This window comes from Phacochoerus africanus, chromosome 2 (genome assembly GCF_016906955.1).
Source record: "Phacochoerus africanus isolate WHEZ1 chromosome 2, ROS_Pafr_v1, whole genome shotgun sequence".
Taxonomy (NCBI): domain Eukaryota; kingdom Metazoa; phylum Chordata; class Mammalia; order Artiodactyla; family Suidae; genus Phacochoerus; species Phacochoerus africanus.
This window is the reverse complement of record NC_062545.1, coordinates 210,783,669-210,855,757: the sequence shown is the minus strand read 5'-3', so window position 1 is coordinate 210,855,757 and position 72,089 is coordinate 210,783,669.

The following is a 72,089-nucleotide window of genomic DNA, read 5'->3' as shown; positions in this document are numbered from 1 at the left end:
AGTAAACTATGATATTTGTTAATCATGTGGTTTTGATATCCTTAGAGAAATAAATTCTGAACATAAAATCAGTGGGTTTTTTCTTTTATAAAGAGAAAAGGGTCCAAAGGGATTATGGTGTAATCCTTCAATTTATAACTGAGGATATCAGGTGCATTTTCAGGTAGAATTGTGCCAGACATATAATTCAACCACATCAACTCATCTTCTCCTTCTGTGACTTCTTTTCTTCCTCTTAGCCTACTTTTCCATTAGAATAACTGTTCCCAACTTCCTGGCCATTCAGCTTTTGCTCTGGGACCAGATTCTTTACCAGATGGCCCAGAGATTAAAGACAAAAATAAATGTAAATTATTCTTGAAAAAATCTGTATTGTTTATTTCCATTATTGCTAATAATATGTGCTCCCCCCACACACTTGCTGTGGAAATATTCACTCCAAAATAAATTCTCAATCAAGGCTATTCTCTTCGCAGTGTCCAGGAATAAGCAGTCTTTAGGCACAAAGAGGAAAAGAATCTTCTCATCCCCCTCTACAGATTTCTCTTTGCCAAAGCATTAAAATTAGAAAAGAAGGAGCTGGTGGGGCCTGGGGCTGTCAAAAGAACACTTTTTACTCAGTGCACATGCTTCCCCCTATTTTGAGAGAGAGTTGCTTCCATAAAAGATCAAGAATCAAGGAGCAAACCATGAGGAATTCTGGGCAGAAGGGTATGTAATAGTGGCAGAGCTGATCATTCCAGGTTGGCAGGTACTCTGTGGGGTACGCTGTTCTTTCCATATGTTCAGAAAGCAGGAAGGGAGCAGCAGTGATATGCCATCCAAGGAAAATGCCCAGTGACATCAAGGGAAATTTTATTTATTTTAATTTTTGTATGTGTGTGTGTCTTTTTAGGGCCACACCCTGGAGGTTCCCAGGCTGGGGGTCGAATTGGAGCTGTAGCTGCCAGCCTACACCACAGCCACAGCACCACACCATCCAAGCTGCATCTTCGACCTATAACACAGCTCACCACAACGCCAGACCCTTAACCCACTGAGCAAGGCCAGGGATTAAATCTGTGTCCTCATGGATGCTAGGCAGATTCGTTTCTGCTAAGTCACGACGGGAACTCCCCAAGGGAATTTTATAGCCTGATTTGCAGAATTAGGAAACATGCCCTTTCATATGGAGACAGTAATAGACATGAAAACACTTCAGTTAATAAATATGCACTTAGGGTTTACAGTGTGCCCATCCCTGTGCCAGAGACTAGAGACCCAGGGATAAACAGAACAGCTCTACCTGGGGCCTGCACATGGTGTGGAGGATCTACACTGGGCCTGGAGACCTTCCTCATTAGAAACAAGACCTGCTGTATAGCACAGAGAACTCTATCCAATATTCAGTGATAATCTATGTGGGAAAAGAATCTGAAAGACAATGGATGTGTGTATATGTATAACTGAATCACTTTGTTGTACAGCAGAAATCATCACAATATTGAAACTCAACTATACTTTAATAAAACTTTAAAAAATGAAAAAAAAGAAACAAATCCTTTATTTCAATCCATAATTATTTCTTAATCACCTAGCATGCCCAAAAAAATGCATAGAGTCCTTATTTTCAAACACTATTTATGTGTTTGGGGTTGGGAGCCAACACACCTAGAAAAACATTAAAAGATAAATTTGCAATGAAAGTAAGTGGTGTCTTTCAGGATTCTAGAATGCTTTATATCTTTTTTTTTTTTTTTTTTTTTTACTTTTTTAGCCGCACCTGCAGCATATGGAGGTTACCAGGCTAGGGGTCTAATTGGAGCTGCAGCCGCCGGCGCATGCCACAGCCACAGCAACACCAGATACCAGCCACCTCTGCGACCTACACCATAGCTCACAGCAATACTGGATCCTTAACCCACTGAGCAAGGCGAGGGATTGAATCCTCAACCTCACAGTTCCTAATCGGATCGTTTTGGCTGTGCCATGAGGGAACTCCTGGAATGTTTTATATCATGATCTAGGTATGAGTTTGCAGAGGTAAACATGTATGTAAACCTTTATCTAGCTATATGCTTAAGACTTGTATTCTACTTATAGATTAGAAATGCTAAAAGATATTACTTATTTTAATTTATATAAATCTTCATTGATTTCCAAAAATGACTTGAGCCTTTTTGCAAAGATATGAAAAATTATCAGATTATAAAATAAATAAGGGAAAAAACTGGAGGAAAGAAAAATATAGGAAACAAAAAAAGAAGCTGGAGTTAATGCTGTTACCTCCCCCCCATACATGCTGTTGTGTCTTGTTACTTGTGGTGGGCTGCAATTCTGGCTTTGAGCCCATATGATACAGAGACATGAAGACATGACTCATGATGACCACAAGATAAAAACAAAACAGCAGCTCAGGACAAGCTCAGCTATTCTTGGTTTGGGGGCTGAGAGATATTTTTCCTATGGGCCTGCATGGAAAGAACATTGTGAAATATACCAAACTATGTCCCCAACCATATCCATATCATAAATTTGATCATGCTTTCACGCATTTTCTTATAAAGTTTTTTTAATGTGGGCCAATGGTATAATGACAGAGCATGGTTCAGGAACAGCAAGTACACTGGGGCTAAAATGATAAATGTCAGGCTGGGAGGTTTCATACATGTAGAAAAGAAATTTTTGTAGTTTCAAAGCAAGGGAGCAGTGATGTGGGCTGGAGAAATTCAGAATAGAGAAGGGGATATTCAGCTGGGCCTTGAACAAAGATCTGAAGGCATCAGATAAGTTGACAGCATTGAAGAAGCCATTCCTGTTAGTAAGGGAATAATGCAAACCAAAGAGTGGAAGGAAGAATGTGACAGGAAAATTTAAGGAAAAAAGTAGGCCAGGCTGATTTATGATGAAGAATGGGTAGGGAGACTAAAAAGATATGTTGAGGCTAGACCTTGGAGGCACCAGAAGCCAGGCTAAGAAGTTAATTCTTTATGTGAGAGACAAGGGTAGGACACTGAAATGTTTCAGGTTTCAGGAGTGTTATGATAAAAGCTATTTTTTACAAAGATTAATCTGGCTGTCTTTAGCTGGATAAATCAGGAAAGCAAGCAAGAAAGAAAGTTAGAAAGCTCTTCCTCAAGCCTCTAGACAATGCCTTTGTGATGAAACATAGCCGCATCCTGATTTTACCTATACAAAAGTTTAAAGGATTGACTAAAGGTAATTGTCTCTAAGGCAACAATGAGGGCATGCCCATAACCACCAGTTAGTTCCTTCTCTGGGGCCATGGTTTAAATTTAGATTGTGGGTTGAGACAGCAACACAAAGCAGCTAATGAAAGCATGGTGGAAGTTTTAGATCTTTCTCAAAGCAACATGGAAAAGAAGGGAGAGATGGAAAACAAAATATTTTAGAAGGGAGTGGAAAAGATGACTGACTCATGGCACTTAATGCATATAGAGAAGGAATGTTTATGCTGCAAATCAAGAGCAGGGCTGTGTCCCTGGCCTCCCCACTGGAAAGGAAGGATGTTCTATAGACCTGCATAAAGGGGGCATTACACCCTCATATGGCTCAGGCGGCTATTTACCAGGCAAACACTCAGGGATTCCAACTGTCTTTTCTTTAAAGAGGAAGCCTGTCTCCTGCTGTTTTTGGATCCAGTGCCTGCTGACAGCAGTTTGGAGGCACATACCACCCCATGTGCTGCTCCTCCATTCCTTTCTGTGTTTGCAAAGCTAGTATGCCTCACTGAGCATATTCACTGTTCTCTGCCTTGCACAAAACCTCAGAGTCCTTTCTGAAATTCCTTTGTGTCTCTGTGTGTACTTGAACCTCCAGGTCAGTGATCATGAACCTCCCGCTCAGCACCTGAAGAAAGTTTAAACAAATGCAAGGACTTTAGAACCTTGTTCTGCCCTGAGCTGGTTGACTAGTAATGTATATATTATTTGGTTGGTTTGGTTTTTAAAGAAAGAAAAACAACAACAACAAACATTCTATCTTTGGAAACGAGCGTGGCAAGAAGCTCCACCTGCTGGTCTAGGAGGCTTCTGAAAAGTTGAGACCCATCATCTCAGGCTGGAAATGACATCCATTCCTAGTCTTTCCAGGGCCCCAGCTCTCTCACTGGTAACTTTGAAAGACAGTGGGATGGCCATAGTGTGGCTTGGTTTCTCTAGGTTTCCATCCATTAAAAGTCTGTAGGTCAAACACTTCTGGTGATGAAAGAGCACTTGACTGAGAGTGAAAAAGTTTGAACTCTAATTCCAACTGTGTCACTATTATTACAGTGACCTTGGACAAATGCTTCCTTTTCTTCAGTTTTTCAGTGTCCAACTGTAAAATGGGAATTAAAGTTCCTTTCCTGCCCGTCTTACAGGTTGACGTTGAGAACTGATTAGAGATTATTCAGAACATAATGACTTTTTAACACTAAAGCCTTGTACAAACAAACTGAAAAGATTTTAACCTATGGAAAGCTTTGCTGGAAAGAAGAGGTTTTAGAAAATCTCTTGTTGGATGGAAGATTTTCTGTTGTGGTAACATCTTCAGTGGATCTTTGTTGACAGGAGGAGATTCTTCAAATGACAGCCTCAGTGTGGTAGTGTTCCCACATCATCCTCTGATTAATGGGCTGCTCTGTCTATGTGAGTGTCGGGGCTGGTGGGGATGAAGGAGCTGGGAACTTTGCTGATAAAGGTACCTCTAGGGCAGTTCTCCCTCTGAACTTTACATCCTGTGTAAAGCAAATGATGAAAAAGGTCCCTTTCTCTTAGATGTAAGTATTGTCTCTTTTCCATCCTACTAGCCACACAGATATGAGGACTGGAAAGAAAACCAGAGATTTCATAAGGCAACACTTGCATCTGAAAGATGAATAAGGGGTAGCTCAGAGTCTGAGGGACTCAGAGTTACAGAGCTACCCGGTTGGGCTAAAACAGTTCTCAAGCTCACAGATGGCTAGGTCTAAACTTAGCTGTACTTAGGAAACTCTGGATAGCTCTGAGATAGTTACTCACCTTCCCATGACTTTGTTTACTCACTTAAAAATAGAAATGGAAAATGATCCTACCTTAAAGGCTTCTAGGGTAGTACTGGCAAGAAGAAAACATGCTTTGCCAATTTACCTCCCTTTATAATATAATTATTATCATTTAATTAGAAGTTTGAAAGACTGAATTTAAGTTTTAGAATAGTTACATGAATATAATTAGCTTATTTATGTGTGTGCGTATATATGTATATAATGATCTTTTCATAGGTATATGTATATAAAATATATTCATATGTATATATATACTATAATTTTGTAACATATTACATATATTCAATATTTATAAAATATAATACAGTTATATATAATATTTTGATGTTTCAATAATATAGTGATTATATGATAAATATATTCAATAGATAATTTATATATATACACATACATACATACTATATAAATTAGACTAGTTATAATTTGCTACAGGTACCAAAGACCATTATTAATATTTGTTAACACATTCAAAATGGACTAAGTATAAATTACTAATGTATTTAATTACTACATTTTATTGTTTAGAGCTCTTCTAGGTTCACAGCAAAATTGAGTAGGAAGTACAGAAAACTCCTATATCCCCACTGTCCCCACACACTCACAATGGAAATTCCGCAACATGGTGGTACATTTGTTATGACTGACAAAGTTGCATTGACATGTCATTATTACACAGAGTCCAGTTTTCACTAGGGTTCACGCTTGGTGTTGTACATTCTGTGGATTTGAACAAATTTATGACTTGTATCCATCATTGTAGTGTCATCCAAAATAGTCTCACTGCCTTGAAAATCATCTGAGATCGGCCTATTCATGCATCCCTTTGCCCTAACTCATCAGTCGCTCATCTTTTTACTCTCTCCATAGTTTTGCCTTTTCCAGACTAACATACACTTAGAATTATATAGTATGTATCCTTTTGAAATTGGTGTCTTTAACTTAGTAATATGTATTTTAAGATTCTTCTATGTTTTTTCATGGCTTGGTAGCTCATTTCTATTTAGGGCTGAATAACTTTCCGCTATCTGGATGTACTAGAATTATCCACTAACACACCAAATGACATCCTGGTTGCTTAAAAGTTTTGTCAATTATGAATAAAGCTCTGATAAACACTGTGTGCAGGATTTGTGTGGACAAAAGTTTGGGTCCATTTGGGTCAATAATAAGAAGTGTGATTACCGGATTATGTACTAAAAATATGTTTAGTTTGGTAAGAAACAGCTAAGTGACTGTACCACTCTGCATTTTCACCGGCAACAAACGAGCATTCCTGTTATTCTACATTCTTATCAGCATTTGGTGTTGTCAGTGTTCTGGAATTTGGCCATTCTAATAAGTGTGTAATAATATTTCATTATTTGCAATTCCCAAGTTACATAGAAGGTTGAGCATCTTTTCATATCCTTCTTGCCATCTGTATATGTTCTTTGGAGAAGTGTTTGTTCACGTCTTTTGCCCATTTTTAGAAGACTATTCTTAGAATGGTTTTATGTTCACAGAAAATTGAAAGTTACAGAGATTTTCCATATACTCTATGATCATACACAGGCTTATGTATGTTTTTCCCATTATCAAGGGCCTCTACCGGTGGTACACTTGTTACAATTGATAAGACTACATTGACACATCATAATCATCCAAAGTGTATAGTTCACAATGTGGTTCTCTCTTGGTATTGTATATGCTATGAGCTTGGAAAATGTATAATGACATGTATCCATCATATAGATTCATACAAAGTATGTTCACTTCCCAAAAAATCCTCTATGTACCTATTCATTCCCCCACCCTACACCCAACCTCTGACAATCACTGAAATTTTTATTGTCTTTATAATTTTATCTTTGCCAGAATGTAACCTCCTTGGAATCTTTTGCCTATTTTTTAACTGAATTGTTGTTTTCTTACTCTTGAATTTTAATAGTTCTTCATATATTTTGAATAACATTCCTTTATCAGATGTATCTTTTGCAAATATTTTCTCTCAGCCTAAGACTTGTATTCTCATTCTCTTGACAGTGAAGCTAAGCAGAAATTTTTAATTTTGTTGACATCTAACACTCATTTTTTTGTTTCATGGATTGTGCATTTGGTCATCCAGATTTTCTCCAGTATTAACTTACAGGAGTTTTATAGTTTTGCATTTTACATTTAGGTTTATGATCCACTTTGAGTAAATTTTTGTGAAGGACAATGAATGTGACTAGGTTCATTTTTTTTTGCATGTGGATGTCATCATATGTTGAGAAGACTATCTTTTCTCCATCGTACTGCCTTTGCTCCTTTGTCAAAGATCTATTGACTATATTTTTGTGAGTCTTTTTCTAGGCTATTTTGTTCCACTAATCTATTTGTGTCTTCTTTTGCCAAAACCAAACAGCCATGATTACTGTTGCTCCATAGCACATCTTAAAGTCAGGTAGTATCAGTTCTTTGACTTATTTTTTGTCCTTTAATATTGAGGCGACTTTTACCTCTTCATATAAACTTTAGAGATCAGTTTGTCAATATCCACAACACAACTTGTCAGGACATTGATTGAGACTGTGTTAAATTTATATATCGAATTGGGAAGATTTGCTATCTTGACAATATTAAGTCTTCCCATCAATGTATATTTCTATGAATATCACTCTATAAATTTAGCCCTTCTTTGATTTCATTCGTCAGAGCTGTATTGTTTTCCTCATATTGACTTGTTTATATTTTGTTATATTTATACCTAAGTATTTCATTTGCAGGGGTACTGATGATTATGATAATATGTTTTAAATTTCACTTGTTCATTGTGGTATATAGGAAAGTGAATGATACTTATTTAACTTTATATCCTGCATCTTTGCTATTAATTGTCTGTTAGCTCCTGAAGGATTTTTTTTTCTTTCAGATTTTCTATATAAATATTCACGTCTTCTGTGAACAATGTTATTTCTTCTTTGTCTGTATACTTTTTCTTGTCTTTTTGCATTTTTCAGGATTTTTTGTGCAATGTTGAAAAGAAGTGGCGAGAGAGGATATACTAATAACAGCAGGAAACTGAGATTCTCACTGTTGACTACAATGTTGGCTATCAGCTTTTTGTAGACATCCTTATAAAGTTGAGGGAGTTCTCCCTTTACTCCTAGATTTCTAGGAGTTTTTAATCATGAATGAATGCTTTTTCTTCAGCTATTGATATGATCGTGTGGTTTTGAGCCTATTGATATGCTGGATTATACTAATCAATTTTCAAATACCAAACCAGCCATGTATAACTGGGGTGAATCCTACTTGGTCATGGTTTATAGTGCTTTTTACACATCGTGAGATTTGACTTGTTGATATATTGTAAGAATATTTTGCACCTACGATCATAAAAGATTTCTTTTCTTGTAATGCTTTTGTCTGGTTTGTTATTAAGGTAATGGTGACCTCATACAATGAATTACAATGTATTCCCTCTACTTGTAACTTCTGGAAGAGATTGTAGAGAGTTAGTATAACTTCTTTAAATATTTTGTAGAATTCACCAGTGAAACCATCTGAGCCTGTTTTTTTCCTTCTATTTTGGAAGGTTACTAATAATTGATTCAAATTCTTGACTGGATATCAGCCTATTTATATAGTCTATTTCTTCTTGGGTGAGTTTTGACAGATTGTGTACTTTCAAGGAATTGGTTCATTTCATCTAGCTTTTCAAATCTGTAGACACAGTTTTGTTCATAGTATTCCTTTACCTTTTAATATTCATGAGCTCTATAGTGATGTTTCAAATTTAATTTCCGGTATTAGTAATTTGTATTGTCTCTTATTTTTCTTAGCCTGATTAGGATGTTATATATTTTATTGATCTTTATTGATTTTATTGATCTTTCCAAATAACCAGCTTTTGTTTTCATTGATTTTATATACTGATTTCCTGTTTTAAATTTCATTGGTATTATCTCAATTTTTATTATGTGTTTTCTTCCTTTTACTTTGTAATTAATTTGCTTTCTTTTTAAAAATAACCTAAAGTGGAAGATTCAATTACTGATTTTATAACTCTTTTTTAATACATGTATTAAATGTTATAAAATGCTGTCTAAGCACTATTTTCATAGTATCCCACAAATTTTGATAAGTTGTGTTTTCATTTTTATTTTGTTCAAAATATTCTTTAATTTCTCTAAAGATTTCTTCTTTGACCCATGTGCTATTGAGAAATGTGTTGTTCAATCTCCAATTATGTGGGGATTTCAAGCTACCTTTCTGTTATTTACTTCTAGTTTAATTGCACTATGGTCTAAGAGCACACATTATATTACTTCTAAACTTTTTTAAGATCTGTCTTATGGCTCAGAATGTGGTCTATCTTGGTGAATGTTCTATAAATTTTCAGAGAATGTGTAATATGCTGCTTTTGGATGAAACAGTCTATAGATATAAATGTCCATTATATCTGGTTAATTGATAGTGCTGTTAAGTTCAACTCAGTCCTTACTGATTTTCTGCCTGCTAGATCTTTCTGATAGAGGCGTGCAGCAGTGGATTCATCTATTTTCCTTTGCAGTTCTATCCGTTTTTGCCTCATGTATGTTGACAATGTTCTTAGGCACATACACAGTAAAGACTGTTTATATCTTCTTGGCGTATTGACCCCTTTTCATTATATAATGTCCCTCTTTTTCGCTAACAACTATCTTTCATTGAAATCTGTTCTGTGTGAAATTAATATAGTGACTATTGCTTTCTTTTGATTAGTGTTTACACTCTCTGTTCCTTTATGGCAAATTTATGTGTCTTTATACATAAAGTGAGTTTTTTGTAGACAACATATAATTGAGTCTTTGTTATTTGATCTGTTCTGGCATTCTCTGTCTTCTAATTGGTGTATTTAGGCACTGATATTGAAAGTGATTATTGAGGATTATTGAGGATTATTATTGAGTGATCATTGAGGATTAATATCTACCATACTTTTTACCATTTTCTGTTTGTTGTCTTCATTCTTTACTCTTTTGTTTTCCACAATTTTCTGTCTTTTGTAGTTTTATTTTGTTAACAGGTATATTTTTTTATTATATTTTTCAAATTGAAATTACTTGGTTTTAAATGTCATTCTAGTTTCAAGTGTCCAACACAGTGATTCAAATATACATATGAATACATATATAAATAATATATTTTATATATAATATAAATTATATATATATATATATCTTTTTCAAATTCTTTTCCCATAGAGGTTATTACAAACTATATTGCATAGTTCCTTGTGATATACAATAGGCCCATAGGTCCTTATTGGTTATCTGTTTTATATATAGTAGTGTGTATATTTTAATCCATACTCCTAATTTATCCCTCTTCTACCATGTTTCCCTTTTGTTAACCAGAAATTTGTTTTCTTCTGTCTGTGAATCTATTTCTGTTTTGTAAATAAGTTCATTTTTAGATTCCACATGTAAGCAATATCATATGATAGTTATCTTTTTCTGACTTTCTTCACTTAGTATGATAATCTCTAGGTCCACCCATGTTGCTGTAATGGCATTACTTCATTCTTTTTTTATATGAGTAATATTCCATTGTGTGTGTGTGTCTGTGTATAATGGACCTTTATATACATATACATATAATGGACCTTTAGGTTGCTACCTTGTTAGACTACTGCAGATAGGTGCATAGTGTTGCTATGAACACTGGGGTGAATGAATCTTTTCAAATTAGAATTTCGTCGGCATATATGTCAAGGAGTGGGATTGCAGAATCATATTATATCTCAATTTTTTGTTTTTTAAAGAAACCTCCATATTTTTCTCCACAGTAGCTATATCAATTTACATTCCCATCAGCAGTGTGGGAGGGTTCCTTTTTCTCCACATCCTTTCCAGCATTTATTATTTGTAGGCGTTTTGATGATGGCCATTCTGGCCAGAGTGAGGAGATACCTCAATTTCATACTGATTTGCATTTCTCTAATAATTACCAATACTGAGCATTTTTTCATGTCCCTGTTGGCCACTTATATGTGTTCTTTGTAACAATGTCTATTTGGATCTTCTGACCATTTCTTTTGATTGGGTTGTTTTTTTGATATGAAGCTATATGAGGTGAGGTTTGTATATTTTGGAAATTAATCCCTAATCAATTGCTACATTTACAAATATCTTCTCTCAGTCTGAAGGCTGTCTTTTTGTTTTGTTTTTGATTTCATTTGCATTGCAAAAGCTTTAAAGTTTAAGTAGGTCCCATTTGTTTTTGTTTGTTTATTTGTTTTGTTCCATTATTCTAGGAGATGGATCCAAAAAATATATTGCTGTGATTTATGTCAAAGAATGTTATGCCTATGTTTTCCTCTAAGAGTTTTATTGTATCTGGTCTTACATTTATGTCTTTAATCTATTTTGAGTTTATTTTTGTATATGATGTTAGAGAATAATCTAACTTCATTCTTTTACATGTAGCTGTCCATTTTCCCCAGCACCACTTACTGAAAAGTCTTTTCTCCATTGTATATTCTTGCTTCCTTTGTTGGAAATTAATTGATCATCAGTGCTTGGGTTTATTTCCCGGCTCTCTATCCAGTTCCATTGATCTATATTTCTGTTTTTGTGCCAGTATAATACTGCTTTGATGACTATAACTTTGTAGTATAGTCTGAAATCAGGGAGCCTGATTCCTCCAGCTCTGTTTTTCTTTCTCAGAATTTCTTTGGCTATTAAGGTCTTTCATGTTTCTATAGAAATTAATTTTTTTGTTTTAGTTCTGTAAAAAGTGCCATTGGTAATTTGATAGGGATTGCATTGAATCTATAGATTGCCTTGGGTAGTATAATTATTTTGACAATATTGATTCTTTTGATCCAATAACGTGGTACATCTTTCCATCTGTTTGTGCTGTCTTTTATTTCTTTCATCAGCAACTTAAAGTTTTCAGAGTAGAGGTCTTTTGTTTCCTGAGGTAGGTTTAACCCAAAGGTATTGTATTCTTTTCAATGCATTGGTAAATGGGATTGTTTCCTTAGTTTCTCTCTCTCTGATTTTTCACCATTAGTATATAGAAATGCTACTGTGCATTAATTTTCTTTGTATTAATTTTGTATTCTGCAATTTTATCAAATTGTTTGATGAGCTGCAGTAAATTTATGGTGGTGTCTTTAGGATTTTCTGTGTATGGTATGTCATCTGCAAACAATTACAGTTTACTTCTTTTCCAATGTGGATTGCTTTTATTTATGTTTTCTTTTCTGGTTGTTGCAGCTAAAACTTCTAAAACTATGTTGAACACAAATAGTGAGAGAGGGCATCCTTGTCTTTATTTTACCTTAGAGAAAAGTCTTTCAGCTTTTCACCATTGAGGATGATGTTAGCTGTGGGTTTGTTGTATATGACCTTTATTATGTTGAGGTAGATTCCTTCTATGCCCACATTCTGGAGAGATTTTGTTGTAAATGGATATCGAATTTAATCAAAAGCTTTTTCTGCATATATTGACATGATCATATAGTTTATATTCTTCAATTTGTTAATATGGTATATCACACTGATTGATTTCTTGCATCCCTGGGATAAACCCCTCTTGGTCATGATTTATGATCCTTTTAATGTATTATTGGATTTGATTTGCTAGTATTTTGTTGAGGATTATTGCATCTATGTTCGTCAGTGATAGTGGTCTGTAATTTTCTCTTTTGTGTGGTATCTTTGTCTGATTTTGGTATCAGAATGATGGTGGACCTCAAAGCATGAGTTCAGAAGTATTTCCTCTTCTGTAATTTTTTGGAATATTTTCAGAAGGATCCTAGTTAAACTCTTCTCTAAATGTTAGGTAGAATTGTCTTTTTTGCTGTCATTTGTTTCTAGGTATTTTTTTACATCCTCTTCGATTTCTTCAGTGATCCATTGGTTGTTTAATAGCATACTGTTTAGCTTCCACATGTTCGTGATTTTTTGCATTTTTTTTCTTGTATTTGATTTCTAATTTCACAGCACTGTTGTCAGAAAAGATGCTCAATATAATTTCAAATTTCTAAAATTTACAGAGGCTGATTTTGTGACCCACCATGTAATCTATGCTGTTTGTACTTAAGAAGAATGTGTATTCTGCTTATTTCAGATGGAATGCTCTATCAATATTAATTAAATCCATCTGGCCTAATATGTCATTTAAGGCCTATGTTTCCTTATCGATTTTTGGTTTGGATGATGTCCCCATTGCTATAAATAAGGTGTTTAAGGCCTCCACTATTATTACGTTACTCTCAATTTTTCCTTTCATGTCTGTTAACGTTTATTTTATATACTGAGGTGCTTCTAGCTGGGTTCATATATACTTTCGATTGTTATATCTTCTTAGATTGATCCCTGATCATTATGTAGTGCCCTACTTTGTCTCCTGTAATAATCTTTATTTTAAAGTCTATTTTGTCTGATGTCTCCAATTCTTTACCTTTTGTAGTTTTGAGTATCTCATGTGATTCTATTTCTCTCCTTTCTTAGCATATCAATCTTACTTTTTTAAACTTTGTTCTATGAATGTAGCATTGGAAATATACATTTATAGCTAATCAAAGACCACTTTCAAATAAAACTATACTGCCTCACAGGTAAAACAATTACTGAAAATTTACCGTATTTTACAAAACATCTTTATCTCTTTTCCTTTATATTTTAGAAGTTTTCTAACTTATCCCTCAAATGTTAAGGTAGCTTATAAGTTTTAAGATAGTGCTATAATATTTGTACAGAAACCACACAAAAATAATAAGATCCATAAAACATATGGATCACACCAATGTGCACTCAAAGCCAATCTGTACTTATATCTATCATTTAGGTGATTCTCTCATATTGAAATGACAAGTGCTTCTCTATGATCATTATCCTTCAGAAATTACCAGAACAAGACTAAGCTTTTGATGTATTTCAGTGCCCTATGCCCCCTTCCTCTCTCCTCATCCTCAACTTTAATCCCTCTTTGTTGAGGAGTCAATACCATAGCAGAACAATTCTTGTGCTCATTAGGTTGTTAACTATTCCCTGTTAAAGTAGTATCTAAAATATGAAGTATGGTCTTGTCAAAAAGAATATGGATTGAGACTAACTGCTACTTAATAGTTGTTAAAACACAAAACTTCTCTACTCTCCAATCTTCTCACTCATAAAATGAGGTTCATGATAGAATGTTAAAATCAAATTAATGTTCATGACTCAGCAGATCCAAGTTTGTATCTCAGTTCTATCTTGAGCTCATAACTCAGGGTTTCCAAACATCGCATCAGTTTCTTTCTTCCTCAGCAGAGTGGAGAGAAAAATGCTTTCTTTTTTATGGTAGTGTTGCTATGATTAAATAAGATAGCAATGTAAAATGCCTCACTCATAACTAACCCTTAAGGACTGTTAGTTTCTGTACCCTTTTCTGATAGTTACAGATTTTTAATAATAATGTAGCAAGATCTGAGTCTCAGAGAAAATACCTATTTTTTTTTTTCCTGTACCCATGGCATGTGTAAACTCCCAGACCAGGAACAGAAGTGGCCCAAGCTCCCGCAGTGACAATACTGGATCTTTAACATGCATTGCCACAAAGGAACTTCAACATTATCTTTTAAAGGACAATTCCAGTGGACCACAAATTTTATATCCAAAGGAATCAATTGTGACAATAGAATGACAGTGGAGATTGGATTATAAGATAGAGAACCATGCTTCTGTAATCATAACCTATAAACTAGATATTCTATCAACTCTAAAGTATTGCTATGCTTTCCACATATTCTCAGGAGTGTTGATTCTCTACATTTTCAAATCTGAAAATATCCATTATTTACCATGTCTAGAAATGGCTGGAAAAATGTTCCTCAACCTCTATGGAGAACTAGTTCCTCTTCTAAAGGAATATTAACAATGATGGCTCCTCATCTCTATTACATCCTTGACCATTTTCACTTCCCAAAGTATACTGTTAGTAACATTTAATCTGAGTTCTGCATCTATTCAAGGTGTTTGCCAATCTGTCCATTTATTCTTGTTCTTCTAGCACTAGGCATAGTTCCTAGTATAAAATATGTGCCCTGTTAATATTTATTGAAAAAATAATATATCTGGTGAGCACTACATCTGGCTAAGCACAATGTCTGATTTAATTCTCACAATATCATGATATATGATTACTATTTCTAATTTACAATTAGGACATCAAAGTTGGAGGGTTTTTGCTTCTTTAAATTTCTATGCCATAATTGGCAGAGGTAGGAATTTAAGTCATGTTTGTTTGTCTCTATGATGTGTAGATAAATATTTAATAACCAGTTCTCTAAGAAGCAAAAGCTGTGATTAGTAGCACATGCCAATTTCCATGATGTAAATACTCACACTGTGGTCAGTTTTAACCTATTAAAGTAACATCAATGGGTTCACAACATTTAACAGCTTGCTCTTGTAAGCTGCTATAGTCTGGCTTCAGCACACTATTAATTTCACTGTAAGTACAGAGTGCTTTCAAGTTAAGCTCAGGCTGCTGGACAGGCTGTTGGTCCTATCTCGGTAGCTGAGGATCTCACCAATAGCTAGAACACAGTCACCCCCTGTAACCTTTGGCTGTTATGACCTCTATATTCCAGACTATTTTGCAGCTGGTCATATCATGGACAAATCCACTCATCAGAAATACTCTCCCTTCCCTAAAGACACCCACTTCTGCTCTTAGGCATGAATTAAGCAGAACAGAAGATTTTAAGCAATCCCCAAATATGGCAGTCTTCTGACTTCCTGCATTAAAATAAAAGGTGAAAAAAAGCATAACTATTTGTTTATCAAGGAGGACTTCTTTGAGGTGTTTAGTTATTTTGTGACAGGAATGGCAGTTGATAAGTTGTATTCATGTCCAAATAACGATGTTATTATCTGAAGCTGCTTATTATTTGTGTCTTCAGGCAGAAAAATTTTTTTTTTTAAATCTCATTAAGTTCCTAAAGTTTTCTTGGGATTGAATCCCTAAAGTTTTCTTGGGATTGTCTGGACTCACTTGGAATGCTAGTGAAATCCACACAGGATGATTAGAGGGGAATCTTTCGGCACTCTTAAAAAACTCTCACATTATTTTCTCCCTTGGGAAGCTGCTCAAGAACATGTTGTATTGGGAGTGAAAAGCCGCTAGGTCAATGGAATCATTTCTTTGTGACTTGGGGATTTCTCAGAGCCAGAAATGTTATCCAAGCTTCATCCCTGTGACTGAGGAAAATTGCATCAGCTGCTCACAGGATACCAGATTTCAATATGACATCTATTTAAGCAATGCCCTGGATGGCAGATGTTGGATCTTAGTTACTGGATGCATGTGTGAGTGAGTGCATTGGAGCCTGGCTTGTCCTCTCTGGCTTGCTAACAAAAGTTTGAAAAATTATTTGGGAAAAGATAATGTCAGACTAACATGACTGTCAGGAAGAAAAGTTGCTACTTATGCATGCTTGTGAGTGTATACAAATTGGGTAAATACAGTTCTGTATGCATTGGCTAAAACTACACATGACATGGATGAAAGAAGACAGAAAATAGGTGAAGTCTACAGGTTAAGGTCAAGAGACTTCATTTTTTCTGCTCTACTCTCTAACTCTATAACTTGGAAACATTACTTAGCTTTTCTTGTCCTTAATACTTTTGAGTAGAAACATGGGGTTTGAAATCTATGAAATCATTTACTCCTTTTTTTTTTAATTCCTATATTTCAAGTGATAAAATTAAATAATGGTTTTATTGCCAAAGGTAGATTGAACAAAGCATATATCAAAGGGGATAAAAGATACCCCAATAATAATATTGAAAAAATAAGTTATTAAGATTTAAGAAAAGTCCCTGTGATTTTTTCTTTTTTTTTTTTTTTGCCTTTGACCAAGGCAATATCCACATACATCTGGACGAAGGTGAAAAAAAATATGCCAATCACCCAGATGGTACTAAGTGTTTGATATCTGTCATCTTACAGGCCAAACACCTGGATAATTGCATTCATTTTCACTCTTTAGCCAGATGTTTTGAAATCATAGAGGTATGGCTTAGATAAAAAGTAAATGCTTTTAATTCACAAGGCAGAATAAGGTGCAATAAGGGGTAAGAAGGAAAGAAAATGAGCAATTTTTGGCCACCTACTTCTTGTCAGATATTTTCCTTCCTATTTTATATTTAATCTTTATAAGAAGACCATGAGGCATTATCCCCCACTTACAGGTCAGGAAATGGAAGCTCAGGAATTTAACTTATTTGTCAATGTTATATTTGTAATAAGTATTAAAGCTGGGACCCAAGTTTCTTTATGATGGAGAGAAGTATCAAAAATGAATACAATTAATTTATAGGTAATAAAATTAAGAGCTGAAGACAATAGAGTTGCCACATAAATAAATAAAAGAGAGTATACAGGCACATATAGAAACTGACCTGAACTATTGTTCCTCTGAAAGACTTTTTAATACAATCCCATTAATAGGTATCTGTAGAAGGAGTAAGGAAAAATCAAGACAAGAGGACTGGTTCAGTATTTCATAGTTCTCCTGGTCGCACCATGTTTTTCTTTGGCTCCGATCAAATGGTAAAATTGAACACAATTGCCTCATTAATTGTTTTACCTCCCTGGAGTTAGAAATTTTAGATGATTTTGTAGAAATAATGTAGCTCATTATACAAATATATGCAAAATAGCATGCAAATATACAAGTGATGATTTACTAGGGGGAAGATTCTAAAGGCTGGATTTTATAACTCCTTGTAAATAACCTGGGGGATAAACTTCCCTCTGTACACAGCAGAAGAAAGCTGTCCCAGCCCATGCTTCTCAACAATGTCTTAATCTTTTGGGAAACAATGAATCAGATTCTTTCCCCTTCATATGCCAAGGAACATAAATTCTTAAGCCCACAGGGAAAGGAAATCTAGTACACCTCCTACAAGACTGTTCCTCTATAAGGTAGAATTGATGACTCAGACAATAGCTATGAGTTCTGATCAGAGAGACTACAAAGAGTAGAGCTGATTGACCTTGTAGGGAATAGTCAAGGACAAAGATACTTCACATTTTTCTCAGACAGAGAGGAGAGTAATTCTTGGCTCTCACACTGAACAAAAGATAATTTCTCACATCTTGAAGATGATTATGTAAATCCATGAAGGCAGATCTTGTCACAAGCCTACAATACTCAAGTTGCTGACCTGCAACTTGTTAGAGAACTGGGAAGAACATTCATTTTCAAAATAAATATAGGGATGAGACTTTACAGGATAAGGAAATGAGGGTGAAGGAGGGCAAATGAGTGTATAAATGTTATTTCCAAAATATGAGTGAATGGGTTGGAGATAATGCACCCTTTGGAAATAGCAAATGTTGCTGAAAGTATTCAGAGAAGGAAATAAATCATAAAAGAATCTGGAATGCTTTTTATGGTCTCAAGTAGAAGGAAATCAAACATAGTAAGATTTTGGATTCAAATTTTATACATTATTTAAATATTAGGAAAAAATGATCAAATCAGCCAAAATATAACCAGAATAATCTCTTTGGAAAACTTAACACATACATATCTACAAACATGTTTGAGACAATGAAAGACTGTGGAGACAAATTATGTGTCTTTACACTGAGACCCTTTCTGACCTAGCCCCACTGAGAGGCAGATGTTGGAACTGTTCAACACTTAAGCTGAGCCCATCCCTGAGCCAATTCAATTCAAATCTGAGCACTATTTTAGAGGTCTTATCCTCTCTAATCAGGGGAGGCTGAATTTTTTCTTGCTGTCCTCAGAAGAGTATCTTAGATGCCTACCCGGCGTTGTCCTAAGCTAATAATAAAAATGGCTAAAATGTACTAAGTTTTGTTATACCAGTTATTTAAAAAAAAACTTTACATGCATCATCTTATTTAAATATTAAATAACCTCTAAGATAAATATTACTCTCTATCTCTCTGATGGTTGGAGAAGGGAAAGTTCCAAGTGGTAAATTAACCTGTTCCAAGACACTTAGCTAATAAGCAGCAGAGCTTATGCTAGTTACCACTACATTCTAACCAACCCAACCCAACACACACTCGCATTTGCTTAGTTATAAACTACTAATTCCTTCAAGGGGCTTAAACCTCAACTTGACCAGGGTCTCCTCCTAATAGGGTCTATACCCTTATCACTGTAACTTCTAGGACTAGAAGGACTATAAAAATCAGCCAAAACTATGAACCTTTCATCTACCTGACCATACATATTCTGCTGCAGCCTCAAGGTTGGTCTCCTGAGATGCAGAGCCAATGAAATCATCCCAGAGTTCCCTGTACTCCTTCACACTATGCTTTGCATTTTTTCATCTGACACCAAGCCCAACCATACAAGGGTATTTCTTCTTCCTCCTATAAGCCTTACCACTTCTTGATAATTAATTCCCCATTCCTCAATGAGCACAATTTATGGCTAAGTAGGTCTCAGGCTGAGAACACAAAGTTTCTGACATGTATAAACCCAGAGTTCATATGAGAGCTAAAATAGCAAAGTTCTTATTTCATCCTTCACATCCATGACACGAACCAAACACATCAACTTAAGGAAATACTTAGCCATCAGGGTGGTCTTATTTCTTTCTAAATGAAGACCCTCAAGCCCCATGTTTCTCTTTCTGTGAAGTTTCCAGGTTTCAGGGACAAACTATTAGAAGCAAGACAGATGAAATACTTTAAAAGATAGCAATGCAGGTACAGAAATATAACAAACCCTACATCAAAAAGATCTAAGGCTAAAAACAGAAAATTGAGCTGACATTAAGGTTACTGTCTGGCAGAATGGACAAAAAGGTCCTAAGAGAGCTGAATTACAAATGCAATTCCAACTCCTCTAAACCTTTGGTTGTTTACATATGAGCCACATTTGTCTTCCTTATTATCTATCTATAACATACCTCCTTCAAAAACCTTAAAAAAAACCCTCATGCAGAAAAGTACATGTCATAAATTTCCAACTCAATAAATTTTTACAAAGTGAACAACCTTGTATATCTAGCATCCAGATCAGGAAAGAGACCATTCCCCCCTCACAGAAGACTTCTCATGCAACTGTTCAGTCACTTAACCACCCATGTTCTGCCCAAGGACACCCACTCTCCTGTGACTTTTTAAATGGTGATTTTACCTGTCCCAGAATTTCACATATATAGAATCATGCAGTATGTACTATTTTTGTGAGTAGCTTTTTATCATTCAACATTATACTTCTGAGAGTCATCCATATTGTTACAGATGAACATCTTACATTTTCTGAATAGTATTCCATGTAAATTCATCACGATTACTTTCTTTTTTAAAATTTTATTTTTTTAAATTATTTAAATGATTTTATTTTTTTCCATTATAGATGGTTTACAGTGATCTTTCTTTTTTAATTTTTTAAATTATTTTTAATAGTTATTTACCCAATACATTTTTTTCTACTGTACAGCATGGTGACCCAGTTACACATACATGTACACATTCTATTTTTGCACATTATCATGCTCCATCATAAGTGACTAGACATAGTTTCCAGTGTTACACAGCAGGATCTCATTGCTAATCTGTTCCAAAGGCAATAGTTTGCATCTATTAATCCCAAGCTCCCCAACCACCCCACTCCCTCCCCACCCCTTGGAACTGCAATTCTATTATGCAGGTCCATGATTTTCTTTTCTGTGGAAAGGTTCATTTGTGCCTTATATTAGATTCCAGATATAAGTGAAACCATATGGTATTTGTCTTTCTCTTTATGACTTACTTCACTCAGTATGAGTATCTCTAGTTCCATCCATGTTGCTGCAAATGGGATTATTTTGCTCTTTTTTATGGCTGAGTAATATTCCATTGTGTATATATACCACTTCTTCCTAATCCAATCATCTGTTGATGGACATTTGGGTTGTTTCCATGCCTTGGCTATTGTGAATAGTGCTGCAATGAACATGCAGGTGCATGTGTCTTTTTAAAGGAAGGTTTGTCTGGATATATGCACAAGAGTGGGATTGCTGGGTCACATGGTAGTTCTATGTATAGATTTCTAAAGTATCTCCATACTGATCTCCATAGTGGGTGTACCAACTTACATTCCCACCAACAGTGCAGGAGGGTTCCCTTTTCTCCACATCCCTCCAGCATTTGTTATTTGTGGACTTATTAATGATGACCATTCTGACTGGTGTGAGGTGGTACCTCATAGTAGTTTTGATTTGCATTTCTCTAATGATCAGGGATGTTGAGCGTTTTTTCATGTGCTTGGTGGCCATCTGTATATCTTCCTTGGAAAAATGTCTATTCAGGTCTTTTGCCCATTTTTCCAGCTTTTGTTGGCTTTTTGGCTATCAAGTTGTATAAGTTGCTTGTATATTTTAGAGATTAAGCCCTTGTCAGTTGCATCATTTGAAATTATTTTCTCCCATTCTGTAAGCTGTCTTTTTGTTTTCTTTTTGGTTTCCTTTGCTGTGTAAAAGCTTGTCAGTTTGATTAGGTCCCATTGGTTTATTTTTCTCTTATTTCTGTTGCTTTGGGAGACTGACCTCAGAAAACATTCGTAATGTCAGAGAGTGTTTTGCCTATGTTCTCTTCCAGGAGTTTCATGTTGTCTTGTCTTATATTTAAGTCTTTCAGCCATTTTGAGTTTATTTTCATGCATGGTATGAGGGAGTGTTCCAGTTTCATTGATTTACATGCAGCTGTTCAGGTTTCCCAGCAACACTTACTGAAAAGACTGTCTTTTTCCCATTTTATGTTCTTGCCTCCTTTGTCAAAGATTAATTGACCATAGGTGTCTGTGTTTATTTCTGGGTTCTCTATTCTGTTCCATTGGTCTGTATATCTGTTTTGGTACCAATACCACACTGTCTTGATGACTGTAGCTTTGTGATATTGCCTGAAGTCTGGGAGAGTTATGCCTCCTGCTTGGATTTTGTTCCTCAGGTTTGCTTTGGCAATTCTGGGTCTTTTGTCATTCCGTATAAATTTTTGGATTGTTTGTTCTAGTTCTGTGAAAAAATGTCATGGGTATTTTGATAGGGATTGCATGGAATCTGTAGATTGCTTTGGGTAGTATAGCCATTTTTACAATATTAATTTTTCTAACCCAAGAGCATGGAATATCTTTCCATTTCTTTACATCTTCTTTAATTTCCTTGATTAATGTTTTTAGTTCTTGGCATATAAGTCCTTTGCCTCCTTGGTCAGGTGTATTCCCAGGTATTTGATTTTTGGGGGTTAAATTTTAAAAGGTACTGTATTTTTGTATTCCTTTTCTAATATTTCATTGTTAGTATACAGAAATGGGACTGATTTCTGAATGTTAATCTTATATCCTGCTACTTTGCTGAATTTGTTGATCAGTTCAATTAGTTTTGGGGTTGAATCCTTAGGGTTTTCTACATACAGTATCATGTTATCTGCATACAGTGACAGTTTTACCTCTTCTCTTCCTATTTGGATGCCTTTTATTTCTTTTGTTTGTCTGATTGCTGTGGCTAGGACTTCCAGTACTATGTTGAATAACAGTGGTGAAAATGGACATCCTTGTCTTATTCCAGATTTTAGTGTGAAGGCTTTCAGATTTTCTCCATTGAGTATTATATTTGCTGTAGGTTTGCTGTAAGTGGCTTTGATTATGATCTCTTTCTCTTGCATTCTATTGTAGATGGATATTTGAGTTGACTTTTCATTATTGTGAGTATACTTAATGCCCAATTAATTTACATGACTTTTGTTGAAAATATATTATATTGTTTTATTTTTCCCAGTAAAATATGCTCACTTTAGTCATTACCAAATTTCTTGCCATTGATTTGGATATGGGTCCTGCCGGGGCCAGCTCAGCAGGATGGAGCTGAAGAACGGGTGCTGTGGAACTTAAGGAAAAGTAGTTAACATAAAACAAGACACAGAGACATTTATCTTAAGTAAAGGTGGGAGCCAGGGAACTCAAGGTCTCAGGGACCAAGCGCGCCCTCAAGAATCCACACTGTGCTTTTATTGTGCTCTTTAGATGAGATCAAGTGAGGCGTGGCTATGGGTGGATGATACAGGGTTTGTTTGCTATTATATAAGTTCTTTTACTATTTAGAAAGCCACTTAGGTGGTAAAGGGTTAAGCTCTTACTCTGACCTCTAGGCACATAACAGTTAAGTCACTTATGCCTTTAGGTCTTTGCTCTTAAGCTTAAGTCATTTACCAGCACTGTGTTTTTCAAAGCAGGAAGATGGGATAAAGTAAGACAAGAAGATGGGATAAAGTAAAGAAGGACAAGATGGAGTTTTCAAGGAAACATGTCTTGCAACATCTCCCCCTTTTTGTTTTTGTGGGAAGACAAAAATAGGTCTTGCAACTTTTTTCATTTCTTCTTGAATTATTCACTTAGACAGAACACAGTCCAAGTTAAGTCTCAGAGTTCAAGTTTTAAGTCTCAACGTGGAACTCCTCGGGCTTCTGCTGTGCATAGACTGACCAGCTTCCACAGGTGGCCAGAGCAGGGATTAGCACTCTGATGATGAAGGGAGTCTCTGGAACTTGACCATGAAGAGATTCTTGAGGTGCTGTACAGCCTCCCCGGTGTCCATGTCAGCAGCAGATGCAACCTTCTTCACTCTGATGTGATGGATCCATGGGGCAATACCCGCAACCTTTATAGCAGTTGGGCTTGCTATGCGACCCTCAGTTTACAAATGTTAATAAATAACCACAAAGAATGTATCAAAGCCCATATCCCTACACTGACTACCTGAGTTAAAAATCTACCTTAATTCCCCCCTTTGAGTTGGAGACTCTAACTGTGGGAAAAGGGGCGACGACCGCTCTAACTTCTTCCTGCTGAAAAGGGGCGTCGTTAGGGAAAGCAGTTAGGTCTCCACTCATGGAATGGTCAAGTGGGCTTTGATAACATTGCTTTGGATACCTCAAAGAAATATTTTAGTAGCACAGGTAACTCATGATTCTTCTGATTTCTCTGGCTGGTTATGAAACATTTGTATACCTTGGTCAGCATGCAATGGAAAGCTACCTTATGTCCTTTTGAACAGTATGATTTATGGCATCACCTTCAAGTTAACTTACTCAAATATATTCTAAACAGTCCCCACCATGTTCAAAATTCACTTCTCAATGTCCACTTGCCACACACCTTGTATCACTTTCTGTATCCACATTAGTTTGTCCCTTATTTTCCAAGCAGAGCAATCAGCTGAAGACAATCTTCCTTTTGCCTTAATAAGATGTAATTCCATTCCTCATTCCTTCTATATAGAAAACACAACTCATCCTACTTTTCTAAAGCAACCACGGACTGACCTTTATAATTTCTAAAAACAAGTTTTTCTTATGGAGACCATCTTAGGTGGCACTGATCATATTGTTTCATCATTCTAAAGACCTTTAGTTTCTGTTTAGTAACTAATGTTTCAGTGTCTCATTTGACTTCTGTTAAACCTATGTATATTATATTATACCTAATGTTGACAACTGTAACAATGTGTATGTAGTTACCTTCCATATCTTAAGAATTTCTAAAAGAGGAGTTGGACTCTGAAACAATCAGAAAGGTATTGAGAAAAGAAAATGGATTCCCAGTCACAACTCAAAGGTTGTGTAAAGAATTTTGTAAGCGGCTTGCCAGAAATATAAATGTGGCAGATTCATGAAGGAGGGGCCCAGGATTGGAGAGGAGGATTGAAAAGTGGCTCTGTATTCCTACATTTAGAGTCACCCAGGGCTGAGTGGTGATAAGGACAGGAGCCATTATGGAAATGTTCCATCAGTCTTGATCCTGGGCCTGAGGGGTCAACCACAGAGACCTTCGTCTTCAGGGGCGGCCCCTCTTCCAGTGATCTGAGTCTTGGGGCATTACCATTTAAAGGGTCCCTCTTTTCCTCAGAGGAAACAGACTCCGGGCATAGGTCTCTGCCCTAGTCCTCTCACCTTTGAGACTCCCAGGTTGACTCCCTGTAGCATCATAACTAGAGCCTCAGCCTTTTCTCAGTCTCTCTTCTTGTTCTCCTTTCATTCTTCCTGGCCCCGATTATAACATACTCTGAGGAGGTGCTCCAGATCCTGATCAGGGCCAAAAGCCAATTTTTGGAGCTTTCTCCATATATCTGGCACCGGCTGAGGTATGAATTTATCCTTAAGAATTATTTGGCCCTCCATTGTTTCTGGGTTCCCTTGTATGTTTTCTCAATGCCCTTCTGAGTCTTGCTAAGAAAGCTGATGGAATCTCTTGTTAAACCTTCAATAGTTTTTAATGGGTTTTACTCATGAGGCTTTTAATCTCTGTACTATACAAGTAATAAAATGATTCCTATGCCAGTTGTGAGAATACTCACTGCGATGGAAACCAAAGTAAAGAGAGCTAAGACCAAATTATTTGGAGTGAGAGGCTTTCCTTTTCTTAGTAGATTTTCAGCTTCTCGGGTTAGATGTTTGATTTGACCTCAAGTGGGAAGATGAGCCCTTATCATCCTCCTTCTGGGGTCTGGAGTCGAGGGATGCTTCACAAGCTTGCTCATGATATGGTTTGATTCTTCTATATGGCCCTTCTCTAATTGTTCTTGGACAAGATCACTTAAAACCTTTAATTTTTCTGAAGAAAGAGGCCACTGCTCAACCGAAACTGGTTTTTCTGTAGTCCATTTCAGTCGAATAGGTTCAGGAGAAACATAATTATTTTTACAAGCAGTGGCCGCTAATGAAAAGGCCGATATCCCAAACCAGATTTGTCCCTTTTAATCTCAGATTCAATAGGTTCCACTCTCCCTTGATGACGTCTTCCTAATCCCAATCCAGGAATGTAACCCTGTTTCTGCAACATTTTTTGGCTTTGATGACTATATTGATCTACTGGTGGTAAGTAAATTTCTGCATGCCACTGTTGTAATAAATCTCTCCCCCATAGATTGATAGGGAGTTGAGCAACATAAGGTTTCAATCTAGCTGGCTGCCCATCTGGTCCTTCACAATTAAGCCATTGGGCACTCTTTTTGAGACCCTCTGCTTTTCCTAACCCAGTGACTTCAATATCAGCTGGCTGAAGAGGCCAGGTGTCTGGCCAATGTAAATGGCTAATGATTGAAACATCAGCACCAGTATCAATCAATCCTCTAAAAGACTTCCCATTTATGATAACTTGACAAGTGGGTCGTTCCTCTAGGACCTTTTCTGATAAAAACACTCCTGCCCCTCCTGTGGTATTGAATCTCTTCTGTCTAAAATTATTCCTGTCTTTTTTCTTCTGGACTCTAGGTAAAATTAAGATTTGAGCAATCCGATCCCCTTTTTTAATTTTCCAAGGAATCGCAGTGGAAACCATCACTTGTACTTTATCATCCCCGTTATTATCCAATATCCTGGTATGAACTCGAATTCCTTGTTCTGTTAGCTCTGCCCTTCCTATTATCAATCCTATTGTATCTGATGGTAATGGATTTTCCAATTTGGTTGTAATAGAAGTAGGAGTTTCACTAGGAAGGAGAATTAAATCCTGTACACTAGGGAGATCTACTGTGATGTCGAACTCTGGTGCAGAGCGTAGTTCCAGGGAGTCTGGCTCTTGTTCTGAATGGGGCATGCTTCCTTGGTTGACGGGGCTGGAAGCTTGCCCCGAGGGTAGTTTCCCAACAAGGGGGTTCCATCTTTATGAAAGATGGACCGGCACTGGTTAGCCCAGTGATTTCCTTTATTACATCTTGGACATAGTCTGGGCTGTTTATTCTTGTTACTAGAAGGTGCTGAAGCTCCATGAAAGAAAGGTCGGGCTCGTGGAAGAGCGCGACATTGTTTTTTAATATGTCCTGTCTTGCCACAATTAAAACATTTTCCTGAAAATTTGTCTTTAACTTTTAAATTAGCCATTGCTTGGGCTCGCATTGAGGCCTTAAAAGACTCCGTCCCCACTCCCTGACAGGCTTTAATATATTCGGCTATGTTAGCTTTTCCTTTTAAAAATCCTATGGCCTTTTTGCAATCAGTGTTTGCGTTTTCATATGCTAACAATTGAAAAATAGTATCAGACACCTCAGAGTTAGTAACTTGTCATTTTAATGCCTCTTGTAAACGGGCTAGAAATTCAGTATAAGGTTCCTTAGGGCCTTGTAGGATCTTTTGAAAAGAAATATTTATTTGACCCGTAGATTCAATTTTATCCCATGCTGTTAAGCAACATTGTCTAATCTGTTCAATAGCCAAATCATTCATTTTTAATTGATCTTGAAGATTACTCCAAGGACCAATCCCTAACAATTGTTCCATTGTAATTGGAAGATTTCGAACCTGATTACGATTAGCAGTAATTTGGGCATGATCTTGCCACCAAGACTTAAATTGTAAATATTCACTAGGTGATAGCACAGCACGGGTTAAGCTATGCCAATCAGCAGGAATCATACGATTTCCTTCAGCTACTCCCTGCACAATTCCTTTTGTAAAGGGAGAATTAACACCATAGTTTTGAACGGCCTGTTTTAATTCTTTAAGTATTTTAAAAGGAAAGGGCTCATGAATGAACTCGTAAACTCCATCAGGGTTGGCGGGATCAATGCCTGGAGCCACTGTCTCCCTGACAGTTACTGGAAAGGCTAAGTGTATGGCATCCAAATCGCCTTCCCTTTGAGCCTGTAAAATTCCCTGTTGAATGGATGATAGGTAGTGTTCAGGGATAGCGCTCACTTTCTTTACAACCCTGGAAGTAGAGGCTTGACGAGTCCTCGTCACCTTACTCCTAATAGGAGGCGATTGAGGAATATCAGAATCAACAATTGGAGCCAAAGGCTCAGGAGCCAAATATTCCCTATGATAATTTTGTTCAGGGACTGCATATTTAGATTCTTCCAACAAAGGTGTAAACTCCCCTTCTTCCTCTAAGTCCTCTGTGGTCTCTGGAAGTTCTAAAACTGATTTAATTAAGTTCCAAGTACTCCAAATGGACACAGGAATTTGAATGCCCTCATCATGCAATATCCTAAGTTCCATTCCTATCGTTTCCCATATCTTTAAATATAATGTTTCTGATGTAAAAAGCCAATCACAATGTTTCTCAATAGTCTGAAAAAGTTTCGAAAGCTTACTTTCACTTGTTTTTGCACCCCCCTTTTTAAGGAGTTGTCCAAACAAACAAATGTAAGGATTATAGTTTCCCATTTTACCCCGTAAATACCTGAGAGAGGGAACTTATCTGCAGGATTTCTTTAGCGTGGCCACACAAAATTCCTCTCTCCTCAGGGCTCCACAGCACTTCCAGTGAATAAAATTTCCGCTGTAGTCGCGATCCTTCGTTCCTCGTGCCTGCCTGTTTGTGAGCCTGCCCCACGTTGGGCGCCACTTGCCGGGGCCAGCTCAGCAGGATGGAGCTGAAGAACGGGTGCTGTGGAACTTAAGGAAAAGTAGTTAACATAAAACAAGACACAGAGACATTTATCTTAAGTAAAGGTGGGAGCCAGGGAACTCAAGGTCTCAGGGACCAAGCGCGCCCTCAAGAATCCACACTGTGCTTTTATTGTGAGATTAAGTGAGGAGTGGCTATGGGTGGATGATACAGGGTTTGTTTGCTATTATATAAGTTCTTTTACTATTTAGAAAGCCACTTAGGTGGTAAAGGGTTAAGCTCTTACTCTGACCTCTAGGCACATAACAGTTAAGTCACTTATGCCTTTAGGTCTTTGCTCTTAAGCTTAAGTCATTTACCAGCACTGTGTTTTTCAAAGCAGGAAGATGGGATAAAGTAAGACAAGAAGATGGGATAAAGTAAAGAAGGACAAGATGGAGTTTTCAAGGAAACATGTCTTGCAACAGGTCCAATGTGCTAAGGTGATTTTGTTTTGAATCTTAATTCTGAACTCCATAGTATTGGTAACCCCTTTCATTATCTGCAAATTTTAAAATAAATTTCTTCATTCATCTGACAAATCATATTAGAACACTAAATACTTTATGTCTAGTATAAAATATTATATTGGGCTATTTATCTCCAGCCCTAGGAAGAATGTGGGAAGTACTAAAATTTGTTTCTGTTGTTAAGAGGCCAGAGGGGATTTATACAACAACTCTTTCCCAATATTTAGTTTTCTTTTATCCTTGTCATTTCTAGTTCATATCTGTAGTATTCTTAAGATAACTCTGATACATTTTTTTTTTTAATTTTTGGAGAAAAGAAGTATAACGTATTACCATGAATTTTTTATATATGTTACTCTATCCTTTTTTAAAAAAACCTGCTATACAAGGAACTTTCTCCGAAGGAGTAATTCATAAGCAGTAGACATTTCAGACACTGTGATATGAGTAAAGTAGATACTGTGGTGTCTTCCCAGACACATTAGATACATGCTATTGGCATATATGTTTCATTTACAACTGAGCTGGACTAGTTAATTGAGTTTTAGTTTCAAAACTTCATACTTACTTAAGAATTATTTAATCTTTATGATAAACAATTTAACAACTTCAAGAATTTTCATTAATACTTTTAGCCAGGGCTGGATGGGACCAATGGCTGAGGAAAAACAAATCACACAAAATTTTTAGCCCTATGTTTTCTCCCACTTTGAAGGTTAGAGGTTTGCTCTGAACATATACAGATCCCTTCTCTACCATATTCCCATTTCATACTTCATTTGGATGAAAAAAAATTAACACAGAATTAGAATTTCATTCCTGATAGGGAAATCTTTCTGTCAGTTACTGTCTTCCCATATGTAAGGATAATTGGGTCAAGTTTATTCCATGGACTCTTATACTGTTAAGCTATACAGTGAAAAATGGTTACTAGATTTTTAAAGTTAATAGTATAAAGGTAAGTCACTAAGAAGACTTTAAACAATTGGTTTACCTGTGGTTTATTTGATGAGGTTATATTATTTGATGGTATAAGAGTCTCATCTAGAATGGCTTTCCACTTTTCTTTCTCTTATGCCCAGAGCCTATTAGTCATGTAATTCTTTTCCTATGAGACACTTCCTTGTAATCCTTCTCAATATAGTTTTTTAGGTATCTCCTAATAATTAGTCAAAGTAGGTATATGAAATAAAAACTCTTTACTATTATTAACCCAGTAACTCCAAACTCAGGTAATGAAACAATCCTGGCACCCTAGATGACCCAATGTAGACGTAAGTTAATATGTCTATTCTCTTTAATATGCATTTTCAGATTAATTTGAGAAGAGGCAATAATAGAAAACAATGGTATAAGTGTGGGCCTATAGAAATTAAGGGAGATATTACAGGGGGGAAGGACCAAGTGACTAGCAATCTATTAGTGATCTAAGTAAGTAAGTAGATATGGTGTGTTAAAGAGGCTATTAACATCAATTGTCTATGCAGCAACTGAGTATATATTGGAATATGTAATATTTGGGATGTAAATGGACCAGCCAATAGGGAGAACTGTGTGGAAGTTTCTCAAAAAGTAAAAATAGAGTTACTGCATGATCTAGCAATCCCAGTCCTGGAAATACATCCAGATGAAACTCTAATTTTAAAAGACAGATGCACCCCAATTTTCATAGCAGCACTATCTATAATAGCCAAGACATAGAAGCAAACTAAATGTCCATTGCAGATGAATGGATAAAGAAGATGTGGTACATATGTACAATGGAATATTATTCAGCCATAAAAAGAATGAAATAATGCTATTTGTAGCAACATGGGTGGATCTAGAGATCACCGTACTAAATAAAGGAAACCAGACAAAGGAAATATCATATGATACCACTTAGATATAGAATCTAAAAAAAAAATTATATAAATGAACTTACATTCAAAATGGAGGGAGTTCCCTTTGTCAGAGGTTAACAAACTCAACTAGGATCCATGAGGATGAGGGTTCCATCTCTGACCTCGCTCAGTGGGTTAAGGATCCAGCATTGCCATGAGCTGTGATGTAGGCCATAGATGGGCTTGGATCCTGTGTTGCTGTGGCTGTGGTGTAGGCCAGCAGCTGTAGCTTTGATTCAGTCCCTAGCTTGGGAATGTCCATATGCTGCAGATGCAGCCCTTAAAAAAAAAAAAAAGGAAATAGACCCATAGACACAAAAATCCTTATTGTTACCAAGGGGGAAAGGGAGGGTATGGATAAATTAGGAGTTTGGGGTTAACATATATATATACTACTATATATATAATAGATAATCAATAAGGACCTACTGTATAGTATGAGAAACTATACTCATACTTTGTAATAACCTATAAGGGAAAAGAATATTAAAAAATAGATATGCATATGCATAACTGGATCACTTTGCTGCACACCTAAAACTAACACATTGTAAATCAACTATATTTCAATAAAAATTTTAACACCAAGAAGAAAGAAAGAAAGAAAGAAACAAACAAACAAACAAACAAACCTTGGAAATGACCTAGAATAATCACAGTTTAGAGAAAATTATTTAAGCAAGTTTAAAAGAAACAAAATTAAAACAGTTAAATTGATTTAGTTGACTGTATCTAGAGATTGCTTTTTCTTTCTGTACCATCTTTTTAAATCACTGTTTAGAAAATTTTAATGAAGTACCCAATTAGGTGTAATTTTTAAGTTATAAATCATTATTTTCAAGAAATGAGATAGGAAACCAGTGAATTTAGATGACAAAATCCAATATTAAAGAAACAAAACATTTTCTAGAAGTACTTTTATAAAAACGGCATTTCAGGTAACTTATGCACACAATCCATCTCCGGGAACTGGAGCATCTCTATGCCTCCTTAGGTATGGACTGGCTCTGTTTAGTGACTTCCTTCCAAAGAGAACATTATAAGGGGTTGTGGGTGGGGATGAGCAACTTTACAGTAAAGAATCCCTATGAACACTACCTTAGGTGATGAAGGTTAACATCGACAGTGATGAATCATATTGACAGCGTGTACGCTGGATATGATGTGATGGCAACAGCCCTACCTCAGTGGTCTCCTCCCAAAACCCATAACCCCATTCTAATCATAAGAAAAATATCAGACACATCCCAGTTAAGGGATGTTCTACAAAATGCCTGACCAATACTCCTCAAAACTGTCAACTCAATGTCATGAAAAACATAGCAATCCTGAGAAACAGTCATAGACCAGGGGAGCCTAAGGTGACATGGTAAATGTAAGGGAGAACCCTGGAGGGGATCCTGGGGCAGAAAAGAACAATGGGCAAAAATTAAGGAAATCTGAAGAATGTATGAACTTTCATCAAAAACAATATATCAGTATTGCTTTACTAATTAAAATGTACCATACCACTGTGAAATGATAATAATATGGGAAACTGGGTAGAGGGTATATGGAAATTTTCTGTTCTATGTTTACAATTTTTATGTAAATCTAAAACTACTTTAAAATAAATGTTTATTTAAAAATTAATTAAAGTCAGCCCCTTTTTCAGCAACGTAAACATCATAGCCATGCATGGGGGTTATGATATTGGAGGCAGGAACCCCCTGGAACAGCTTGATACAGAATCTTCTTTTCTGGAAGTGTTTAAAGATTAAATGAGCATCTTCTTTTTTTTAATTTTTTTTTTTTTTTTTTTTTGCTTTTTAGGGCCACACCCGCGGCATATGGAGGTTCCCAAGCTAGGGGTCAAATTGGAGCTACAGCTGCCAGCCTGCGCCACAGCCATGGCAACACAGGATCCAAGATGCGTCTGTGACCTACACCAAAGCTCACGGCAACATCAGATCCTTAACCCACTGAGCGAGGCCAGGAATCAAACCACAACCTCATGGTTCCTAGTCAGATTCATTTCCACTGTGCCGCAACGGGGACTCCTTTTTATTTTATTTTTTTTTTAATTTTTGTTTTTTAATTGAGCATCTTCTAAGAAATTGCTTAGGTCTGCTCCTGTCAGGTAGATTGGAATCAATGAGCTCTGTTTCCCTCTGGATCCACTGTATTATGATCTATAATTTATTTAATAACATTGGATATCAGTTACCTATGACTACAAACAATTTCCATTCTTATTAGCTTCCCTGAAGAGGTCTAATTTCTTCCAGACGTGGGTTGAATCCTACATTTGTGTGATAATAGTATAAAATGCATCATTCCCATTTAGGTGTACTTAGTACTTTACTACTTCCAACAATACAAGGGAGAAAGGCTTGTTTGGTATGAATTTCTTTCCAAATAATTTTATAGTAACTGCCTCTTAACCCCTAGTTAACTTCCAGGTTCTGGTAAATTAATTCTAAAGCTTACCCCAAATTCTCCTGACCCTTCTTTAAAACATACAGATACACCAATAAAACAGAAGAATCCCACATGTGTAATTTTACATAAATATTTCACCCTGATCATTATGTGAGGATTGGTGCTTATCTACACTTGTCTCTGGCATAACATTCTTTTGAACGTCTAAACGAGCTTAGAAAAGTGGAAGGAAAATCACGGATCTCTTTTAGAGCCATAAATAAAAGAGAGAAACGAGGCTGTAGAACATCAAGGTGTGCTTCTTTTTTTTAATATCTGAGACTTACATTTTTTCCTCCATTGCAACCTTTATACTTAACCTCCTCATAGCCCACCTTCATGTGTGTGTGTATGTGTATCTATGTGTGTGTGTGTGTGTTTTAAAAACAAAGTCATGATTAGCCTGTATCTTCTATGCTTTATCCTAGCAAAAGCCCTCACAGTCCTCTAAGGCAAGCTGCTCCCAAGGAAGGTCATGTTTCCTACTTTCGTTATAGTGAGGAACATACTTTGCATGTTTAATAAATGTTGGATGATAAGAACAGGATCATTGGCAGACGGGGCAGGTAGATGAACTATGTAAGGATTTGGCTAAAGGAGGTAGACAGCAAGTCCCCAAGGGTCCCGATATTTCTTCCTCTGTTTTCTGTGACCACAGTTAAATTTCCTTTTGTAGTGGACTGGCCTGTCTGGGCTGCACAACTATAAATGAATTCCTTCCTTGCCCTTGAACCTGTTAAGCTCTTCTGCTTCTATGACATTGTCTGGCAGGCAACTCCATATCCTAATGACTTTTTTGCAGGGAACAGAACCTACTGGTATCTAGCATGCTGGCCTGCCATCTACAATTAGGCAAGCTCACTTCTGAAGCTCAGGTCTTGAGACTCCTCTAGCTATTTCTTTTATTATCAAGTTTCAGAATTTAATGACTTAAAAAGGAGAGAATATGGGGAAGGGGAAGGGGAAGAGTAAGGGGATGGGAAGACAGAGAGAAGGAAACAGGAGAAATGCTATAAATATGGGCCAGTACCTAATTATAATTCAAGACACTGGCAATTTAATAAAAACGACTCCTCCAGAATGCAGCCATAAGGAAAGAGTTTCCACAATCTGTTCATCTGCATAATTAGAGATGGAGGACCTGGGAACAGTTGGAACATTGCTAAGGAAGGCCCAGGTCACATTATTGATAACATAAATAACAAAGATACAGATTTCCCCCAACTACAAACATCAGAATGTAACTAACAACAACCTAATAGGAGCACAGAAAACAAACAGAAAGCAGATAAAACTCTGAAGCTGGGCAGGCAGAAGCCTGGAGTCAAGCACATCATTCATCAATCTAAATACCCTCAGGTTTCTTAGAGTCACTGACAAACAAGGACACAGGAAACCCTCAATGGCGGGGCTCTCTCTGAGGACGTGTGACCACAGCTGTGAGGACCCACATTCCACAAGTCAGACTCACAGTATTCATGCCCTTATGCATGCGAAAGTTTTTCATTTTGGAAAAGAATTTGCATTGCTAAACCTAGTTATTTAATGCCACAGTGAGACCTGGCAAGTGAGCACTGGGGACACAGTCTGCATTTCAGAACCTGGCTCGATTCTATATAAGGGATTGATAAGTCTATTTGAGACTTTTTTTTTTGTCTTTTTGCTATTTCTCTGGGCTGCTCCCGCGGCATATGGAGGTTCCCAGGCTAGGGGTTGAATCGGAGCTGTAGCCGCCGGCCTACGCCAACGCCACAGCACCGCGGGATCCGAGCCGCGTCTGCAATCTACACCACAGCTCATGGCAATGCCGGATCGTTAACCCACTGAGCAAGGGCAGGGAGCGAACCCGCAACCTCATGGTTCCTAGTCGGATTCGTTAACCACTGCGCCACGACGGGAACTCCTATTTGAGACTTTTAAAAATGAGTTACTTTTTCATCCCCCTTATACAACTCTGTGCACTTACTGACAGTTTGAGAAAGGTTAGAGGAACCCCAAGACCCACATGTGTCTTTTTACCCTATGTATTTCCAGCTCTTGCTGGGGGTGCCAAGAAGATAGTACAATGAATAGACATTTTTGACAGGCTGCCTAGGGACAAATACAGCAAAAACAAGATGAAGTTAAGAATCACTTAAAATTCTACTACCCAGATACTATCACTATTTTGTAAGTCTTAGGCATGACTTCTAGGCAGAGATACAACTTCCAAATACTGCTTTTCAAACCAAGTATCAGCTACATAGAGGTGGCTGGGTACATCCACGGACTGTAAAAGGTGTAAGAGTTCCAGAAAAATCAGTCTAAGGTCTGTGTACCCATCAGCTGTCCACCCTGGCAAAGCTGAATGCCTTATGTCTTCAGACAATGTGAGCCCTCCTCCACTGCACTGTTCTCAAAGAACTGTATTTGAGCCCAAACAGTATGGGTGACAGCTTAAGGGCCAAGGAAAGAATTTTCACTGCACATACCTCTGTCATGCACAACTGTCTCTAGGGTAGAGACGTGAATAGTTTCAACTTTTACAATAGAAAGGAAAACAGTAATACCCTTTTTAAAGTGTATGTGGCTTTGTGCTTTAAGGCTTTAAAAACCACGCTCATACTTGCGGTTTTGAAAAATCCTTCAGACACCAAAGGGGACAATCCTGTTGGACTGGGTGAATGAGATAAAAGACAAACCTGTCCTTTCAGTAGGAAATTAACCTGGTCCTGTAGAGTTGTAATAATTGTACACTTGGTCATAGGACTGAAGGCTTCTAAAGCCTAAACCTACTGTTACTCAACAATTGGAAAGCAATAGGGGGAATTTTCAATTTTTAAAGTATCATTTCATTAGCCCATGAACATAGATTTCATTAGTTTATTCAGCACATATTTACTGAGCTCCTACCATGTGTCACATACTTTTCTCAGTTCTAAAATTACGGATTAACAAGGCAGACAAAAATTTCCCTGCTGTTGGAGGTCCTTTCATGATGCAGGGAAAAGAAATCTGACTAGCATCCATGAGGACGTAGGTTCAATCCCTAGCCCCGCTCAGTGGGTTAAGGATCCAATGTTGCCGTGAGCTGTGGTGTAGGTCACAGACATAGCTGGAATCTGGCATTGCTCTGGCTGTGGTATAGGCCAGTGGCTATAGCTCTGATTGGACCCCTAGCTTAGGAACCTCCATCTGCCACTGGTGCAGATCTAAAAAGGGGGGGAAAAAAAGGAAAAAGAAAATGAAAGAAAGAAAAAAAATTCCCTGCTGTTATCAAAATAAAGCACCTATGGAAATTCTCATCATAACTCAGCAGGTTAAGAAGCCAGCTAGTATCCATGACAATGAGGGTTCAATCCCTGGTCTGGCTCAGTTGTTTAAGGATTTGGTATTGCTGCAAGCTGCAATGTAGGTCACAGATAATTAGGATGTGTTGCTGTGGCTGTGGCATAGGTTGGCAGCTGCAGTTCTGATTTGACCTCTAGCCTCGGAATTTCCATATGTCATAGGTATGGCCCTAAATAGAAGAAAAAAAGGAAGAGAAACTAAAGTTTCTATGGTAAATAGAAGCATTTACTCATTTAGGAACACTGACATCTTGCATTCCTGAAACTTTTTGTATTCCAGTGTGACTTTCATCATTTGAAAATTATGCTGTCCCTGGGCAGGTGCAGTTAACTGTCAACTGGTTTAGCATGATGAGTGTAAATCATTGAATGAACACTTAGAGGTGGTGAGAAGGCCTCAAAGGAATAGGGCATGAAAAAACTTAGCCTCTGTCTCTCCACAGACAGTGGGATAAGGGGGGGTGTTAGATGCCATGGACAGGCACAAATTATATCTGCTATAGAAAATTTTGAATCCAAAGAACTAAGGACTTATTTGAATCTAATAGTCTACCTTAGAAAACTCTGGGATGTCTGTATACTCTTTTACTGGGTCATGGAAGGTAGCTTAAAGCAGGGATTCCTGGACATTTAGATTTCATAGACAAGTAAAATAAAATACAACAACAACAAAGAAAGGGAACTGCCGTAAGGGTACTGACTTTTAATTTCAAACAAAGATATTAAAATACATTTAAATATTTTTGAAAGTAAAAAGAAAAATACCAGAATATATTAAAATCATTTCTAAGAAAGTACAGTTGGCATTTATGCCAACACACATTAAATGTTGTATGGGTATAGGCTAATTTATGCTATAGTAACAAATCTGCCCCCCCTTCTGGTGAATCTCAGCAGTTTAAAACAACATGCTATACAGTTTTCATGCATAGGCAGGAATGACCATTCCATAGAGATCAAGAGTGATGAATCAGTCATCTCAAATGTGACTGAATGCTGTGCAAAAAGGAAAAGGAGAGCCCTGGATGTTCTTAGATCAGCAATTAGTGCTCCAAAAGTAACCCACATCACTTCTTTCACAGTCCATTGGCTGTGACTAGTCACATGGCCCTATCCCATCATGATAAGGCCAGGAATTATAAAATTACTATACTCCAGATATGCCTGCAATGTCCAATGAACTGCACATATTTTATAAGCAAGGCAGATGGGAGCCAGAGCTCTGAGCTCCTTGTCTCAATTCGTGTGGGCTGATGGAAACTTGGCCACATTCTTACAGGGATCTTAATCAATATTTGAGAACTCTGTGTGTGTGTGTGTGTGTGTGTGTGTGTGTGTGTGTAAGGGTGGGGGCAATAGAAAAGGGAGGTGGGAAAGATGAGGGGGGCAGAGGAAAGGGGAAGGGAGGGAAAAATGATAAGCTTTTATAGGCCAAATAAAATTCTCTCTGGAACTTGAGAACTTTCTTGAGAGTATGTGTGAATTACCACCGGTTGCCCAACAATAAAGAGCTAGGGTGGCCCTGTGACCCAAGGTGATCATCCCTGAGAACCCAGAGGCTGGGAGCAATAGCACACAGGAAGGGCATGCAACTCCAAACCTGTCCCAATAGCCTAGGCTCTTGTCCTCAAACAGAAAGACAATTTGCTTTAGCTGTCAACAACGTCATGCTTTATAACTCACCCTTAATCCACCCCTCGAGGATGATTATTTCAATGTTAACTCTGCACCCAAGCATCTGAGCAGGTCTGAGTCGGCCCAGCAAAATCTAGCAACACTACGTTGACCTAAAGTTGCATAAGAAATAAAAAGAAGCTTCGTTTCCTGTGCTGTATGCTCATTATTCGGTCACGGTTATTTTGCTGTGTGTTGTTGCTTTTATCGTTGTTAATACACGTGGCAAAACCAACCCTCAAAATGAAGTTAAATCTCTTTGCTCAGCCATTCTATTGAGCTAGTAGGCAGGGAAGTCTTATGCTGTTTTATGGAAATTCTGATTTTCAAAGTAATAAACAAATCTCAAAGGAACCAGAAAGGAACGATTGGACCCATGCCACACACTCTGTGTGGGCTCAAGAAACTGTATTTGATGATGGCAAATTTCCCTTTCAAAAACACCCTCAAACAAAGCTTAAGTTCCAGAAATGTTTTCTGGGCCAGACTTGCAGTAAATTTTCCTTGGAGGGCCTAGTGCCAGAGGAAGGACAAATGAGACTCAGAGAGACTTGGTACCCAAATGAGGGAATGAGGGTGTTCACACAAGTGTGCCTGCAACTGGATTGAAGCCTTTGAGTTCATAATTCAAATAAATAGTCAATTCTGTGAGGGGAAAGGGCCAGCCCTGCGATATCATAAAACATACACTGAGTAAGATAAAATAACTTTTTAAAATTCTTGGTAAAATTTGGTCAGATTGAAATAAAAGGAAATGTAAAACCCTCTTTATTCACTTATCTCCAGGAATCCTAAGTTTTTCTTCATAAATGTAAAGTTAACAGTCTTTAGTGTTCTTCAGAAAAACTGTAAGGCTACTATGAGTGTGTATATTTGTGTGTATTTTTTCATCTACCCAGATGGGACCTAGTATACATAGTTTTGTTTTGTTTTCATTTTACTTCTTCAGATACTTATCTTAGCATCATACAGACAGAGCCCGGGTAGATTTCTCTTCCCTTTTGGAACATTAAAAGTCATCAATCACCTTTCTCTGTGTGTCTCCATGAGCCTTTCACTGAGAAATGGCTGGTGGAGACACTAAGGATTTCACATAATATTTTGCACTGATGAAAACTACAAAATACAGAACCTCTGGCATTGAAATATTTCAGGATTAAATATGAGCTACAAAAAAAAAGACCTATCATCTGTTCCTGAATTAAATGACCAACATATTAAATAAGTGCTTTGGAACAATAGACGTGGCATTGGGACTGGCATAAAGGGTTCGCAGACAACTGAGTCTTATAAAACAGAAATCCCAAAGCACACTTATTGTATTGAAATCATCCTTGAGTACCTGAAAAAAAATTGAATTGAAAGCTTGGAAATCGTAAGATATCTCCCCATCATATTATTCTGAACATTGATCAAAAGTAGAAAGAGTAACATGCAGAGAAGGACATCAATGCAGTGGTCCCTCTGGCAGACCCAAGAGCTCAGCATGGCCATTACTGGGTCAATCCAAGTGCACAGGGACAATGCAGAGTGTTTAGTGGTCTAACTCAACTGTTTATCAATAGCTGCATTTATCTATCTATCGATAAACAGCTGAGTTTGCACACAGCCAGAGAAGGATGATTACAATGAGGATGGCTTACAAGAATGAGAAATATCTATTTATTGAGCACCTACTTGTCAGATGCTACTCAGCGCTTTACTTAAGCTTTCTCATTGAATAAATGTCCCTAGGAAATACACCTCCCTCCAAGATAAATAGAGAAGAAAGCAAGTCATTCATCCAAGTCACAGAGGCAGCAATGGGTTGGGCAGGGCTTCAAACATAAGTCTCTAGTTACAAAGACAGTTCTCTTCCCACTGTACCACAAACCCTCTTTGAAAATTATCTATTCGCTAAAATATGTGCCAGGCCCAGATGGTTTTACAGCTGAATTCTATCTAAATTTCAGTGAACAGATAATCCTTATGTTATGCAAAAAATTCCTGACCATAGCAAAAGATGGAAAGCTTCCCAATTCAATTTACAAAGCTAGCATAACCTTACTTCCCAGACCTGGTGAAGATAGAACAAAAAATATATGTAAAAATTTTATTCATGAAGATGGAGGCAATACAGTAACTAATTTATATGTAAAAACTATCTAACTAAATCCAGGCACGTGTTATAAGAAACCATCCCATGACCAAGCAGAATACATGGCCTGAATGCAGGGATAGTTCAATGTGAGAAAATACGACAATATAGCTCATCAAATTTACAGAATGAATGAAAAACCCAATATGAATATATTAACTAATCTAAGAAACACCTCTTAAAAAATCTGTCATTTTAAATTTAGAAATAAAAACCCTAAGTTAAAAAGAACAATAAAACAGAACCGCAAAGGCTATTTATTTAAGTTTATTTATTGTACCAACAGCGTACATCATACTTAAAAGGAAATCAGTGATCACAATTTAAACAATATTACTTGGGGGATTCAAAGATAACAAAATAATAAAATAAGTGGTATTTTCCACTTCATTAGTGGAAATAAAGTGACAAAAGCATTACATGCAAATGATTTCATACCGGGCAACTTAAAACACTGATAAAAAAAGCTAATAACATTAATAAGATATTTGATAATGTGATTGGATAGAAAATGAATAAGTTAGAGGACATATTGTGTCCCAGGATCCTCAAATGTGCATTATCATAAAGTCATTTTCTATCATATTAACATATAAATTTAATGAATTCCAATGATAAGTTCATTTATTTATTTCTCTTAAAACTACATAGAATGATTTAAATGCTCATTTGGTAAGTAAATGTATGATAACTGCCAAGAAATTTATGAAAAATAATAATGAGAAAGAGTGCCTTTCCCTACCAGACACAAAGTTTTTAAAATGCAAGATTCCAAAGGGAAGGTTTTCTAACTGTGTTGTTTCCCAGGACCTATGCAATCCCAGCATCATAAGGTATAGTCAATAATCACCATTTTTATATATAAACGAAGTAAGCTAATATGATTAAAAGAGAAAGATTCTGGCTCATGAATAAACGGGTAAATCGAAAAGAGGGAAGAGAGAGTCAGCCAGCTGACTTAGGTGTCTGTTTTATTACATGAAAAAATGGCTTTTTGCTTTGGTGGGGGAAAGACTCAGTATTTAATCAATGGCTTTAACAACATCTACTCTCTTTCTAGAAAAAATCAATTTGTATCCCTATATCACCACAAAACAGAAAATAATGCCCCATAAATTCAGGATTTAGAATTTAAATATAAATGTATTAGGCATAGCATACATTACCTACAAGTTTACTTAGATTAGACATCCCTGACTGTCACCCACCTGGACCGCCCAGGCCCCAGCTTTCACTGGCCCGGTGGGATTTCCTCATCCAGATGAAACTTGGCTTCTTTCACCCTCTCTTCACCACCCAACACCTGCTCTTTCTTTCTGGTGTATATGACTATTCTCCAGATCCTCACTCCAATGGGATGAAATGTTCTTAGAAAGAATTTGCTTTCCAGATGTGCCTTCACGGCTGTATTATTTGTGTGTCCTAATTTGGTAAGTAGTATTTGACAGAATAATAAATGGGAACAAATTAGTGGGATTGTAATATTAAGCTTCCATTGTATAACTGTGTTCTGAAATCATCTGTGCCAAGCAAATGATTATTGGAGGAGGCAAAAAAAAAATGAACTTTCCTTTTATAAGACGTTGCAAGCAATGTGGTAAGGTAAGCTTAAAGATAACAGGGAGTTAGTGGATCAATCATCAAGTAGGAAGAGAAAATAGGCACAAATGGAATTGTCACTTAGTGCCAAAAACAAAAATCAAATGATCAATGTCAGAAATCTCTGTGGCCTTGCAGGGATCTTCTGGTGATTTCAGATACAACAGAGAACAATCCCTTCTTCTTTACCTTCGCTCACACGAGAAAGTATGAAACTAACTTGGAATCTGGAAGGCTGCTTTTTTTGTTCATTTATTACTTCCTGGAACAAAGCTGTGAGAAATATCTTAACCTTAAGACCAAGTAAATATTTGATTATCTGCACTCCCTCACTCCACAATGAAATAGTTTATATCTTAATACCCTTGCGGAGATAGAACTAGGAAATTAAGATAGCAGAGTGACTTAACCAGATCACAGCTACGCTCACCTGGTAAATGAAGCAGGAACTTGGGTGTCATACAGTCCTGAGTTCAAATATCTGCTCTATCTTTCTGAGAAATTCATTACCTACTCAGATCTTCAGTTTTCACTGAAAAGCTCCAAATCAGGCATACTAATTAACCATCTCTCCTATAAGAAAAGTGCCTAGGACAAAAGTGCTCATTCCTGTTCCCTGTACGCTCCTTCCCAATAGAATTGTTGAGGGGAAAAAAAGGATATTTTCAAAAATTCCATCCCTAATAGAGAGAAAATGCATATCCAATTTGCTATTAGATAAGGCTCATTCAGAATAAATGTCCAAGGCATTTTTAAGCACCAGTTTCATCAAAAGACATGTATTCCAACAACAGCATATTGATTTTATTCTACATAGGCTCTCTGCAGATTCAAACATTTGTTTTCGTGTGGGACAAGATTTTTGGCATCAGTTTAGTAAAACGTTGGGTTTTTAGTTTGCATAACTGTTGCGCCTGTAATGAGCAGACACAAAGCCTTGGCTCATTTTGCTGCCCTCCCCTCCTCTGAGAGCAGCAGCCGTTTCTCTCCCCCATCTGCAGCCTAGGGGAGGCCTGGTAAGACCTTCTACCAAAGCCCAGACCCTGCAACCTGTAAAAGAATCCACATTAAAGTTGTCCTCAGTTTCTCAGCCTCCTGAGAATGAAAGTGTGTTCAGTGTCATCATCATGGGACAAGTGTGCACCACTTGGCTTGCGGCAGCTCTTCCCAGAGGCAACCAGTGTAGAAGTCCCTGTGAGATTTATGGATTTCACCAGAAATGACTCCTAGATGTGGAATCATGCTGATTGCACACTAGTTTTCTCTTTTACAACCAGCATGCACTTTGTTCAGTATGAAAAAAAAAATTAGATGAAATTATTCATTTAGTGAAGCTCTGGTGTGAGGTGACATCACTCAGACTTTTATTTAGCTAAGAGTTAAGTGGCTTTTTCCTATGTTGGTGGTACTAAAAAGAGTTCGTGGGGGAGTTCCTGCCATAGCACAATGGGATCGGAGGTAACTCTGCAGCACCAGGACTCAGGTTCGATCCTCAGCCCAGTGCAGTGGGTTAAAGGATCCAGCATTGATACAACTGTGGTGTAGGTCACAACTGCACCTGGGATCTGTTCCCTGGCCTGGGAACTCCATATGCAATGGGAGAGGCAAAAAAGAATTAAAAGAGAGAGGGAGAAAGAAAGAGTTAGTGAAAATAGTTTTATGTCATAGGCATTACTGCATTTGACAATAATACCCAGAGGATGTAATAACATTCCTAAAAACATTTTTACCTAAGTCACCCCATCAATTCTAATTCATTCTCCCAGTAGATATTTGTTATATAGACCCTGGGTTTCAAAAACTTGTAGGTGCTAAGCATAGAGAGATAAAATAGAGCTCCTGCCCTCAATGGAATGAAGGTTTACAGGTGCATGAACAGGTCTTTATGGGACAGTGTGGCAACTGCTACAACAGCAGTGAGGACAGAGTGCTGCAGTGGTACCCTGAGTGGATGCTAATCTCTGCCTTGGGAGGGAAAGGGCCAATTCTTCCTATTTACTTCTGCATGATGAAATGAATAAAGTCAATTCTTTCCTGACTATGTCTTTCAAGTTGAAACCAGAAGAATGAGAGAGACGCAGCATTCTATATGGATGGTGTATTGCTTCATTCCTTCAGAATAGCATAGCACTCAAGATCAACAAGACCAGTTTATAGTTGATGAGGTTTCTGAGTATTGGCTATGGGAAAGGCATTATGTTGAGTGCTGTATATAGATTATGTCTTGTATGTTTCACAACAGACTTTGGAGGTGAGTTCTATTGCCCTCTATTTACATATGAGGCAAACAAGACTTAGACTTTATAACTTGCTCCACATCACACAGCCAGAAATGGTGAAACTGGGAGTCAATTCAGCCTGTGCTTTGATTTATTAAGCTGTTTCCAAATACTGCTTTCAAACAGTCACTTATTTCTGTTGCTTTGGGAGACTGACCTGAGAACACATTCATAAGGTTGATGTCAGAGAATGTTTTGCCTATGATCTCTTCCAGGAGTTTGATGGTGTCTTGTCTTATGTGTAAGTCTTTAAGCCATTTTGAGTTTATTTTCATGCATGGTGTGAGGGCGTGTTCTAGTTTCACTGATTTGCACGCAGATGTCCAGGTTTTCCAGCAATACTTGCTGAAAAGACCGCCTTTTTCCCATTTTATGTTTTTGCCTCCTTTGTCAAAGATTAATTGACCATAGGTGTCTGGAAACTATTGCCTTTGGAATGGATTAGCAATGAGATCCTGCTGTGTAGCACTGGAAACTATGTCTAGTCACTTATGATGGAGCATGATAATGTGCAAAAATAGAATGTGTACATGTATGTGTAACAGGGTCACCATGCTGTACAGCAGAAAAAAAATTGTATTGGTGAAATAACTATTAAAAAATAATAATAATTTTAAAAAGTCAGTCTGAGAAGGCTTTGTTTTGGGAGACTCTATACAAAAATTCTATTTCATCTAATTTTATTATTTGTCTTTAATTCTATCTTATCTAATTCTGAAAGAATCAAAGGCATTCTTTATGATTTTTAGGGCTGCACCCATGGCTGGAAGTTCTTGGACTACAGGCTGATTCAGAGTTGCAGCTGCCCACCTATACCACAGCAACATCAAATCCCAGTCACATCTGTGATCTCTACCACAGCTTGCAGCAATGCAAAGCTATCATTTTAAAAGTCAAGCTAAAGAGCACTATGTATGTGTGTATGTATCTATCTATCCATCTATCTACTGTCTGACCTAAAATGAATAATTTTTCATTGTTGCCTAGGACAGAGAAGGTCTTAACCTCACCCAAAGACAGAGGTAGAAAACTGGGTTCTCTGAAGATTATGTCCAGGTTTCCCTGATTCCTACTCTCTTCCTCTACCCCCACCACAGGGAAAGAGCAAGAATGATGCCCGATTGCCTTCATATACCAACAAGAACCTTCCAGGAGAACCTTCTAGGATTTCTTGAATGTTGTAGAGCTTTGTGACGGTTAATGACATTCGGGTCCAGAGGGAAATAAACCGGAGTGGTTTGGCGGAATGTCCCTGTATCCCACCTAGCATGCAGTCCTCTTTCTGCAGTCCTGGTTTTTTATGTGATAAAACACTATATTTTAATGAATTTTGTGTCATTAGCCAGATGAGTACAATTCTGGGCTTTGGAGGGGGAGAAATTAAGGACGTAATCTTTGTGCTGTCACTTCCTCACTGTAATGAGGTACAGTGGATGGTAATTTATAAAACCGCTCTAAATCTTGTTTCTCTTACCTGCAAAGTGAAGCTCAAAAGTCTCACCCAGAGGTTCTGAAGGTCATGAGATGAGAACACATGTGTGAAGTGCTGAGTACTGTGCTGGCACATAGCAAGTACTGGCTAAGATAAAAGCTACCAGAATTAGCAGGCTTGCGATTCTAAACTCTTGGTGAAACTTAACCACCAAGATGTTTTTTAACTATACATTTGAAAAACAAATCACTTCAGGCTCTCTCTGTTATATTCTTGTTTGTAGTGGTCATTTTCAAATGAAAAAAAAAATTAAGGTCTCTTTTTAGTTTTATTCTTTGAATTGAATCAACTCCATGTACTATTAACAAAGGGCTCTAAATTTGTGTGCAACATTAATATCAGAATCTAAAATCAGACTCTCATAGAATAAAGGGCTCCATGAGCTAAGGGCACAGAAAAGCTGGAAAACGGTTTGTCTGACAGAGGAGCAGCTAACTCCTTCTCATTCACCTCACTCTCACTCAGGGGATGAATTGCTCCTTCTCTTCCTCTTCATCCCCCACATCCTAAACAGATTTCCTGAAAGACCTGGTTAAGTTCTCATCCCCTTGGCAAGGCATCTTGTCTGCTGAGCCAGTCAGCTGTCTCATTGAGATTCACTGCCAGGTGGACAGCTTTGATGGCAAGGAGGTGGCGTTCCGCCCAGTTAAGCAGCTTTCAAGCCTCGAGCCATAAAGATGAGCTGCTGGCCCTCCTTCCTCCAGGAGGAAACTGCAGACATATTGCCTGCCCTTGGAAGTATGGCTTTCCTGGGGTGCAAATTATTGAGCTGTGCAAAGCACCTTACTTACTGCTCTCTCCTCAGAGCACTTGAAACACAGAATGTGTCCAGTTTCTTGTGTCAGCTTTTCTCCATTAAAGGTGCTGTTTAGGTAATTAGCTTGAGTTTGAAGTAAGCAGAAAGTTAGTGGGATATATGGCTTTCCCAGTCAAGGTTTATTCTTCTATTCACCAAGAATAAAAAGGAATTCTGTGCTATAAGAGACATCAGACATAAAGACCCCATGTTTCCAAATGAACCTTCTTCTGTTCCACAGGGTCTTGCCTAACTTTTAAACTAAATAAACCAATAACTGTTATACCATTAGTCATGATGCTAGGCTTTCTAGCCCATTTTATAGATGTCAACCCTGAGAATAGAAGATGGTCAAAGATTCAAAGAATAAGACATTTAAAAATCAAAACAGAAACTTCCAAGTATTTTTTCCTATGATTTACATAAGCCCATTTAAAAATATAAATAAGAGGAAACAACAATCACCCGTTAAACTGCCAGTGAGAGAGCGAACAAGGGAGACTTATCTAGATGACTCACTCACAGGGAATGGGCAATGGGAGATTTTTTGAGGAGGACTTGTTAGGGGTAGGCAGTGATATCATTCTCACCATCTCACTGTCTTTCCCAATGGGGGCGAGGAGCTCTTGCTCACCCTATGTATTAAGAAAGATTTTCAAGGAACCCATAGGCCTTGGTGTGACTATTCAGGGGTTCAGTGAGTGAAGTGTACCAATACCTGACATTCACTTGGAAAACCTAGAGTCATTCAGTTGTTCAGCTAGTGAAGCAAAAAAAAAAAAAAAAAAAAAAAACTGTTGCCATTTTGGGGTCAGCACACAACCAGAGTGTGTCCAACTGAAAAACGCGTGGACATTTACTGCATGACATCCTGGGGATTAAGCCAAATCTGAAACCTTTAAAACCCCGCTCAACCTAGAAAAGGCATGGGACTCTCATAGAGACCATTTAATTGAAGGACCAAGGGAAAAGCCAGGGCTGTAGAAGCTGGAGGAAAATAGGCTGGTATATCACAGATATACAATCAAATTTGGGCTCTGGAAAGAAACAAAACACATAAGTACCCAACAGAAAGTGATTCTGCCCCTCCTAAATGGGAGGAGGCCACCTTGTAAAAGCACCAGCCATAAAAGGATACCTCTGTCCTTCTTTTACATCCTCCCTTCCTTGTACCCTTTCTCAATTTCCTTAGGGTGAGCAACATAAAGAAGAAAGGGTGGGAATCAAAAGTGAATGCAGAACAGAAACAGACCAACAGACTTTGGAAACAAACTTGTGGTTACCAAAGGGGACAGGTAGGGCAGGAACGGAATGGGAGTTTGGGACGGGCATATGCACACTGTTTTAGGGTTGGACAACAGGGACCTACCGTATATCACAGGGAACTCTACCCAGTATTCTGTGATGATCTATATGGGAAAAGAATCTGAAAAGGAAGGAATGTGTGTATATGTACAACTGAATCATTCTGTTGTACAGCAGCAATTATCACAACATTGTAAATCAACTATACTTCAATAGACTTTTTTAAAAAACGAAAAAAAAAAAAGGAAGAAAGACGATAGGCTGGGCCTCCTAATATTGGTCGTAGGCAGCCTGACTAAAGTTGTTCCTAGTTGTCTAGCTGGATGAGGGATGGAGAATTCTTGAGTTTAAGATGGAAGTATTGATTAATATGTTAACTGGGGTCCTCTTGGTTTTGCGCAAACACTGTGTATTGCAACCTAAAATCACTGTAAGATTTTGTCCTAATAGTGATAAAAAAATGTCATGGTAGTCCAGAGGTAGGGAAAGAACTTGAACAAATATTAGCAGGATGGTAAGAGACATAAAAGATTGTCCTATGATGTTTGTCACTACTCAACTCTGCCACTGTGGCTCAAAAAGCAGCCATTGATGATAGCTGAGTGAGCAGATTCTGCTGTGTCCCCACTAAACTTTATTTACCAATACAGGCAGTGGGCTCATCTGGCCCCGGGGCTACAGTGTGCCAACTCCTGTTCTGCATCATCATTTTTAATGGCTGCATAGAGCTCCATTCAGCAGTTTTAAGAAAATCTTGTTTAACCATTCAACTGTTGTTGGACATTTGGGTTATTTCTCAATCCTGCTATTACAGCTGATGCTTGGATGCACACATTCATAAGTAAAACTATATGCCCAGGTTAATTACTTATAGTCTAATCCTAAAGTGCAATTTCGCGGTCAGATCCCATTTTAAAGGCATTTAAACAGTACTGCCAAATTTCCCTTAAAGAAAGTTGTACCAGTTTTCACCCTCACCAATGGGGTGCAAGAGTGTCCATTTCCCCACAACAGAGACAGCAACAGGGAACCTTTTGTACACAAACTCCACAAATTAAGGAAATAATGAAATGGAGTGGGGGAGATTATATGCCTAAAGTGGTTGATGAGTTTTAATCTTTGGTCCAGAGGATGGGGAGGCCCACCTCTCTATTACACAATGCCACTTCAAAGAGACATACTGAGAACAGATTAGTAGTCACCTCTGAATCTTCTGGCTACTGTCTGGCATCAGAGTTTCTTGAATTTGTTTCCGTGGGCTGCCATGATTACAAGCAGAGTGAACCAGTGAACCAAACCGAGAGTGGGCACACACAGTAAATGCGAAACCTACTCTAACCTTGTTGCACAGCGTGATCCTGGGCAAGGCCCTGAACCTCAGCTGTGCGACGGCTTCTCTGCAGAAAAAAATGTGACAGCGCCCTCCAAGAAGGAAGCCGAGACTAAGTGATTACACACTTCCCTACAAATATCAAGTGTTTATGAAAGGGTTTGGGGACCCAGAGCAATGAAGGAGGGGCACACATTCTTCTTTTAGAGGTAGGTGGCCACCAATTTATCTGAAAGCATCAGTACCATGGAATCTACACAATGGAGACAGTCGACACAGTTGCTCAACTTGGTCACGAATTAAGAAAACCTCCTGGCAGGGTGCCAGCCAACCTACATCATGCGCCCATCATCCTGGCCTTTGAAAGTCCCCAGGAAAACACATAATGGGGGCATATCAAAGAGCTGCCACTGGCATTCACACCCTGTCCCCATAATTAACCAAACTATTTCCCCACACTTTGCTCATGGCTTCTTCCCTTCTTTTGCTTCTGGACAGTCATTTGCCTCCTTGCCATGGCTTCAAGATGGTCACTCTGGCCTCTCCAGTTCTAATATCATTCCAGCCCACAGCTTTATGGCTTGGCTCTTCTTTCCTAATTTTATTTTTAGCTACACCCATGGCATATTGAAGTTCCCAGGCCAGGGATCAAATCTGAGCTGTAGCTGTGAACTTTGTCACAGCTACAGCAACACTGGATCCTTAACCCACTGTGCCACAGAGGGAACTCCTCCTCTTTCCTAATTTTGATGGCCTCACTCATTGCATTGTACTCATCCACTGCACTCCAAAGGTCCTGGGTGAGGTCCTATCTTTCACATCACCTCCCCACTAAGGTGACCTGGCTGTGTGCATGATCCAACAATTACCACCAAAGATAAAACTACAGTTCTGGGTCTATCATCTTTAAAACTTTTTAAAATTGTTTTCATAGTATCTGGAATAAACCCAGGCAGGATGATTACACAGTAGCTTAATCACTAATCTGCACAGTAGCTTAAATCATAGCCACCCCAGATAATAGTTTCTATTTTCTTAGGGTGTCTTCTGTAGTCACATCTCTAGTTCACACCAATTCTTTCTGGCATCAACTATTTCAATAAACTTTTACCTAAACTGACTTCATCCAACTTTTCCGTGTTCCAGTCATATATACATACATATACATATAAATTTTGATCTATTTGATACGTCATTTTTCTTCCTAAATCATGTGCTAGTACCTCATTCCCTTTCTTTAAAGACTTCAGTGGGTCCCCATCACTATCATTAAAAAGCAAATCCCATCCACTGCAACAAAATATCTAAAATACATAGCCCACCAAAATATGACCCCAAAATTTCACCAAAAAAAATCTTTCTATAGATGGCCAATAAGCATATGAAAACTTGTTCAACATCATGAGTCATGAAGGAAATACAAATTAAAGCCACAATGATATACAACTACACAGCTAATGGAATGGCTAAAATGAAAAAGGTAGACAGGAATGTGACCTCAGGCTACAGTTTTAGCTCTGTCACCTCATACTTCTTTTCATATATTCTAAGCTCCAGCCAAATCAGAGCACTCACTCTTCTCTGAAGAACCCTCACCCTCCTGTATCTCTTCTTTTCTTGCGATCATCTGAAATACCCAGCTAATAAGGAGAATAGTCCTCCCCATCACCCCTGAGATGTCTACAGCCTAACCTCCAGAACTTGTGAATGTGTTATATGACAAAGAGAAATGAAGGAGCAGACATAAATGAGGTTGCTAAATAAATGGCCTTTAAAATATGGAGATCATACTAGATTACCCAGGCCAACTCATTGTTACCACAGGGGCCTTAAACTGTGGAGAAGAGAGGCAGATGAGGAGCCCAGTGGTGCATGTGGTAAGAACTCCACACACAATTTGCTTTGAAGATGGAGACAAAGGTCCCCAAGGCAAGAAAAGGTGTAACCTTTAGATGTTCGAAAGGGCAAGGCAACAAATTTTCCTTAGAGACTCCAGGAAAAAAAAAAAATGTGGCCCTGCCTACACCTTGATTTTAGCCGTGAGACTACTGTGGGACTTCTGACATTTGGAAGTGTTAGAAAATAAATTTATGTTGTTTAAGCTACTAAGCTTGTAATTCGTCACAGCAGCAATAGAAAATGAATGCAGACCTCCTCCTAAGTTGCTGTTCATTAAAATACTTTTAAGGAAGGTAAACCCACCGTGATTTGACCCTTCTGTTCTCCAAACCTCCATGGCAATTATTTATCTCTCTCATAGTATTTAACCTATTTTGCCTTGTAGTTCTTTAACCTCCCATTTAATCAATTACCTAATGCTGCCCATTTTTTACTAGACATATTTATGGTAGCTGCCCTCCTGTGGTCCTTCTGTCAGAGCACCCATGCTCTCTGCACCATCTGAAGACTTCCCTTCCCCCAGTCAGCTAGAGGTGAGTGGACTCAAGGAGGTTATCTTGCTCAAGGAGGGCCAATCCGTAGGCTGGTTGAGGTTGACCTCGTGTGAAAGGATGAAATGAACCATATAGTTTGCTCCCCTTTGGAAACATGACAGCAACGCTTGGATTATCAGGGAGGACAGGTCTTAAACAATTTGGCTTAGGACAGCCATTCTGTAAAACAAAGCTGAGTTAATGAAGAAACTTGTCAGAGAAGAGTAGAGACAAAGGCAAAATTGAAAGGGAGGCAAGAATGCTGTGGATGGAGGGAAAGTGGGGTAGGAGGGAGTGATAGAGTCTTCAGTATCCCACTTTGATGAGGATGAAAGCATTGCCTTTCTCTCTCTCTCTTCAAACTATCAAGCATACTGAATATTTCTAGCTCCATGGTTCCCTTCCATGGAACCAAATAAGGACACTCTCACAGAGACCAAATATGGATACTCCAGCTCCAGCTCTCATCTCTTGCTTGAGCTTTTTCCACATTCTCTCACATCATTTTTTATGGCCTTGCTCTCTTCCAAATTATAGCCACACTCCACACTTCCACCAGACTGTTTTTCTAAAATATGAATCAGAATATCTCACTTTCCTGTTTAAACCACTTCAGTGGCTGCCTACTGTTTTCGGGTTCATCTGTCCTTGGCAGTACCAGATGCGGCCCGTTGCCATTTGACCTTGACTTTATGTTCTCCCTCATCTGGCTCATCCTCTTCTTCCATTCTCCGTACCCTCCACCCCCAAACACTCTACTCCTACATTCTAGATTTTAGGCAAGAATGTTGTATTGAAATTGCCTTTGGAGTGTTTTTAAAACATATAACATATTCCCAGAGGGTGTCTGGGAACTCGCTGTACTATACACAGTTTTTCTGTAAGTGGAAATTTTTTCAGAAAAATCAAATGTATTAAATGCAGCCAGAGAGTACCATAGATACTTAGAGTGGGTTGGCGGTTGGCTGGTCTTTTACACATACAGAGATAAGACTATGTTTGATTCATGCTGACCACTCACATCTTCCTCTGAGACACAGAACACTTCCACTCTTCCACGTTGTGCATCAAACTCTTATTTCTGGAGAAAAATTATGCAGCTCTCGGGGCTCCATTATAAATCCTCTCCAACTTCATAGAGGGAAGAGATCGCTCTTTCCACACTATTCTCAGATTTCTTTGGACATACCTCTACATGGCATTTGTCACACAGTGAAATAATTAACTTTTCATCTATGCATTTGTCTCCTCTGCTAGAGTATATACCCACTGCTTTCCTCATATTTGCATCCTCCACTGTCCAAGTTCAATGCCAGACATATTGTGGAGCTTGCAATGTTCAGCAGAGGAAAAGAGATGATTTATTTAAGAATAAATAAGTAGTTGAATGGCTAACAGCTAATATTTATTGAGCATTTACTGTGTGTTGTCCCTGCTCTGAGAGCTATACAGGTTCTCTCTCCAGGTCAGCACTTACAAGTTTAAATTATAACTGTTATCTGTCATTTGGCATAATAGGTCAGTAACTTGTTTGCCACACAAATGGTTTGACATAAGAGCAGTCTGGACCCAGTAATCACTATTTTTTTGCAGTCTCCCATAAACTAAAGGAGCACCAAAGTTCAAAGTCTCTGGCAGGAGGATGTCTTTATTCATTCCCAAATATTTCACCTAGTTTGAACACCAAGTATTCAAAACCATCATCCACTGTCATGTATGTATGAGAGGTTGGTTTCACCCAAAAATGTTATAAACAACATACTGCAGTACATGCCAAGCACAAAATGGCTCTGAAAGCCAGACAATTTAAGGTCAGATGCCAGTTCTATTATTTCCTAATTGCATAACTGAGCAAATCATTTCAACCCTCTCTGCCTCAGTCCCTTTTCTTAGAACAGAGATATTAAAGAGTATCTCCTTCCTATAGCATGAATATGTGTCTGCCCCCAACCCTAACTAACGTGTTGGACTCCTCTTGCCCAATGTGATGGTGTGAGGAGGTGAGACTTTTGGGAGATGTCTAGGTTAAGGGAATGGACCCCTATGAAAGGAATTGGTGTCCTTATAAAAGAGATACCACAGAGCTCCCTCACAGAGCAAGAAGGTACTGGAGGAGGCCCTTCACAAGAACCTGACCATGTCGGCACCTAGATCTTGGACTTTCCAACCTCTAGAACTGTGAGAAATAAATTTCTTCTGTTTACAAGCTGTGGTATTTTTTTATAGTAGTCGCAATGGACGAAGACCACTACTTCATTATTATGAAAACTAAATACATAAAGCAGCCCATGTACCTGGCACATTGAAAGTGCTATGGAAGTAATAGCTGTGTGCCTGCTTGTTTTACATAACCAAATATATTAGGAGCTGGTTTCATCCCTATCAAGGAAAGCCCCAATCATTCAGAGAGATGTCTTGGAACTTTTACTCTCATGGCACACTAAAAATCAACTATACTTTAAATACATAAATAAAATTATATAGAAGAAAATAATAAAACTTACATGGGTAGTGTATTACATGTATTATATCATTTCTGATAATTCTTGACCACTATCTTTTGTTTAAGTGAAAATTCACAGCACAAAGAATGCAACTTTCTGGTCTACCCGCTTCAAGTCATCTTCGTAGGTGTTGTTTAGTTACAAACTTAAGATGTATGACATTTTTATGTAGTGGGTTAAATTTCTGGTTCTTTTGCAGTTAGGGTTAAAGAGGCTATAGGAGACAGGTTCTGTCAGGAGGGAAGTTGCCATCAAATCCTCTCCAGGAGACAGGCCAGGTTGCTGCCACTCCAGAGCAGCTACCTTGCCTCTGCAATTTGTCAGGAATCACTGCAGAACTTTATCAGAAAACTTTTATTTGTGCCCTGAGTCCATGCCAAAGATGCAGAATCAAAGATCCATTACAAATACTGGGAGATAAAAGGGGTCCCAAGAGACTAGTCAGGAAGCATAGGTCCCTCTTTTATGTGCCAAGGTAGATGACTTAGTTCAACACAGAACAACAGCAGAAAGTTGCTAGGCATCATAGAAGACCTATACAGTGCTAGGAAAATCAATGGTTACTTACTGAACACCCGCACTGAACCCTCAAGTTCCCTCCAAGCTCTGCCCCCTTAATACTATACTCCACCACCTGCTAATGCAATTTAAATAGCAGGATAGTCTCAACAGGTGCTCCACAGTCACATCTACCAGAAACGTTTTTTGATCACTAGAATATCAAAAAAAAATTCTTTTAAAGAATTAGTTTCCAAAAGTTTAAAAGGGAAAGACGACAAAGTCTATTATTTTTGGCTCATCCTAAAAAAAAAATCAGATCTGATCACCCTGGAGGTACTATGCTGGGTGGGACTTGTCCCTTTCTACAGGGCAATATTACACAAGTCTACTCTAGGTCCTGTCCCCCCACTGCCTGCTATTCTGTAGGTATCTGAGGTTGTGACCCCTGGAATTTCATGCAAAACCATTCACACAACACCAAAAACCCAAAGATTGTTCAATCTATATCTGAGGTTTTCAGGAAGGAGTGTACTATGTTATCAGGTTAGGTGATGAATCAGTACCTGATAAGAGAGGTTCAAATTCTGAATAGTACAATAGCAGTTTTATACACTGAATATATATGGATTTACCTTTGTCCCCGTTCGGTGAACAGGGACACAGTTTAATACAGTGGAGAAAAATATACTTCGGGGTCAGCCAAAGTGGATTAAAGTGCTGGCGCTTCCTCTCTTAGCAGTATAACTGGAGAACTCTCTCTCCAAGTATGTTTTCTCTTTTATACAACAGTGATAATTAAATAGGCCTCACAGGCACATTGCAAGGTTTGAATTAATACTTTTGTGCTTTGCTCATGCTGCTGCTTCAGTCTGAAAATTTCTCAGCAGTTCACCCATTGTTAAGCTGACAAACTTCTCTTATGTATCAAGACCTGAAGAAAAACACCGTTTCTTTTCCGGAATTTCCCAGTGCTCACCCTCCCCATATCCTCCACCACACTACCCCAGGGGAAATGAAGGCTTATATTTCTGGGTCCCTAGGCTTGCCTCTGTGACATCATGTTTTAGCATATGTGTTTTTTGTACATACATCTTTCCCACCACAACAGGAAGCATTCTTTGTGTTCATAGAATCTAGTACAGTGCCTATTCTATACACATTCAGATTACAGTGATGAATTTTAGGTGGGCATATGTCCTTATTTTTTATTCCTTGCACTTTTGCAGACATTTAATCTTAATAATAAAAAATAGTAATAATAATAAATTTTATTAGCTCAACTGCCTTGAATAGATGCATACACAAGTGTACTTATCCAAACTGTCTGTTTAAAATATCCAGAATGAGATTATGTTGGAGTTTTCGACCCAAGAAGTTTTATTAAGATAGGAAAAACAGCTCTAGTAATAGATATCATGGGTGTGTTTAACCTCCATCCTCCCCAGAAAAGCTGATCTGGATGGTTGGAGGGAAATATGATTACCTCCCTTATTCTCTAAAGACACAAATGTAATTTTGGTCCAAACTATTTTCGAATTTTAGGCTCTCACTAAAATCTAGATGGCAAGCTCCCTGAGGGCAAGGATACTTATTCTGTTTATTAATTTATACATCAATCCTTGAAGGACAGTATGGCACATTAGAAATATTCTCTAAATATTTACTTGATAAACACATGAATATGTCTGGAAAGCACTGGAATATTAAGCATTTGGGAGGAAGTAACCTCACTCTATGTGCCAGTCAATGTGAGTCTCTCACATTAATCTCATTTATTTTAACTCCTCTGTGAGGTTGGTACCATTATTATTTGACTTCAAAGGTCTTGCTCTCTCCACTTTGGCACCCATGCCTATTCTTTTTGTTTTGTAGATAATAAAAAAGGGCACTCATAGTAAATATGATTTTTTGGGATTGAAAGTAAAAGAGAGTCATGAATCTTTTTCCTTTCCTGTGCACCTTTCTTCAAATCATACATGTGTCAATGGACACAGGCTATAATTACAGACAGGGCTGTTGTTGAACTTCCACCAATATGATGGATACATTCTCTCTACTCCTGATCTGGATCCCTGGCAAGTTAAACATAAGTATGTCTTAACACTTACGAGTTTTAAGTCATCCCTTACCTTATGAACTTAATTTTCATTTATTCCAAATGCCTTTCACTAGAGTCAGTCATCTTTGAAAGGGAATGTCCAGTTTTGTCTAGAACAGTCATAGTTTTCTTTTCTTTTTGGTTTGATGATGCTGTTATAGGGCTTCCCTTCACTCAGTCTACAGGGATCTCAATAAGAGGATTTATGACCCATCTGATAAGACAACACTTGGGCTACTGAGCATTAAGTCAATTGCTTTCTTTCAAGTCATTATTTGCAACTGCAATAATAACAAAAATAAAAATGAAATCTTACTCAACAATGTAATATATAAACAGAATCCGGTCATATAAAAAATAATGTGTAAGTCCAAGGGAAAATGGATACCTATGACATTCAATAGAAATTTTATTATGATACCCACTTTCCCAATTCCCCTTCTTTATCACCATCTTTGGACTGAATAATTTAGACTAGGTAGAGTGTGATCATTTCATTGTCTTTATTGGACTGAGACCCTGGCCTTTGCTAGTTCACATTTTATTTACCCAAATTATAGAGGTATTAAATCTAAAACCTTATATATCCCTTCCTGCCATATAGTTGCAAATATGAGCTTTTCTAGGTGATAGACTTCACAAATCGCAGGTGACTTCAGGAATGCATTTTTATTGTTGTTGGCTGTTGTGTCTTTGCTTTCTTCTGGGAAATCTACTAGGAATAATGAAGATTCTCTTCAGGTTTTAATGATCTTTCCCCTCTGAATCCATAAATGGGAATCAGTTTGAACTAGATTGTAGAGACTTGGATCATGCACTTATCTATTTATTCCTCTGCATGGCATCTGTATTATAACACTGGCATGAACATATGACTTCATACTTCTCTTTTTGGATAAGATAATTTCCACTGGCAATGGGTATATTCTGTCTTCATATCTTTTTTAACTCTTACCTAAATTACTTTAAGCCATTTTGAATGAGTTAAATATGTAATCTATGTCAAGCAGGCAAAAAATATATATATTTTTACTGTTGATATTATTTAAGACTGCATAAAAAGACACCCCCCAAAATCTTAGTGGCATGAAAAAACAACATTTTAACAATCAGTTCTGGAGTTCCCACCGTGGTTCTGTGGAAACAAATCCAACTAGGAACCATGAGGTTGCAGGTTTGATCCCTGTCCTCACTTAATGGGTTAAGGTGCCAGTGATGCAGTGAGTTGTGGTGTAGGTTGCAGATGTGGCTCAGATCTGGTGTTGCTGTAACTCTAGCATAGACGGGCAGTAACAGCTCTGATTAGAGCCCTTGCCTGGAAACCTCCATATGTCACAGGCACAGCCCTAAAAAGACAAAAGACAAAAAACGAACAAACAAACCAAAAAAACCCATCAGTTTCGCTTATGAGGAATCCAGGGCTCTGCAGGGATGGTTTGTCTGCTTCACAGTACTTAAGCAATCAAATGAGCATTTCAGACACCTGGGACTGTCACAACCAGGGTGGAGTATTCACTTTTGAGATGGCTTCTTTACCCTCCTGTTCAGCACATTTGGTCAGTGTGGTTGCAAGGCTGAGCTCAGCTGGGAATGCAGGTTCCAGTGCTGTTGGGTAACTTCTCCAGGACAGTGGTGCAGGAAATACTTCTTCCATAGCAGCCAAGTGTTCCAGCAAACAAGCTGGAAGCTGCAAACCAGGTGGCTTTTGTTGTTATTATTACCTCAGATGTGACCTGGCATCATTTCCACAATCCTCTGTTGGTGGAAATAGTCACAAGACTACTAGGGAGAAACGTGGAAAAAAATGGACTCTACTTCTTAATTAGAGAAGTCAAGAGTTGATAGCTATGTTTGAAATCACCGTGCTCATCTGTAGTCTGGACTCCGGTATCTTTTTCTTCTTTAATTTTTTTACTTTTATGAATTAGGCTATTGTGAGAAAGAAATATTAAATATCAACTTTTCTAAAATAAGCTTTTTGGTAGATATTCCTACATTTAACCAGGTGGTATAATTTGCTTAGCATATTCAGATATATAGGAGTAACTTTAATTAGATTCTCTTAATAGTACACAGGAAAGTCATATAGGATGAAACTAGATATTGTATAGGTGGTTTATTGGGACTTTCTTAATGGCCAATGTAGACATATGGCTACAACTAATTGAAAAATAGCCATGTTCTCCAGACTATTTGTTTTTTAATTTTTTTTACTATAAGTGATTTACTATAGTTGTTCTGTCACCTTCTAATGTATTTATCTTTAAAACATCAGTTAAATAAGCAAGGTCTTAAAATCTGTTTATAAATATTTTCATCATAGAGTTATTTGTATAATACTTAAAAACTGGAAAAATCTAAGTGTACCAAAAAAGACTGTTTAAAAATTTTATGGTATATCTATTTCATAGAATACTGCAAAAATTTGTGTTATAAAGAATATTTAGTGACATAAGAAAATAATCATAATTTGCTTGATAGTACTTAAAAATTATAAAAAAGGGAAATACAAAATAATTCCAGTTATATGAAACATATGTTGGTTGGCCTATAGAAAAATTAAAACTTACATTCACAACATTGACAAAGATGATACCTTAGGTCCAGAGTTTTATGTAATTTTGTTTTCCATATTGTGCTTTTGCGTATTTTCAAAATTATCTAAAATGATTATGTATTGATATATTGCTTTTTTCATTTTTATAAATGAGTAAAGTAATTACATTACTTTATAAAATATATAAATTTAAAAAATAAATCAAATTCACCTATAATCTCTTCACCCTGGATAATCATATTACTTTAAAATTTTTATTATTTTATATTTTGGGCTATCCATTCTTTATAAAAATGACAGTGTATAAATGTTTTATTATTTGACTTTTTACCTTTACACTGGGAAATGTTAAGAAAATTATCTTTTGGCCTCCATGCTTCATTGAATTTCTTTGGATAACCAAAGATCCTTCCCCTAAGCCCAGAAAGATAAACATGTGGTTCTTAGAGCACCCAAAGTAATTTGTAGCAATGAGAACACAAAAAATAGACAGCAAATTTTTGAGTTTTCAGTCTCAAAGAGCTGTTGTCTAGTTTTGACACAGAAATTTTGGGGAAAATGCTTGCTGAGCTAATTGTGCTTTTCATCTTACCCTCCCAGTATAGAAAAAAAGTGGGGGCTATTGGACCAAGTAGTGTTATAGAGCAGAGCAATGAAAAGAATAACCCTAGATCTTCCCTATCATCCACATAATTTGTTCCAGGGAAGAGAATTAGAAACCCAAAATTGTTAGTAGACCTGAGAATACAAGAGATCTGTGTCCCAGTTTCCTGATGATTGCTCTCAAGACAAGAAGCAGTAAAGTGGTCCCCAAGATAGCACAGGACAACAGTGGTGCCAAGATGGCTGCAAGGTGCACCCAGGTCTAAAACTGCCCTAGTAAGAACCTGGCTCTAACTGGGATGCAAAAGATATATTGTCTTTTCAGGTGTCTGGTAATGGGTGGATGTGATACAAGAAGTCATTGTCCTGGAAGGGAACTGCAGTTATGATGAGGAAATACCACATAGAATTTGATTCTTATAGTCCTGTGCCCAGAAAGGCACAGAGTAGTCACAGAAAATGCAATAACCTCAGTATTACCATACCCAATAATTATATAGAATTATGTTTCACCTCACAGAATGAAGATGGCCACAGACTCACAAGTGAGTCTAATGCCATCCATTATGGCTACAAAGACATGTCATGAAACTACATGGAATCTGGGAAGCATAGATTGAAAACATGAAAAGGAATGGGAAGGAAGATTCCAAAATGACTGTATTTATCTTAAATGACTAACTTTACTCAAGTTATACTATGGAATGAGGCTCAAAAGTGGAAATTAAGTGACTGAAAAATAAAATTATATTTTTTGCATACCTTAAAATGTAGATTGATAAATTCACACCTTTTACACCTCCCATTATGAACATACTGCTATATGAGAAAGTCCGCATGTTAAGTAGCACTGCCTCGGTCAGTCTAAGTGTGGTAAAATGCGCAGCTCAATATACAAAAATATATTCAAAATGGATTAAAGACCTAAATGTAGGACTGGATACTACAAAACTCTCAGAGGAAATCATAGGCAGAAAATTCTATGACATGAATTGCAACAATATTTTTTTGGCTCCATCTCATAGAGTAATGGAAATAAAAGCAGAAATAAACAAATGGGACATAATTAAACTTTAAGGCTTTTGCACAGCCAAAGAAACCATAAACAAAACAAAAAACAGAACCTACAGAATGGAAGAAAATATTTGCCAAAGATTCTACCAAAAAGGGATTGACATCCAAAATATACAAACACTTCCTGCAGCTTAACATTGAAAAAACAAATAACTCCAATAAAAAAATGGGCAGAAGACTTAAACAGACATTTCTCCAAGGAAGATCTACAGATGGCCAACAGGCACATGTAAAGACACTCAACATCGCTAATTATTAAAGAAATGCAAATCAAAACTACAATGGGGTTTCACCTCACAACATTCAGAATGGCCATCATCACACAAAGTCTACAAATAATCAATACTGAAGAGAGTGTACAGAAAAAGAACCCTCCTACACTCCTTGTGGGAATCTAAGTTAGTGCTGCCACTATGGAGAATATGATGAAGGTTTCTTAAAAAACCAAAAATAGAGCCACCATACAATCCAGCAATCTCACTCCTTGGCATATATCCATAGAAAACTCTAATTCAAAAAGGTACATCCATGTAATGTTCATAGTAGCACTATTGACAACAGCAAAGATGTGAAGGCAACCTAAAACCTAAGTGTCCATCGACAGATGAATGAATAAGGAAGATGTCATATATATGTATATATGTGTGTGTGTATATATATATATATATATATACACACACACATAAATATTCAAACATACACACACACATAATGAAATATTACTCATACATGAAAAAGAATAAAATAATGCCATTTGCAGTAACATAGATGGATCTAGAGATTATATATACTAAGTAAAGTAAGTCAGAGAGAAAAAAAAACAAATACCATATGGAATCGCTAATTGTGGAGTCTAATAAAAATGATGCAAAAGAACTCATTCATAAGACAGAAATAGACTCAAAAATTTTGAAACTAAAGTCATAGTTACCAAAGGGGAAATATTGGGGCAGGGAGGGATAGGATTGGCATATATACACTACTAGATAAAAAATCGATTGGTAACAAGGACCTGCTATATAGCTCAGATAAATCTATTCAATATTCTCTGATAACATATATAGGGAAAGAATCTGAAAAAGAATGGATATATATGTATACGCATGGCTGATTCATTTTGCTATACACCTGAAACTAACAATATTGTAAGTTACCATATTCTAATAAAATTTATTTTTAAAATAGAATGAAATAATGCTATTTGCAGCAACATGAGTGGACCTAGAGATTATCATATTAAGTGAAGTCAGTCAGAAAGTGAAAAACAAATATATGGTATAACTTATATGTGGAATCTTAAAAAGGGATACAAATTAACTTATTTACAAAATAGAAATAGACTCATAGACATAGAAAACAAACTGATGGTTGCCCAAGGGGATAGCAGGGAAAGGGGAGGATGGAGAGATATAGTAGGAAAGTGGAATTAACATACACACACTACTATATATAAAATATATAGTAGGAAGGACCTACTATATAACACAGGGAACTACACTCAGTATCTCATAATAATCTACAATGAAAAAGAATCTGAAAAAGAACATATGTATCTATATGGATAACAGAATCACTTTGCTATACACTTGAAACTATACAACATTGTAAATTAGAATTAAATTTATCAGTTAAAAATAGGTATTAAAAAGAGAGTTGAATTTACACCCCAAATATCACTTTATAATATAAAATAATAATATACATGAAAATAAAGACACAAAAAACTAGGAAAAATATTTAAATATATATCATTGTTCTCAAAATAGGGAAGTCCTTTCAAAATCAAATCTCTAAGCCAGGAAAGAATAATGTCTGACAACATAAAATTAAAATATTTCTTTATTTTATTTTTATTTTTAAAATTAAAATATTTATTGTTGGAAAAAATACACCATCAAAAAAAGACAAAAATAAAATGATAAATCAGGGGAAACATTTCCAAATCCTATCACAAAAAAGGATTTCTAATTTTCTTAAAATATAAAAACTACAACAAAACTATAGCAAAAGCTTAACAAATAATAAAAAGATCAACTCAATAGAAAAACAAAAGGCATAAGAAGACCCCTCACGAAAAATTCAAATAGTTCTTAAAAATATATGAAAAATATACAAAACTATCACAATTTTAAAATGCAAATTAAAGCCAGGAAAAAATTTTTTTCATGTTTTAGATTGGCGAAATTAAAATGTTTGATAACATACTGTGATGAAAGAGGTGTGAGGAATCAGGTGCTATTATATGTTGCAGGTGAAAATGTAATTGAGTGCAAACCTTATGGAAAGAGCATTTGCAATATTTATCAAAACTTATAATCCATATGCTTTTGAACACAGGAGTTACACTGACAAATATAGAATCTTATAATTAGTAATTACATGCACAGGAAATAGCCATTGCTATAATAAATAATAGCCATTATTATACTGCTTATAATAGAAAAAGAATGGAAATAGCTTAAAGATTAATCAATGAAGCCTGGTTAAATACGGTAGAGAACATAGAGAATATTGATACAATGAATACATTCATTCATTCCTTCATTCACTTATTTATTTATGCAGTGAGAATCAAGATTTATCAAAGTAGGATTAATTTTTCATACTTTTACAGTACTATTTTTGACAAATTTAATTAATTTTTTAAATTGAAGTTACATTAGTTTATGACATTCTGTGTTTCATGTGTACACCATTACATTTCTATTTCTATATACTTACCACAAGAAATTTATTTACCACTTGGCATCATAGAGTTGATCATCTCTACTGATTTTGCCCTTCCCCTCTGGTAACCACTACTCTGTTCTCTCTGTCTACATGTTTTCATTGTTTTTGGCTTGGTCATTTATAACTTTTGTTTGTCTATTAGTTTTTAATGTTCCACATATAAGTGAAATTATATGGTATGTGTCTCTATCCATCTGACTTCTTTCACTTAGCTTAGTACCCTCAAGATTCACTTCTACTGTCACAAATGGCAAGATTTCATCTTTTTTATGGCTGGGTACTATTCTTAGAATGCAATTATTTAAACAAATAAGGCAGAATGGGAGAAAATATTTGCAAACGAAGCTACCAACAAGGGATTAATTTCCAAAATATACAAGCACCTCCTGCAGTTCAATACTAAAAAAAATCCAAAAATGGGCAGATGATCTAATTAGACATTTCCCCAAAGAAGACATAGAGATGGCCGACAGGCACATGAAAAGAGGTGCAATGTCACCAATTATTAGAGAAATGCAAATCAAAACTATAATGAGGTATCACTTCACAACATTCAAAATGGCCTTCATAACAAACAGTATACAAATAATCAATGTTGAAGAGAATGTACAGAAAATGAACCCTCCCACACTGTTGGGGAATGTAAGTTGGTGCGGCCACTATGGAGAACAGTATGGAGTTTCTTAAAAAATTAAAATAGAGCAGGCATACAATCCAGTAATCCCACTTGTAGGCATACATCCATAAAACACTCAAATTTGAAAAGCACATGCACTCCAATGTTCATAGTAACATGATTTTCAATAGTCAAGACATAGAAGCAACCTAAATACACAGTGACAGAAGAATGAATAAAGAAGATTTGGTACATACATACAATGGAATATTATTCAACCATAAAAATGGATGAAATAGTGTAATTTGCAGCAACATGGAGGGACCTAGAAATTACCATACTGAGTCAGACAGTGAAAGACAAACATCATATCATATTAGTTATATGTGGAATCTAAAAAAAAAAAAAAAGGATACAAATGAACTTATTTGCAGAATAGATACAGATTCACAGGCACTGAAAAACTTATAGTTACCAAAGGGAACAGGTGGGGGTGTGGAATGGACTAGGGGTTTGATCCCTAGCCTTGTTCAGTGCATTAAGGATCTGGTATTGCATGAGCTGTGGTGTAGGTCACAGATGCAGCTTGGATCTGGAGTTGCTGTGGCTATGGTGTGGGCCAGTGGCTACAGCTCCGGTTCAACCCCTAGCCTGGGAACTTCCATATGCCATGGGCACAGCCCTAAAAAAAAAAATCAAAATAAAAGAGTGTATGTAGCGGATAATCACTGCTATGACACCAGAAAATATGCAGTATACATCAATATGTACACAGAATATCTCCTGAAGGAAAAACAAAAAACTAGTAACAAGGAATTGTCTGTGGAATTTAAGCAAATAGCTTTGGAATATTGGTGGGAAAGACTTTTATTTACCATGTGACTTTTGGAACTTTCCAAATTTTACACCAAAATCATGTATTCCTACTGAAAAAATAAAAAAGAGATGAAAGAGAAAGGGAAGGAAAAGTGAAATAAAGAAAAAAATAAAGGAGAAACACTGTAAATACAAAGAAGCAATTCTTTACAGGCATAGAGCAACACACCCCACACTATCTGCAACCAGGCATCTCACTAAGTTCTCTGTTCTACCCCGAAATATCTCAGCTCTCTTTCAAAAGCCCAGCCTGCTTTGAATTTTTTCATTGTCTCTGCTTCTTATGAGTTAATTTGTGCCTCCCTTCACCCCACCCCCCAAAAAAAGAAAGGTATTTCAGAACTCTAACCTTCAATACCTTGGGATTTGACCTTATTTGGAAATAGGGACTTTACAGAGGTAATAGAATTAAAATGAGGTCATAAAGTGAGCCTTAATCCCCTATGACCAGTGCTCATATAAAAGGAGAAATTTGGACACAGAGATACAAAAGGAAGAGGCACAAGGAGAAAACAGACAAAGGGAGAAACCAAGGAGAGGGACCTAAAATAGATCCTTCCCTTTTGCGTATAGAGGGAGCACCATCTTAAGACCACTTTGACCTTGTTCTTCTGGACTTCGGATGCAGGAGACAATAAAATTCTGCCCTTCTCCAGAATAGAGAACCCAGAAATAAACCCTGACACCTACAATCAATTAATCTTCAACAAAGGAGGCAAGAATATAAAATGGGAAAAAGACAGTATTTTCAGCAAGTATTGCTGGGAAAACTGGACAGCTTCATGTAAATCAATGAAACTAGAACATACCCTCACACCATGCATGAAAATAAACTCAAAATGGCTTAAAGACTTAAATGTAAGACAATATACCATCAAGCTCCTAGAAGAGAACACAGGCAAATGTTTTCTTAGGTCAGTCTCCCAGAGTAAGAGAAATAAAAGCAAAAATAAACCAGTGGGACCTACTCAAACTGACAAGCTTTTGCACAGCAAAGGAAACCATAAAAAACAAAACAAATAAACAAAACTTAAAGAATGGGAGAAAATAGTTTCAAATGATGCAACTGACAAGGGCTTAACCTTTAAAATATACAAACAACTTACACGATTCAACAGCAGAAAAGCCAACCAACAACCCAATGGAAAAATGGTCAAAAGACCTGAAGAGACAATTCTCCAGAGAATATACACAGATGACCAACAAGCACAAGAAAAAAAATGCTCAACATCACTGATTATTGGAGAAATGCAAATCAAAACTATATGAGGTACCACCTCACACCAGTCTGAAAGTCCACAAATAACAAATGCTGGAGAGGGTGTTGGTGGGAATGTAAATTGGTACAACCACTATGGAAAACAGTATGGAGGAACCTTACAAAACTATACATATAACTACCATATGACCCAGCAACCCCATTCTTGGGAATATATCCAAACAAAACTTTCCTTGAAAAAGACACATGCACCTGCATGTTCACTGCAGCACTATTCACAATAGCCAAGACAAGGAAACAACCTAAATGTCCATTGACAGATGATTGGATTCAGAATAAATGGTATATATACACAATGGAATACTACTCAACCATAAAAAAGAACAAAATAATGCCATTTGCAGCAATCTGGATGGAATGAGAGACTCTCATACTAAATTAAGTAAGTCAGAAAGAGAAAGACAAATACCATATGATTTCACTTATAACTGGAATCTAATATACAGCACAAAGGAACATTTCCACAGACAAGAAAATCATGAACATGAAGAACAGACTTGTGGTTGCCAAGGGGGAGGGAGGAAGGGAATGGGATGGACTGGGAATTTGGGGTTAATAGATGCAAACTATTGCCTTTGGAATGGATAAGCAATGAGATCCTGCTGTATAGCACTGGGAACTATATCTAGTAACTTGTGATGGAGCATGACAATGTGAGAAAAAAGAATGTATACATGTATGTATAGCTGGGTCACCTTGCTGTACAGTAGAAAATTGAAAGAACCCTGTAAACCAGCTATAATGGAAAAAATAAAAATTATAAAAAATAAATAAAATTCTGCTGTTCTAAACTTCCCAGTTTGTTAGAAACCCTAGGAAACTAACACAGTGCTCCATACCACACTTACCCTCTCCCCAACTTTCCAGCACCATTCCTTTCCCTTTTCCTTCTTCTAAAACCCAGTAGCTCCATGCCCATAATATCTTTTTTTTTTTTTTGTCTCTTTGCTATTTCTTTGGGCCGCTCCTGCGGCATGTGGAGGTTCCCAGGCTAGGGGTCCAATTGGAGCTGTAGCTGCCAGCCCACGCCAGAGCCACAGCAACGCAGGATCCGAGCCGTGTCTGCGACCTACACCACAGCTCATGGCAATGCCGGATCGTTAACCCACTGAGCAAGGGCAGGGATCGAACCCGCAACATCATGGTTCCTAGTCGGATTCGTTAACCACTGCGCCACGACAGGAACTCCTTTGCCCATAATATCTAAATCAACCTAGCCTCTCTTAGCTGCATGTAATTCCATGGCTTTTCATGATCAGCACAATGGAAGCACAAGCCCGATAATATCCCTACCAAAAATAAAAAAGGATTTTTCCTCCTGAGAAAGTGGTGACAGTGCAGTAGGCTGAGACTATGTCTATCAATTTAGTTCTGTCCTTGTTACATATATCCAATCATCCTATAACTGCTGCAGGCTATGCAATTATACACTATGCCATCATTCATTTAATCATTATCTATACTGTTGGTTACCTTTGTTGTTTCCCACTTTCTGCTACTATGTAAATGCCCTGAGAAGTGGACTTTATGAGTTATAGGGCAAGGGTGCCTTATGCTCTTTAATGCATATAATCAAATAGCCCTGCAGAAACAACCAATTTTGAATTTGTTTTATTTGGTTATTTTGGTAACCAATAGCAAATCTTAAATTGACATTGCAGTAATGCTCTTTTGTTTATGGTATGGATAGGTTTGAAATTTCTTTCTGTAAAGATCCAGGTAACAAATATTTTATATTTTTTGGGCCCTACAGACTTTGTGGCAATTCTACCACTGTAGTAAGGAAAGCATGATATATAAATGAGTAGACATGGCTAGATTCCAATAAAACCTTATTTATAGATACTGAAATTGAATTTCAAATCATCATCACATGTTACAAAATATTGGTCTTTTTTTTTTTCATTTGAAAAAAAAATCAAAAACACAGTTCACAGGCCACATAAAAATAAACAACAGGCTGGAAGTGACCCACAGGCTGTGGTTTGCCAGTTTGTAGTATTGAATTTAGTACTTGATCACCCATTCCACAGTACTTTGTCAATTCTTCCTTGAGGAGAAACTTGTACTTTCCTGCAGGTTCTTGTTGGTTCTTTAAGAGTCACATGATGTGAGGATGATCTTGGACACCACTGACTGTCAGAGCCAATGGGTAAGTTAATATTACTCTGCATTAATTGCTGTTGCTATTGATTCAACTTGCAGTTAAGTGTATTACCTAAAGGATTTAGAGAGCATCCATTCCTGTGTCTTCTCTCAAAGCTATTCCTAGATTAAGCCAGACCATTAGAGCTGTGTTTGGGACCATTATGCATTGATTACCCCTCGCTGGCATTTCGGATACACACATCCACAAACCCCTAACTCCACAGAATTCCACTAGAATTGTTCAGTTTTGCAAGAGCCCATAAGACTATATTGAGAAATCAAGAAACTCCCAGTTATGTATCACTGTTTCCTTGATGAATATTTCTGAAGATGTTGTTGATAATGTCACCATATATTCTTTGTACGAGGAAGACCCTTATCTCTGTTAAGAAACATAATTAGGCTTCTTTTTATTTTTAGCATGCTTTTTGTGTCCTCAAATTGTCAAGCTTCTTCCTTACCTCCTTAGGCTTTAGCTTCTCTTTTACTTTATACATATTTAATTTATAATGCTGTATTTTATATGACTTTATAAGCTGTCTCGTCTCTTCCTTCTCTTTTTCTTCATCTTTGACTAGAAGGATTTTAACTTTAAACGTTAAAAATGGCAGGGGAAGGGAGGAGGTGTTGGCAGGCAAGGTTTTAAAGGTCCAGATTTCATAGGTGGCTGAGGTGCGGATGGTCTTAACAGCCTATGGGTAGCCTTTCTGCTTTCTCCTGTAATTAGCTCTGAGGCCCTTTTCTCTTGTAATATAGCAGAGCCATTCAAAAGGAAACCTTAAATGTATTTTTCCCTTTAGCCTTCCACCCCATGGTTCCATACAGAAACCATGATCCCTGGGAAGCCTGGACGTGGCTCCCTCCAATGGTCGCCAGATCCTCAGCCTCAAGTTCTCTGTGCCCCAAGGTCAGATCTGGGGAAGGAGCTCAGGCCAGGGAGCCTGCCCTGGGGGTTTATCTGCTGGGCTGTCAGGAGTGACAGCAAAGAGCCAGGCTGCTTGATGAATCCAACGAGCAGAAAAATCTGTCAAAACACGCAGAACGTTCATTGCAGGGATCGTGGAAACATTGCCTATTTGTTTGGAGTGCGTTTAATTATTTTTAAACATATGCAGTCTGTAGCTCAGTGAACATGTCAGGGATAATAGAGGGAGAAAAGCAAATGAGGGGAGAGGCGGCGCTGATCCTGGAGCGACTTGTCTCTGCAGCTGGCGGGTGGGGAGAAGCAGTGGGCTCCTTCCAACGTGTGGCTCCCTGTCTGTCACCTAATGAAACGCAGTAGGGGGATTAATGTCATTAGCTCCGGGCCAGCATGCTGGGTAGTAAACAGATACACATCCTCGCTCATTTGGGGGAGTGTTTCCCAGCTCCTGCCCACTGGCCTGCAAAGGTCACTCCCAGCCTTAGATTAGTTAAATGGGGGAAATGCGGTTGGTTGAGAAGATCTTGTGGTCTGTTTAGTGAGAGCAGCAGCCCCTGGGGGTGTAGGCACCTGGCTCTGCTCCTCCCGACCCTCACGCGCCTTAATTGGGGCTTAGATTTCTTCTTTGGGGGAGATCTGCGGTAACTGGAGAAGATAAAAGCCCTATGAGTAAATGCTTTACAGAAGAAAAGAATTTTATTGTATTTTGATAACCAGATTGACTGAGGAGCGTGGAAAACATGGGGATTGCTGTTCGGATATCATGACCATCATTTTCCCTCTTGAACCGAGGGCTTTTTCCACATATTACAGCAGGAAAACCTGAGGATGGAGAACTCCATGTGTTTCTCTCACCTATAGGAATGTGCACAGCAAAGAGTAACAAATGAATAAAATGTTGCTATTGTGCATTTGTATGAAACAGAAATCCTGACTTAGAAGAAGGAGTAGAAAATATTGGGAGCAGAGAAAAACCAGGAGACGAATGTCAAGAGGAAGAATAAATCCTAATTTAGGATGGCTATGAGCAAGATTTAGGCACAAACAGAAACGATCAACCTAATGGACGAATAACCAGCACCAACCAGATATAATCAGGGAGAATCTGGGAAGGAAAGGAAAAAAAAAAAAAGGAAAGAAATAACAACCAAAGGAAAGAAGAACATTGGAGAGAAATATGGCAAGGACAATTCAGAGTTGAGTCAGTATTACACACAAACATATTTGAGAAAGGTGAACATAAATGATGCCTTGTAAGAACTGACCTCATTCTTATCAAAGCAGAATACACAATTTTATACTAAAAGCTTTGAACTGTGCTCTGATGTTTGTGGCAGTACAGTCTTTGTAGCAAGTGATATTATAAATGAAGACACAAGGCAAATAAAAGAGAAGGAAATTCAAGATCATGTGTATTTGTTATATCACAAACTAAATTCTGGGTGCCCCCTTTCATTCCACCACTACATCCTGAGGGTCACTGGGACTCACATTTCTTGAAGGACATCATGACAGAGGTCATTTTCCCACCTAGCAGCAGACCAACAAGGGAGGAAAAAAAAAGCAATAGACAGGAAGAGGGAGTATGACATCCCCTCCAAAAAAATACATGTCTATGTATAAATGCATACACATACACATGTATACATACACACACACACACACACTGGAGAGAAATAAGGTCAAATTAAGTTTTACATTTTTAAGATTAATGTAAATCTCCAGGCCTCACCAGCTACCAGGGAGGAATGGGATCCAGGAATGCCACGCCAATCTTCCGACTGTTGCTCTCATTGGTCCATGCAGGGCCTCAGACCCCTCCTAGGTCTCATCCCACAAATGCTTGGCACCGAAGTGTCCCTGGTTGCTCTGGAGAGCCAGACACCTGAGAATGATCAGCCACCCCCTGCAGGCCCCACAGTGCCCCAGGGTCCTGGGGATCTCAATGCAGTGAGATGGCTGCCCTGGCCAACCAGCTGCTTCCTGAGCCCCCTGCACCCCTCAGCAGCCCAGAGAAGACTCTGTCCTACACACAAACAGAAAGGCTCCCCATTGTCCTTGAGGGGCAGTTTTAGGCCCAGGGTCAAATCTAGCAGTTTTCATGTGTGATAAGACAAAGTCTTTCAGCGGCAGAAAGCTGGAGCTGTAGTTTTATCTGTGGTATCTGGTGATGACATAAACTATAAGAACAAAGCTAGAGAGATTCATATGTGTCATTAGAAGTTTAAGATGTTTTAAGTGCTTCATAAACATGTACAATATGGGACATATAAGATATATGATTTGGATAACAAAAACCACTCATAGCAGCCTTGCCTAGTTATAAATGTAGTCCAGTGAGGGCACTTTGCCTTCCCCTTCAGAGAAACTTGTTGACCCATTACTGCCCTTGGCCTTCAATATGAGGAAACAAGGGGTCTGTGGGACCCTGGCTGTGATCTGTGATTCAGAGTAGGAGTGGGATCCCATTTTCTTTTTCTTGGACTTTTTTAAAAAATGCTTTTCAGAGCTGCACCTGCACCATATGGAAGTTCCTGGGCTAGGGGTCAAATTATAGCTGCAGCTGCCAGCCTATGCCATAGCCACAGCAAAATGGGATCTGAGCTGTGTCTGCAC